This window comes from Gigantopelta aegis, chromosome 7 (assembly GCF_016097555.1).
Source record: "Gigantopelta aegis isolate Gae_Host chromosome 7, Gae_host_genome, whole genome shotgun sequence".
Lineage (NCBI taxonomy): Eukaryota > Metazoa > Mollusca > Gastropoda > Neomphalida > Peltospiridae > Gigantopelta > Gigantopelta aegis.
This window is the reverse complement of record NC_054705.1, coordinates 47,333,547-47,401,763: the sequence shown is the minus strand read 5'-3', so window position 1 is coordinate 47,401,763 and position 68,217 is coordinate 47,333,547. Positions and strand designations below refer to the sequence as shown.

At 37.7% G+C, this 68,217-nt stretch overlaps 1 protein-coding gene across 1 annotated transcript; it reads left to right on the top strand.

The window, feature by feature from the left end:
- Positions 1 to 8,877: 8,877 nt before the first annotated feature.
- On the top strand, positions 8,878 to 26,725 carry LOC121378121 (LON peptidase N-terminal domain and RING finger protein 1-like). The gene is made up of 2 exons (XM_041506221.1): positions 8,878 to 9,163; positions 26,385 to 26,725. The coding sequence occupies exons 1-2, from the start codon at positions 8,878 to 8,880 to the stop codon at positions 26,723 to 26,725; spliced, it is 627 nt and encodes a 208-aa protein (XP_041362155.1).
- The last annotated feature ends 41,492 nt before the right edge of the window (positions 26,726 to 68,217 follow it).

Here is a 68,217-nt window from a genome sequence, read left to right as displayed (position 1 = left end):
ATTGATGTAAAGGTATTTGACGTCAAACATAGGATTGTTGTGGTATTAGAGCGGGATTCGTTGCCTACCGTTTGGTAGTCAGGAATTACCAAAAAAAGACATAGGCTGGTCTCTGACTGTAATGAGAGCGTGTTTATGTCCAAATGTCCGTCTAGCTCTCTTACAGTCAGAGTACTCGGGCTACTTCAGCAGTAGCGCCTGTGTAAGACTCGAAGTGTCATAGAATCGATGGCCATCGAAGTAATCGGGGCTTTTCCCGTTCCAAGCAATGGTCAATGAATCACTGGTATAGCAAAGCATAGAAGTTTTTTTTTGTTTTTTTTTGTTTTTTTGGTTAATGTTGCTAATATATGTTGTTATGTTGTGGAGTTTTTTTTATGCAAATTATTTAGAGTAGGTATGTATTGTATAACCTTTTCTTTAAAAAAGGACTGAAATGTTTTATATTGAGTTATATGTAGCAAGAGAGCAAAGTTTTTCTTAAGTTTAAGTATTAATACAATAAAAAAAATTAAAAATTAATATATGATGTTACATTTGGCCATTAGATGTATATAATTACAAACTTTCCGAATTTATACGTTTTACTGTATTCTGATAGGCTGACGTCACTAAAAAAAACAAGCGTTATCCTTCCATAAACCTCATAAAAATACATCATCACGGAAGACCAAGATCGATTGGAACTATTTTTAGCTGGATGGGCGAGAAGCCCAATGACCCAGTTCGGTGATCGTTTTAAAAATAGAACAAGGAAGTGACCTGTTTTCTCGATTAAAAAAATAAGGGAAACTGGATGAGATATTCATGTTATAAAAAAAAAAAATTACAATATATTTTTTATTTGTTTTTATTTTGTTAACCCCCCCCCCCCCCCCCCCCCCAAACATCAAGTCTGCTGTTGTCGTCTGAAAAACACAAGACAAATCTGCACATGAAATTGTTTCATTTTTTAAAAAGAAGTTATATGTTGTTGCAATATTTCGTTTCCTATTTCCTTTCATGTCCAATTAAATTAAGGACTATATAAGAATTGTTTTCTTAATTATTCATTTACTATTAAAGAAAAGAGCGCCGATTGGTACTGTCGTACAATATAGAGCTAAATTTGTACGTGTTTAAGTGAAAAATAGTTCTAATTAATAACTTATTTATTATTTTCAGTTTTGACTTGATGATAACATTACGGAAGAACAGTTGTATTGTGAATATATATATATATAAGTTAAAATAAAGATATATATACTGTTTTTGTTGATTCAATACTTATTTTTATTTTTAGACGGACAATTTCCAATAGTATGTATACATGTATTCCTACGCTTATTTACAGAACATAGTTGACGGTAAGAACGAAAGAAATTATGTTTGAGTGTTTTAAGGTACACTTCTTGTACTGTTTGTAATTATAAGAATTGTTTCTCATTTTTTAGGAATTTATCGATGTATAAAAGTCACAAATGTAGTATAAAATCGCTCGCTCGCTACGCTACCATTTGTGACTTTTATACATCGATAATGATTCGATAAATTCCTAAAAAAATGAGAAACAATTCTTATATAATCAATGTGATGAAAACCAGAGTATTTAAAATAGAAACTGTTTTATATGTGTATATTAGTACTATTATTTTTGTTATATTAGCCCGAGTACTCTGGACAGTGGCGTAGCGAGGGGGGCCACGGGGGTGATTCCACCCGTCAACCCCCAAACAAACCAATGGAACCTTTTTTTAAATACTTTTTTTAAAATATATAATCATACATACATATTGTGGAATCCCCCCCCCCCCCCCCCCCCCCAATATAAAATCCACGCTATTGCAGTGCACTACGGGGATAGAGAGCGTTGATAACTGTCCAAATGTCTGTCTAGCTCTCTCGCCGTCACAGTACTCTGGCTAATATAAGTTGTAGAAGTATCAAGATTTATTAAACAACACTCAGACACATTACAATGTGTAACAAGAGGACATTTTCAAATACATAATTAACATACATGACAAGAACAGTCGTCAACATAGAAGTATCTATAATTAACAGAACACAAGATATGCAAACAAAATAGCTAAAATATGCGGAGAAACGTCAGTTCACAAGACAAAATAATCTTTTAATAAATATGGCTAGGTTTTTAAATAGTGGTGCATTACATAATGGCAGCATACCTTTCATTTTAAAAACGCTAGGATTAATTCTATAATATTGTTTTATATATTTTCTTCTAATATTTTCAATATTATCATTTTTACAATTAAATAAATAATGGTATTCATCTCCAATATCGGTATTACAAAGTTTGCATATTCTATTTTCTCTAGGAACATTAAACCATCTGCCTGTTTTGATTGGTAATCTTAAATTTGACGTACGCAATTTAGTTATCTAACATCTATTTTGGTATGATAATCTCGACAAATAGGTTTCGAAATAAAATTCTGTTTTAAATAATGTATAAAATTGACCCCTAGAAGAGTTTGTAATTTCCGAGAACCACTGTTGTATAAATTGATCACAGAGGTTTTGTTTTAATTCTTGTTTATACGATTTGAAATCATTATTTTGATTGGTATAGAGCACACAGAGGGTACATAAAATGAATGAATGAATGAATGCATGTTTAACGACACCCCAGCACGAAAAATACATCGGCTATTGGGTGTCAAACTATGGTAATGCAAATAAATAAAGTGATGATCAACATCAATATAAAAATTCAAGACTTAAACAAAAACAGTGTAGAGAACTGTGCAAAAACACAAATATCACAGAATTTTACGGATACTGAATTTTACTCAAAACTTCAATTTTGTGCTGTATTGGCCATTCTCAAAGAGAATGTTACACACCTGCACCACGGTGAGGTTACAGCACACGCAGGGGCGGTACGTAAAAAGCCATATACCCCGAGGGATGCTTCTACAACAAATTTATCTTGCCGACATGTTATACCATATAGCCAAATAATCAAAATAACGCCAGACAATAATTGTTAACAATTTATTAACGGAGCCGTACCACGCGGACGCGAACGAAACCACTTGCCAGTGACGAAAAATAGTTCCATCGATAAACGAGTTTTTAACTTCAAATGTTTGTAATACGAAATTGTCTGAAACAGATATTAATAAAATAAAATATAAAAACCTTTTTTTTTTTTATCGGAAATGTATGTAGTAAAAAAATAAAAATATTAAAAAAAACCCCCAAAACCCTCAACAACTATTGCTAATCGCGCATTAATACAATAACACCACGACCGTAATTAGGTGGCCGAGTTCAACATTGCAGCTTTTAAAAGTATTGAAATAGAGTATTTTATAGTAAAAATAAAAGTAATTATGTATACTTGATTGATTATCAATGTTATTTATAAACTAATTATTGCTTTAGCATTAAGTGGGGTGGCTGGAAACTGTTGGAAATTACAGACGGGGTATAAGAGAATTTGGCTCCGCCCACAGGGGTATACGGGATTTGTCCAACGGCAAACAACCAATGAGATTAAAGAATTTTACATGAAGGCGAGATAATTTTATATGTCTAGTTTGACATCGAACAATAAAATAAAGTTTAAACAAATTAACATTACAATACATCAAAAGAAAACAAATTGTCACATGGATAACAGTAGCGGATCCAGGGCGGTCCAGGGGTCCAGACATCCCCCCAACCCTTTGAAAACTAACGATGACCTATGGATAAACGTGATTATATTAACTGTTCTTTGTAAAAGGAGAGATCAGTCATCACATTTGGACCCCCTCCCCCCTTTCAGAAATCCGCGCCTGAATAAGCATGTTTTCATGCGTGCGCCGACATGCCCCCTCCACACTCTTTTTGGCACCTTCCTACGCCCGTGCATGTTGTTCAATGTTTTCAACTTTAGGTCCTACAGAGTATTCGGCTTTGGTCTGAGACTTTCATGGGTTTATTCTATGATAAAATTGGCAAAGAAACGAATGATACAGAGTATGCTTTCATTTAATGTCCAAATTGTAATATATTTTTTATCTTTCAGAATACGTAACGATACTAGTCTTCGAACATATTCTTCGTAAAAATTTCTACTTTCTGTTTCGGTATTTTTTTGAATTTCAAAACACGGTTGTGATTATTATTATTATTATTTTTTTTTTTTTTATTTATTATTTTAATCCCTCTACCCCCTTTCCTTTCTCTCCTTTGAATTCCGTTTCATTTCTTCCCGAACTGGCAACTCTTCCTATCTTTCAACTTCTATCACTGTCCACCTCCACATCCCAGTAATTTACGTCCTTGTCTCTCCAGCCCCTGCGTGTGCTGTAACCTCATCGTGGTGCAGGGGTGTAACACTCTCTTTGAGAATGGCCAATACAGCACAAAATTGAAATTTTGAGTAAAAGTCAGTATCTATCTGTGATGTTTGTATTTTAGCTTTACACTGTTTTTATTTAAATCTTGAATTCTTATATTGATGTTGATCATCACTTTATTTGTTTGCATTACCATAGTTTGACACCCAATAGCCGATGTATTTTCGTGCTGGGGTGTCGTTAAACATTCATTCATTCATTCATTGTCTCTCCAACCACAACATGTGCTTGTCGGTTGTACCTATCTGTGCCACACACTTGCCATTTCCAATCAACGTTTGGCTGTGGGCTTAGTCTGACCACTTCAGGGAGTGTTCAGTAGTTCCTTCTGGCAAAGTTAAGAGGCACTTGTAACCCACCTACTAAACACCCGTACTACCGGTGGTAATTATTTAGTGCCGTTTGTCATACCAGCTTTATTAGCAGAAGAGGACGATGGTGTCAGATGGGTACAGGGAAGTACACAGAGACTGCACCCGTGGAGGTAGGCGACGGTGTGGACAGCTCAGAAGACGGAGTCGGAGAAAACTGACAGAAAGAGTCAAAACAGATTGAAATCGTGGTAGAAATTAGAAAGGTTTTTTTTATATATATACTACTCAAAAGAATTTAAGGGTCAAAAATTTATAACCAAATAAGTTTCAGAGTGTATTAGATTGATGATGTAAACTACACCAACATTTTTATTTATTGTTCCATATTTACAAAAAACCCACAAATAAACGTCACTGTATACAAGAAAGTCACATGACATGCTGTCAAAGTTGAAGGTTGTCAAACATGGATTTTACACATTAGAACATTCGTTTAATAGTGTGTGAATCCACCCCTGGCGCGAATACACTCGACACATCGTTGCCTCATGCTGTTGATCAGACGTCTGAAGAACTCTTGGGGAATGGCCTGCCACTCTGCCATAAGAAGTTGACCCAGATCATGAAGGTTGGCCGGAGGGGCATGGTTATCCCGAACTCTCCTGCCTAATTCGTCCCAGGCGTGCTCTATTGGGGCCAAGTCAGGCGAATATGCTGGCCAATCCATCCTGGCGATACCTTGTTGTCTGAGAAAGTCCGTTACCACCCTGGCGCGGTGGGGTCTGGCATTGTCATCCTGCAGAACTGCCCCGCCGCCAATCTGCTGAAGGTCTGGGAGAACCAACGGCCGGATAATCTCATTCAGATAGCGGATTCCATTCAGATTGCCATCCACCACATAGAGGGGGGTCCTGTGGTGGATAGAGATGCCGCCCCACACCATGACGCTGCCACCACCGAACCGGTGACGTTGTCTAACGTTAACGTCAGCGAAGCGCTCCCCAGGACGTCTGTAGACACGAACCCGACCGTCGTTGAACTGGAGACTAAACCTGGACTCATCAGTGAACATCACTCGACCCCACTGAACACGTTGCCACCGCAGATGAAGCGTGCACCAGTGACGTCTGGCCGTTCTGTGACGTGGTAGGAGTGGTGGTCGAACAGCCTGGCGACGGCAGCGTAGATTATTGGCTCTCAGACGATTGCGTATGGTTTGATCAGACACTCGAGTTCCAGTCGCAGTCCGCAGGTTGTCACGTAATCGGCGTGCAGTGGTTGTGCGTTGACGTAGAGCCATATTGGTGATGTAGCGGTCCTCTCTATTTGTAGTGCTTCGGGGTCTTACCGAACGTGGACGATTTCGAACAGAATTCGTTGCTTGGTACCGTTGCCACAGTCGGCCAACGACACTCTGACACCAAGTCTCAGAGCAACATTTCTTTGCGTATTGCCATCCTGAAGCCAAGCAATAGCCCTTCCTCGATCTTCGACAGTCAGTTGAAGTCGTACCATTGTCGAATTTGGAGTGTGCACCGTACACGAACGCAAGCTCCAATTATACGGAAATTCAGCATTGGGAACATGGAATACACGTGCAAAGCGTGCAAATGAAGCGCTTTGTGAAAAAGCAAGTTATGGGCACTTAGCAGACCTTTCGCTTTCGCCCTAATTTACATGCAAATGTAAGCATGTTTTCGCTATTAGAACTAGTCGACAGTGTCAGTGACAGTGGATTTTAATTCATTTATGGGTTGCTTAGACCCACTTTCGTCAAAATGGAACAATACCATGCGTGACATTATGGTCTAGCTAATATAATTGACATTCAGAAAATAATGTCGAAAATATCGTCTGACCCTTAAATTCTTTTGAGTAGTATATATTAAGATAATGAGAATGATAGGCAGAGGGTGATAGACGAGAAAGATGAATGAGCCAGCTTTGACGGGATTTGAACCACTGTTGTTAGCTTGATTGTGCAGCAGCTTATCCACTAGACCACGGAGCTCACTTGGATATGATTAATGTCAAACCTGACGCAAATCAATTCTCAAATGAATTTTGTGCAAAAGTTAAAAGTTTGTTTTGTTTAACAATACCACTAGAGCACATTGATTTATTAATCATCGGCTATTGAATGTCAAACATTTAATAATTATGACATGGTGTAAGACGAAACACGCTACAAATTTCCATTAGTAGAAAGGGATCTTTTATATGCGCCATCCCATAGACTGGATAGCACATACCACGATCTTTGATATACTAATCGTGGTGCACTGGCTGGAACGAGATATAACTGAATGGGTCCACAGGCGGGGTTCGATCCCAAACCGACCGTGCATTTAGCGAGCGCTTTATCACTGGGATACGTCCCGCCCTTGTTCAAAAGCTGTTTTGTTTTCTTTAACGACACCACTACTATTGTGTTTGGCCTAGTCTAACGACACCACTACTATTGTGTTTGGCCTTTAGTTTAACGATACCACTACTAGTGTGTTTGGCCTTTAGTTTAACGACACCACTACTGGTGTGTTTGGCCTTTAGTTTAACGACACCACTACTAGTGTGTTTGGCCTTTAGTTTAACGACACCACTACTATTGTGTTTGGCCTAGTCTAACGACACCACTACTATTGTGTTTGGCCTTTAGTTTAACGATACCACTACTAGTGTGTTTGGCCTTTAGTTTAACGACACCACTACTGGTGTGTTTGGCCTTTAGTTTAACGACACCACTACTAGTGTGTTTGGCCTTTAGTTTAACGACACCACTACTATTGTGTTTGGTCTAGTTTAACGACACCACTACTGGTGTGTTTGGCCTTTAGTTTAACGACACCACTACTGGTGTGTTTGGCCTTTAGTTTAACGACACCACTACTGGTGTGTTTGGCCTTTAGTTTAACGACACCACTACTGGTGTGTTTGGCCTTTAGTTTAACGACACCACTACTGGTGTGTTTGGCCTTTAGTTTAACGACACCACTACTGGTGTGTTTGGCCTTTAGTTTAACGACACCACTACTGGTGTGTTTGGCCTAGTCTAACGACACCACTACTATTGTGTTTGGCCTTTAGTTTAACGATACCACTACTGGTGTGTTTGGCCTTTAGTTTAACGACACCACTACTAGTGTGTTTGGCCTTTAGTTTAACGACACCACTACTATTGTGTTTGGTCTAGTTTAACGACACCACTACTATTGTGTTTGGCCTTTAGTTTAACGACACCACTACTGGTGTGTTTGGCCTTTAGTTTAACGACACCACTACTGGTGTGTTTGGCCTTTAGTTTAACGACACCACTACTGGTGTGTTTGGCCTTTAGTTTAACGACACCACTACTAGTGTGTTTGGCCTTTAGTTTAACGACACCACTACTATTGTGTTTGGCCTTTAGTTTAACGACACCACTACTATTGTGTTTGGTTTAGTTTAACGACACCACTACTAGTGTGTTTGGCCTTTAGTTTAACGACACCACTACTATTGTGTTTGGCCTTTAGTTTAACGACACCACTACTGGTGTGTTTGGCCTTTAGTTTAACGACACCACTACTGGTGTGTTTGGCCTTTAGTTTAACGACACCACTACTGGTGTGTTTGGCCTTTAGTTTAACGACACCACTACTGGTGTGTTTGGCCTTTAGTTTAACGATACCACTACTAGTGTGTTTGGCCTAGTCTAACGACACCACTACTAGTGTGTTTGGCCTTTAGTTTAACGACACCACTACTGGTGTGTTTGGCCTTTAGTTTAACGACACCACTACTGGTGTGTTTGGCCTTTAGTTTAACGACACCACTACTGGTGTGTTTGGCCTTTAGTTTAACGACACCACTACTGGTGTGTTTGGCCTTTAGTTTAACGACACCACTACTAGTGTGTTTGGCCTTTAGTTTAACGACACCACTACTATTGTGTTTGGCCTTTAGTTTAACGACACCACTATTGTGTTTGGTCTAGTTTAACGACACCACTACTAGTGTGTTTGGCCTTTAGTTTAACAATACACTAATCAACATGCAAATTTTCCTTTTTCACAACTTTCTAGAAAAAAACACGTGTAAATTCCGTGACTTTCCAGGAATCGCAAGACAGTTATATGAATCCTATATTATTATTATTATTATTATTAAAACACGCACCACACACACACACACACACACACACACACACACATATTTTTCTCTCTCCAGATATGGCCGCCTCATTTTATGCTGACGACGATGAAATCACGTGCATTCTCTGTATAGAAGTTTTCAGCGACCCGAGGACAGTACCGTGTGGGCACACTTTTTGTCGCGCATGCCTACAGGACCTCTTCAACGCCAACAAGAAGGCTCACGGCGTTTGTCCCTGTCCCGTATGCAGAAAGACAGTGCATATCCCAGACAGGACGAAACCCGTATCATCGTGCGCCGACCAGTTCCCACGCAACGTGGCGCTCGTGCAGGCTATAGATACCATCAACAAGTTAAAACAATGTGAGTTAACAGTCTTGTCCATTTGCGTATGTTTTATTGTACTGATTGGTGGGGAAAAGGTTTTTGCAAACTGGTCTTACAATCCGTTAATACAGTAATCACAGTGGGAAGAGCACATTGCTGGTTCTAATAGACCAAATCAATTCCTATTGCCGATAATGTTAACATTTACTAATAAAACTGATGTAAGCAACATATCAACACACCCAGGAAGTACATCAGTAAAAAGTGTGGCACCTCACATTTAGTCTACCAGCAAGAAAATTGGGGCCATATACCATTTAAGATTTTTAATAGCAACCATAATTTTTGCTTAAAATTGCAGTTCCATTTTGGGGTACCTCGCATTAGGTTCAACCTCTGGCATATACTGCATAACAACTGCATAACAAATAAAAGTGTGTTTTTTATTGTCAATAGATAATAGTAAATGCACAAATAATCAATGTCACATATTACTACCAATCACACCCACAGCTGTTTTTACTCCGTAAATATTTGATGGAGCACCTCAAACTTTGACGCGAAACTCTCTTCTTTGGTACCATGCAACCTATACCAAAAAGAAAAACCTATTTTTTAAAAAGTGTCCAATTGGGTGTTTTCATGACTATCAGGATCTTCTGTGAACATTCTGATATGAATTGACAACATAACTGAAAGTGTTGTTCCTACAGTGCAACCTGATTTAATGTACACCTCAGGAAGCATCAATGTTGTGTAAAGTTGCAATGCATCATATTTAAAACAAATAATAAATATAAACACTACTCTTGAAGATACATGCTATGGGTTGGTTGTGTATACTTAGTTGTATATGTAGTGTGTACATGCATAGTCAGTCTCTCATTTCTAATAAATCTTTCCCTTAAAACTCATTTATTGCAGTGACCCTGTGTTTTGAAAGACTTTAATGGGCATATGATAAGAACTTTGCTAGACAAAAAACATACTACGTGGCATCTGAAATGAATACCACTTCATCCACAAACAGTAGTAAATTAATGTGGTACACATCATGATGGCGAAAACACCCATGATATGGAATATGATAATTCCAGATATCACAAATATTAAAACCTCCAACTACAGTAGGCTATAAATAAAATAGTCAGGAATATTGGTGTCTGCCAATGCAGGGGACAATATTTCGAAATCTGAGGTAACCGAAAGTCGGTTCACATGGTTTTTACGTAGGTAACCAACTGTTCGGTTAAGTGAATTATGTTTGGTTAACCTGTGGGTTAACTAAATGGTTAGCACAAAGTTAAGTTGAAATTATATTTTAAATACAATTTTTTAGCTCAAACATAAAGTTAAAACAAAATACAAAAGAAAACATAAAACAGATTCTTTAATGCATGCTAAAGTTAACAATATACTGTAAAAGGACTAAATATCAGCCCTAGAACTGAAACAAAATAGATACAATTCTAAATTCCTTTTCTCGTTTTGCGGTCGCCTAGTTACTTTCACTTTATCGATGGTACTTCTATACTACAGTGACGTTCCAAATGTTTGTTTTTTAAAGCTCATTATGCGATGTTAGTATTTTTAAACATTTGTAACACTTTTGGATTCCTGTTAACATTAAAATCGTTTTCAATATTTGTAAAATATTATGTGTAATATATATTCCTTTAGAGATAAAATAGCAGTAGATAAGTTAGCCGCCCCCAATCGTCCGTGCACATTTCTTTAAAAGGTTTGTCTCGACTCTATACTGAGTATTTAGTCTAGTGGTTTGCTGGGCATCAAGTATCTACAAATCAGTCTAAAACATTTCTCGGAATACTAGTCAAACTTTAGGATCTCGAAATTACAATACTCAACTATATAATAAACTTCCTGTAATCATGAAGTTTGCAAGTTTTAATTTCTGAACGTCTACAGATCACGACATAACCAATTTGCGGTTCGCATAAATTTAATTTTGCGTAACCAACATACGAACAGAACGGCGGTTCGCATGAAATATTGTGCCTTGCAATGGTTTTGATTATTCATATGAAAATCAGCATGTCCCATGGATTTCAAATTCCCACATCTGGCAACTTGAAAACACCCATACCCAGCATACAGGATTTCCTCCCAACACTAATGTTGAGGACATTAAGTCATTACTTCATACAGGTACAGTCATGTTGGTGTTTCCTTCCTCAGACAGTGTATTTTTTAATACTGATATTTCTTAAATGTGCCTGTTAAGGTCTTCATAATCTAGTGGTCAGTCAATTGCATGTGTTTTAATGGAATACCGTCAGTGACACCCCACCCCCACTTGCAAAGTCGTTCCTACGGTCCTGTAGATATCTTCAAGAGTTTTATTTTAAAACAGTTTGTTTAATATGACATATTGCATTTGTACAAAACTGTATGCAATATATATATATATATATATATATATATATATATATATATATATATATATATATATATATATATATATGCCTTATGAAGTGTACATTATATTAGGTTGCATTGTAGAAACAACAGTTCCAGTGACGTTGTCAGTTTATGTCAGAATACACCAGATCCTGGTTGTCATAAAACACATAGCAGGACACGTTTTGAAAAAAGTATGTTATCAGTATAAGTAGTACTAAACCCAATAACTTCTGGCTCGGTCAAAGTTCGAGTTGCACCCAACTTTTGATAGAGAAGTGAACACCACAAGTCCTGTGATTTATGGTAAAGGTGAGTGTGTTGGTTGTAAAAATTAATAGTTTCATCTGCAATTTTATTTCATCTAGTACCACTGTATCAAGTAGCCTTGCGTTTGAAACATGTATTGGGTACCTGTAAAAAAAAGTACAATTTTTTTGTGTGGAACTAGGGTAGTCATAGATGCTACCCATTATCTCAGAAATGAACAGGTTGACCCCCAATTTTTTCTGATTCACTTTAAGGGAGAGGGGTGGTAGTATTTAAATCTGTGGCATTTATGTTGATTGATACCCTGTAGGTAGGAGCTTTAGCCACATATGTTACTATTGTCATCTATGGGATTTGATTTGGTAGTATACACACTATAGGAAGGTGTTTCTGTTAAACAGTCTCATGTAGCTTTGATCAGTCATAAAGGAAGGCGTGTCTGTTAAACAGTCTCATGTAGCTTTGATCAGTCATAAAGGAAGGTGTGTCTGTTAAACAGTCTCATGTAGCTTTGATCAGTCATAAAGGAAGGTGTGCATGTTATACAGTCTCATGTAGCTTTGATCAGTCATAAAGGAAGGTGTGTCTGTTAGACAGTCTCATGTAGCTTTGATCAGTCATAAAGGAAGGAAGGTGTTTCTGTTAAACAGTCTCATGTAGCTTTGATCAGTCACAAAGGAAGGTGTGTCTGTTAAACAGTCTCATGTAGCTTTGATCAGTCATAAAGGAAGGCGTGTCTGTTAAACAGTCTCATGAAGCTTTGATCAGTCATAAAGGAAGGAAGGTGTTTCTGTTAAACAGTCTCATGTAGCTTTGATCAGTCACAAAGGAAGGTGTGTCTGTTAAACAATCTAATGTAGCTTTGATCAGTCACAAAGGAAGGTGTGTCTGTGTGACGGAACATGCTCTTAATTTTGTTTTCGCCTGTGACGATATTAATTGTGTTAGAGGGCCGCGTGCAGTTTCATTGCACTTAGCCCAGGTGGGCAACTTGTTACGTAATACTTCTGCGCGACGGTCCTCGAGCTGTACTTTCTAATACACACCCAGCCAGGTGCGGAGGCCATGTGGCGAGTAGTTACGTAATACCTCCGCGAGTGCGGTTTTTACAACCGTGATTTGGCGACGATGGCGACAGCCAGTCTGACGATCAGAGAAAAATATACCGACTCTGGGAGAGGTGGAATAGCAGATGATAGGTGAGGTACCGCGTTGTACCCCCAGGCCATATTCGCTGTCTCTGAGAGTTTTGAATAAATAGCTAGGGTTTAGAGATATCTAGGAGAACCATAGGAAGGTATCCCGGGGGAACGTTGTCCGTCCGGACTTTGGTAAATATACTACTCAAAAGAATTTAAGGGTCAGATGACATTTTCGACATTATTTTCTGAATGTCAGTTATATTATCAAGACCATAATGTCACGCATGGTATTGTTCCATTTTGACGAAAGTGGGTCTAAGCATCCCATAAATGAATTAAATTCCACGGTCATTGACACTGTCGACTAGTTCTAATGGCGAAAACATGCTTACATTTGCACGTAAATTAGGGCGAAAGCGAAAGGTCTGCTAAGTGCCCATAACTTATTTTTTCACAAAGCGCTTCATTTGCACGCTTTGCATGTGTATTCCATGTTCCCAATGATGAATTTCCGTATAATTGGAGCTTGCGTTCGTGTACGGTGCACACTCCAAATTCGACAATGGTACGACGTCAACTGACTATCGAAGATCGAGGAAGGGCTATTGCTTGGCTTCAGGATGGCAATACACAAAGAAATGTTGCTCTGAGACTTGGTGTCAGTCAGAGTGTCGTTGGCCGACTGTGGCAACGGTGCCAAGCAACGAATTCTGTTCGAAATCGTCCACGTTCGGTAAGACCCCGAAGCACTACAAATAGAGAGGACCGCTACATCACCAATATGGCTCTACGTCAACGCACAACCACTGCACGCCGATTACGTGACAATCTGCGGACTGCGACTGGAACTCGAGTGTCTGATCAAACCATACGCAATCGTCTGAGAGCCAATAATCTACGCTGCCGTCGCCAGGCTGTTCGACCACCACTCCTACCACGTCACAGAACGGCCAGACGTCACTGGTGCACACTTCATCTGCGGTAGCAACGTGTTCAGTGGGGTCGACTGATGTTCACTGATGAGTCCAGGTTTAGTCTCCAGTTCAATGACGGTTGGGTTCGTGTTTACAGACGTCCTGGGGAGCGCTTCGCTGACGTTAACGTTAGACAACGTCACCGGTTCGGTGGTGGCAGCGTCATGGTGTGGGGCGGCATCTCTATCCACCACAGGACCCCCCTCTATGTGGTGGATGGCAATCTGAATGGAATCTGCTATCTGAATGAGATTATCCAGCCGTTGGTTCTCCCAGGCCTTCAGCAGATTAGCGGCGGGGCAGTTCTGTAGGATGACAATGCCAGACCCCATCGCGCCAGGGTGGTAACAGACTTTCTCAGACAACAAGGCATCGCCAGGATGGATTGGCCAGCATATTCGCCTGACTTGGCCCCAATAGAGCACGCCTGGGACGAATTAGGCGGGAGAGTTTGGGATAACCATGCCCCTCCGGCCAACCTTCATGATCTGGGTCAACTTCTTATGGCAGAGTGGCAGGCCATTCCCCAAGAGTTCTTCAGACGTCTGATCAACAGCATGAGGCAACGATGTGTCGAGTGTATTCACGCCAGGGGTGGATTCACACACTATTAAACGAATGTTCTAATGTGTAAAATCCATGTTTAACAACCTTCAACTTTGACAGCATGTCATGTGACTTTCTTGTATAGTGTTTATTTGTTTGTTTTTTGTAAATATGGAACAATAAATTAAATTTTTGGTGTAGTTTACATCATCAATCTAATACACGCTGAAAATTATTTGGTTATAAATTTTTGACCCTTAAATTCTTTTGAGTAGTATATATTATTTCTGCTCTGTTGTATAACCTTGATGTGATTGATGTGACTTTAAATATTTTTAAATACTGTATTATACCAATATTCATTAGACAGTGTCTTCGGTCATCTGACGAAGTAAATCGTAGTCTTACTGTTCTATATTTATACGAGTATTTGGTAATATAAAGCTTAGCTAGTCATCCTAGTGGACCTAGGTAAACTGTAGGTTATTGTCTTTATTGTGATAGGTACCAGTATTAATTCTGTATTACAAGGTTATTGAATGAGTAGTTAGGGTTAATTAAAAATTAACCAGTTAGGAATAGTGTTGTAATTCCTTTATTAAGTTCCCCTGGAAGCGTTTCTCCATTATCGCACGTGTGTGTGTTAGCGTTTCTCAATTATCACACGTGTGGGTGTTGTGTCACGGTGAAGTGATTAGCATATTGTGTAAACTAGACACCTAGAGATTAACTAATTAAGTGATCAGTTCCTGGGTTGTTATTATTGTTGTTATTAATTAACTACTGCGGCAGTAAATTGGTCTGCGTAGGTTAATACAGATTCCAAAGTGTCACGGGGATTCTATAATTCCCGTAACTGAATAAAACACGATTATCAAAATATCTCTCCTAACTGTATATCTATTAGATCTCTCTGTAACAGGCGGTTAAACCCTAGTATGGCTCGTCTCTAGGTATGATCAGAGATACGATCTTATATAAAGTATATATATTTATAGCACGTTTAGCTCACTAGAAACACAACAAAACACAATACACTTTGGAATCTGTATTATCCTACGCTGACAAATGTACAGCCGTAGTAGTTAATTAATAACAGCAATAATAACAACCCAGAACTGATCACTTAATTAGTTAATCTCTAGGTGTCTAGTTACACAATATGCGAATCACTTCACCGTTACACCACACCCACACGTGTGATAATTGAGAAACGCTTCCAGGAGAAGTTAATTAATAAAGGAATTACAACACCATTCCTAACTGGTTAATTTTTAATTAACCCTTACTACTCGTTCAGTAACGTGTAATAATTTAGGAACGCTTCCAGGGGAACTTAATTAATAAAGGAATTACAGCTCTATTCCTAACAGGTTAATTTTTAATTAACCCTAACTACTCATTCAGTAACCTTGTGACACAGAATTAATACTGGTACCTATCACAATAAAGACAATAACCTACAGTTTACCTAGGTCGTCTAGGATGACTGGCTAAGCTTTATATTACCAAATACTTGTATAATGTTAGAACAAAAAGTCTACGATTTACTTCGTCAGATGACCGAAGACACTGTCTAAAGAATATTGGTATAATACAGTATTAAAATATTTAAAGTCACATCAATCACATCAAGGTTATACACAGAGCAGAAATGATATTTACCAAAGTCCAAACGGACTAACGTTCCCGGGATGCTTCCTTTTCCGTTCTCCTTGATATCTCTAAAAACTAGCTATTTATTATAAAATCAGAATTGGCCTGGGGGTACAAGGCGGTACCTCCCCCTATCATCTGATATTTCACCTCTACTAGCGTCGATATATTTCTCTCTGATCGTCAGACTTACTGACGCCATCGTCGCCAAATCACGGTCGTCGAAACCGCACTCGCAGAGGTATTACGTAACTACTCGCCACATGGCCTCCACAGCTGGACTAAGTGCATATTGGAATGTCCGATCGCGCGAAGTATTACGTAACAAGTTGCCCACCTGGGCTACAGGCAATGAAACTGCACACGGCCCTCTAACACAATTAAAATCGCCACAGGCGAAACAAATTTAAGCGCATGTTCCGTCACACAAAGTGTATTGTGTTTTTGTTGTGTTTTCTAGTGAACTAAACGTGCTATAATAATATTACTTTATATAAGATCGTATCTCTGATCATACCTAGAGACGAGCCACAGCGGGTATAACTGCCAGTTACAGAGAGATATAATAGATATACAGTTAGGAGAGAGATTTGGACAATCGTGATTTATTCAGTTACGGGTATTATAGAATCCCCGTGACAGTCTGTTAAACAGTCTCATGTAGCTTTGATCAGTCATAAAGGAAGGTGTGTCTGTTAAAGTCTCATGTAGCTTTAATCAGTCATAAAGGAAGGTGTGCATGTTAAACAGTCTCATGTAGATTTGATCAGTCTCATGTAGCTTTGATCAGTCCTAAAGGAAGGTGTGTCTGTTAAACAGTCTCATGTAGCTTTGATCAGTCATAAAGGAAGGTGTGTCTGTTAAACTGTCTAACGTAGCTTTGATCAGTCATAAAGCAAGGTGTGTCTGTTAAACAGTCTCATGTAGCTTTTATCAGTCATAAAGGAAGGTGTGTCTGTTAAACAGTCTCATGTAGCTTTGATCAGTCATAAAGGAAGGTGTTTCTGTTAAACAGTCTCATGTAGCTTTTATCAGTCATAAAGGAAGGTGTGTCTGTTAAACAGTCTCATGTAGCTTTTATCAGTCATAAAGGAAGGAAGGTGTGTCTGTTAAACAGTCTCATGTAGCTTTGATCAGTCATAAAGGAAGGTGTGTCTGTTAAACAGTCTCATGTAGCTTTTATCAGTCATAAAGGAAGGAAGGTGTGTCTGTTAAACAGTCTCATGTAGCTTTGATCAGTCATAAAGGAAGGTGTGTCTGTTAAACAGTCTCATGTAGCTTTTATCAGTCATAAAGGAAGGAAGGTGTGTCTGTTAAACAGTCTCATGTAGCTTTGATCAGTCATAAAGGAAGGTGTGCATGTTAAACGGTCTCATGTAGCTTTAATCAGTCATAAAGGAAGGTGTGCCTGTTGAACACAGTTACAGTCTCATGTAGATTTGATCAGTCTCATGTAGCTTTCATCAGTCATAAAGGAAGGTGTGTCTGTTAAACAGTCTCATGTAGCTTTAATCAGTCATAAAGGAAGGTGTGCATGTTAAACAGTCATGTAGATTTGATCAGTCTCATGTAGCTTTGGTCAGTCATAAAGGAAGGTGTGCATGTTAAACTGTCTCATGTAATTTTGATCAGTCACAAAGGAAGGTGTGTCTGTTAAACAGTCTCATGTAGCTTTGATCAGTCATAAAGGAAGGCGTGTCTTTTAAACAGTCTCATGTAGCTTTGATCAGTCATAAAGGAAGGTGTGTCTGTTAAACAGTCTAATGTAGCTTTGATCAGTCATAAAGGAAGGAAGGTGTTTGTTAAACAGTTTCATGTAGCTTTGATCAGCCATAAAGCAAGGTGTGTCTGTTAAACAGTCTCATGTAGCTTTCATCAGTTGTAAAGGAAGGTGTGTCTGTTAAAACAGTTTCGTAGAGCTTTGATCAGTCACACAAGTGATCCAGTGGCTGTCACAGTTTTGCTACACTTTTATAACTTGACAATTGTTCTCCAGTCTGAAAACAGAAAGGATATTATTATCCATAGTCAATATCAATGCAGTTTTATTCATGCACAGATCTGTAGGGTTAGATGGCCACTGCAGCTATTGTCTTAGAGGATGAGGAGCGCAGCACATCAATTTTGAGGACACCCCAAGGATATAATGTCAAATTAAGTTCTTTATTAGGCATGCGAATCCTCTAATTATAATCAAAATTCCGACATTTTATTTCCAAATTGATCATTTCGGTGAATCATGTAAATGTGTTAAGAATATACAAGGGGGTTGGAGTGTGGGTAGTTCTCTATAAGCAGATGACGTCAGTTTTTTGACTGGATGCGTTGACATGTCTGTACAAAACGTTCAAATCACGACCTTGTTCTACACTATAATTCATAATTATAGTAATAATAATGAAAAAGTAGTCTGATATGCATTTATCTATATATTAATGAGATCTCGCACTGGGAAACGAGAACCACGTTTCGGCAAGATTCTGACTGATAACGGACATAGTCGAATGATTCCAAAGTTTGAAGTTTTAACCTGAGCTGCTATTGGTAGAAAATAACATCACGGGTAATTAATCCAGTTGGTGCCCCACTTTTTTTTTTTTTTTTTTAAATATTTATTATCCCCAGATCAAGCAGACAATGTCACGGTTGGGGAGTCTCGCATCATTGCTGTACATATTCAGTCATGATTACGGTTGATACAAAAATTTATTTCATTTAAAAGTATATATGTCTGGTGTTCTGCTATAATGAAAGTGAAGTGCATTACATTATTTCTTTTTCTTACTAGATTAATTTGGTAGTAATTAATATACGTATTACCATTATTTAATCAGACAATACTGACTATAATAAAATAAATTATTTATCATTTGTGATTTAACTTATTTTAAAGGCATACTGTCACAGATTTAAGGACCTTATTTCTCTAAATATGGATAATAACTAAAAATTACATTAATTGCTGGAAACCAAATCTAGCTATTGCATTTCCTTAACTGAACCATGATGGAGTGAAATCCATGTTAACCCTCTCGGCAATTTTAGTTTTTGAATTATGGACCATTGCCATAATTCAAAATATCATTAATAAATGGAGTATGGTCATTATGAAGATGGTTGAATAAAGTACATTTAAAGACAAATCAGATTATTTTTGTTCAGGTAATACTTTGTTAGATCATTAAATAGATCAATGGTCTGTGACAATATGCCTTTAAATCAACAAAATAGATGAAGTTTCTATTAAAAATTGTTTTAATTGCGATGCTTTGCATGTTGGTGATTTTATAGTATTTTCTGATAAAAATGCTCTCTATCTACATACAAGAAAAAAAATCCAAAACAAAACAGAACTACAAAAAGAAGAAAAGTATTTATATATATGAATTCCCAGACACTAGTTGGTTTTGGTTATTTCTCCGATTCTTAAAAGAAGAGATTGAGCCATTTTCCGCAATGTATATTAAATTTGTCATTCTCACAATATTTATTATAAATATATTTTTCAATTTGAAATTTGTTTTTCAGGATATGTTCGATAGCATTTATATTTAAATCTTTGTGAAGTATTTTCATATTATAAATATAATATTTTATATCCAATATTAACCAGTTCACTACATAAGTTAGTTCGCCATACACAATCCCAAACATAATAGGTTTTTTATTGAATGAGGTCGTAATTCCTTTTTTTATAAAAAAAAGCCACTTTTCAACAGTTTCCCATAGGTTTCTTACTTTATTGCAGTCATAAACAAGGTGCTGTAAAATCTCTGGTTCATTATTACAAAAAGTGCATTTATTAGAATATACGTAATCAAGAAATGTATTAGTGGCAAGAATTCTATGAAACAGTCTGTACTGGAACCATCTTTCATACATTTAAATGGCAAAACATAATATTCCCCCCAAGTTTAGCCGTTGCAGTTCAAACCCTTATTTGCATATTTTATCTGTGACTTTGGAATTATGCTTTTGTAGTTCAATATGTTGTACATGTCTTTACTTCCAGTATTTTTATTTAACACAATTTTCAGTTTAAAAGGTAAAATTGGGCTTTGAATGAAAACAAATGTGAACATCAATAATGCTTATTGAATACAAAAATGATTTTACAGCATTCACTAATGATCCGTAGTTCAAAAAGTTAGTTTTGACATCATAGTTATTTCTAAAAGCATCAAATGTAAGGATATTTTCTTCAGTGTCAAGTAAGTCGTGTATGAAAACAATTCCATTTTTTATGTCGTTACCATATAAAAACGGTTTATTGTCTTTTAATATCTTAGTATTATACCAAATATTCAGTACTTGAATATCTTCAGTAGTCTGTACACTTTGCTTGTGTTGTATTGTTAACCAACTAAATAAAACATCTTTCCAAAACAAGTTTTTAATACTATCTTTTTTTACGTATAATGAAATAGTCCTTGTGTATAATTAGGTCTTTAGTATTTATACCAGTAGTAGATTGAAATAACTTAACCCATTTGTTGTTATTAAGATAAAGTCGTTGTAGCCATGATGATTTTAGAGATGTCATTATGTTCTGTGTGTCAGCCATTTTTATACCCCCGTGTTTATAATAGTACTTCCCTTTTAATTTTTTCGGGTTTAATTTGACAAATAAACTGGGAAAAAAGCATTTTATTTGAGATTTTATATCTGTTTTTGACGGATTTGGTAATGCAATTAATAAATATATAATTAAAGGTATTATTAATATTTATATACTCTTCAAAAGAAGAAACGCAAAACCACATTGTCGTAACATTTGGAGAATTGATTTAATTATTGAATGGTGAGTCCGATAATTACCAAATGTTGCAGGATTGTTCACAATTCACTCTAGTCCATTGTGAGTAAGTGATAGGACACACCACCAAGGTCAAGGTCATCTGGAGTCAATACCGGGTGTGGCCTCCGCGTGTGTTGACAACTGCCTGGCACCGCCTGCCCATTGAAGCAACCAGAGTACGGATGACGTCCCGGGGGATGGTGGCCCACTCGGCCTGCAAGGCTGCTGCCAGCTCGGGCAGGGTCTGGGGCTGTGGTTGTCGCTGTCGGAGGCGTCGGTCCAACTCGTCCCATAGATGCTCAATTGGGTTCAAATCCGGTGATATCGATGGCCAAGGAAGGACATTAATGTTGTTGTTCTGTAGGAAAGCCGTTGTGAGACGTGCTGTGTGAGGCCTGGCGTTGTCATGTTGGAACACTGCGTTGGCGTTGGCCATAACTGGAACGATGTGTGGCCGGAGGATCTGGTCAATGTAGCCCTGTGCATTCAGGTTGCCCTGCACGTGGACCAGGTCAGCTCTGCCAGTGTGTGAGATGGCTGCCCACACCATGACACTACCCCCGCCGAATCTGTCCACTTCCTGCACGCAGTTTGCCGCATAACGTTCACCACGACGCCTATACACGCGACATCTTCCATCATGACGTCGGAGCAGAAATCGGGACTCGTCACTGAACCACACCTGTCTCCATCGCAGTTGAGGCCATTGTCGATGAATCTGGCACCACTGCAGTCGGAGTCGACGGTGTTGTGGTGTTAAGATGACACCTCGAACTGGACGTCTGTCACGAATTCCTACCTCACGTAGGCGGTTCCGTACGGTCTGGTCGGATATCCTGCGCAAACCTGGTATTGCTGCGGCTGTGGAGGTGGCAGTAGTCAATCGTTCCCGAAGGTGGCGTAACCGGATGTAGCGGTCCTGCCCGGGGGTAGTGACCCGTGGTCGACCGGATCTAGGGAGGTCACGTGTTGATCCATGTTGCTGGTAACGGTCCCACAGTCTGGAGATGGTGCTTGGGGACACATGGAATGCCCTGGCAACGGCCGTTCTGGATTCGCCTGCGTCTAGTCGGCCGATGGCATTGTTTCTCTGCGGTTCACTGAGACGTGGCATGTCCTGGATTGTCAACTGTCGGCCAGATACAGAGGCCAGGCAAGCGAACACCCTGCACTTTTATACTGTCGGTGTTCATGTTGCACGTGCAGACAACGCACGTGCAGTGGTGACATGGTTTGCACGTGGCTGCGTTTTTGCGAATATTCACATTTTGGAACTTTATTGTACAGTAGCTGCGTTTTATCGAATGTAACCGTGGGAATGTGTTTGGGACATGCAATGACCTTATATTCACAAAGCATGAACCGGTAGGAAACATAAAATCGGAGTTATAACCCATTTGTACCCTTTTGCGTTTCTTTTTTTGAAGAGTATATAATTGTAACTCTACCTAAGACAGTCAGCTTTCTTGTTGTCCAAAGTTTCATCAAGTTCTGGATTTGTTTTCACTTAGAGGTAAAATTACATGTTATCATATCTTCTAAATTTATTGTAAAATTAATTCCAAGTAACATAAATTGATTTCCACCCCATTCTAATTTCCAACGTGTATGGTGGTAGACTTCTTTACTATGTTTTTGCTGCCTATCCAGATGGCTTTTGACTTGGTGTAATTTATTTATAGAGCGGAAATTCCATAATAGTAATCAAGTAATGTCATGGTACTGAACAGAGACTCGGGAGATCCGTTAAGAGTAAAAGTAGTATCATCAGCATATTGAGATATTAGATATTCTTCGCCATCAATAGTGATACCTTTGATATTTGCATTATTTGTAACTAAAATTGAGAGGATTTCAGAAGAAATTATAAAGATATACAGTGACAGATGGTCTCCCTGTCTACATCCTCTTTCAAATTAAAAAGTTTCTGATAAATAACCATTTTGCAGAACACTAGAAATGGAATTTTTATAAAATGTTTTAATCCAACATTTTATTGAACTTTTAAAATTAAATATTTCTAACGCTTTTTCAATAAAAGTCCATGATACCGAGTAAAAGGCTTTTTCGAAATCCAATAGTACTAACGGACCAGATATATTGTGCGTTTCATTTTATTGCATTAGGTCATATATCAAACGTATATTCTCTCCAATATACCTTCCTTTTATAAAACCTGTTTGATTTTTATCTATTATTTTATCTAAAACCGTTTTAATTCTGTTTGCAATACAACCAGCAGCCATTTTTGTAAGTGCAGTTCAAAAGAGTTATTGGTTGCCAATTTTTAAGAAATTGTCTAGGTTTATTTTGCGTAGGAATACATGTTATTATGCCCAGTTTTTGCACATGGGATATTTCGTCAATACTATAGCTGTAATTTATTGCTCTGACTATAAAATGTCCCCAATCAGCCCAAAACATTTAGAAAAATTCGGCTGTGAATCCATCTGAGTCTGGACTTTTTTCGTTCTTCATGTGTTTAAGTACATTTAAAACTTCTTCATATGTCATTTTTCCTTCTAGCGCTTGTGCTAATTCATTTGTTAGCTTATTAAAATTGTAACTGGATAGCTCCTCAACTACATGTATGTTAGTATTTGATTTTTTATTTGGTGCAGAATATAAGGTTTGGTAAAAACATTTGGTTTCCGTTAAGATATCTTTTTGGTCTGTTACTACTGTACCGTTAATTAATTCTATCCTTGATATTAATTTGCTGTAGTAATTTCTGGACTCCATGTTATTTAGTTGGCTTTTCGCCCTATTCAATCCATTTTGCCCAGGCTCAGATGCAACGCCCTTTTACTTTTTCTCTTCTCAACTCTATAAGTTCATGTTTTTTAACTTCTAATATGTTCATGTCTGTTTTATCATTTTCTTCCAATAATTTTATTTCTTCACATAGATTCGTTTCTAATTCGTTTTTCTTTTCTTTTTATAGGCCGAATAGAATATTGTTTTCCCCCTTATTGTTTCAAGGGACAATTGCTCATTTATTGTAAACTGTATTTCGTCTTTTGGAAGCAAGTTGATGTATTCTGGATTATAGATTAAAATGGCATATTGAGAAGTTATGTTATTTATAATATCTTTAGTAATTTTTACATACTCTTTGTCTGACAGCAATGAATTATTAAATTTCCATAGACCATTACCCTTTTAAATTGTATTTTACGTTAAGAGCAATATTACACTGGAATGGTCTGATCTTTAGCTATTGTCTATTAAAACTTTTTCAACATGTGGCATCAAATTATTCGAAATAAGGAAAAAGTCTAATCTATCTAGTTTTAGTGGGTTTGGTTTCCTCCAAGTATATCTTCTTAATGATGGATACAACTCCCTAATAGGGTCCTCCAAATCAAATGTTTCTATAAGTTCTAAAAGTTTCTTTCATGCTTTAGGATGGTTATTATGCAGATAGTTTTTCGTATCTAGATCTTGATTAAGTACTAAATTATTATATATTTGTCATTTTCAAACTCTTCTATATCATATAGAATATTTACAATGAAACTCTGATTATCATTGTTTGGTCCATATATATTTATTATTGTTATTTGTTCTTTGTTGATAGTGATATCCAGTATTATAAAGTTTCTTGAATTATCAGTTTTCGTTTTGTGTATTTTATATTCAAATGTATTATTTGACATTATCGCAACTCCTCTAGCATTACTGGCATTACTGGAGAAAGAGTTAAACAAACATTTGTATCCCCACTGTGTTTCTATATATAGTTCAACCAGGCATCGAAATAAGTCGAGAATGGTCGTTCAGGTTACCGGGAGGTTACGACATGTAAGAAAAATCGAGAACGGGGTTTCGTTCTCTGCAAAACTTTCAACAACGGTAGTTTTGTTTCCGAATGTAAACCAGGCAATGCATTCCGGACTTCCGGTAAGGAATTGCATCGATGTGCAATTACAAGCAATAATAATAATTCCACATTTAAGCAGCGTCCACTAGATGAATTTACTTCCGCGTTTTGTTTTCTCGTACGAAATTACACCGATGTTCGTGTGCACTTGTGCAATTGCAAAGCAATTTCGGCAATCTGCGTTTAAGCAGCACCCACTAGATAAATTTACTTTCAGATTTCGTACCGATGATAGGAATTCAATTCTAACTTTCATATACCATAGTTGTGTTAACCAGGCTATATTTTGTGGTTACCTGTAAATGGGTTACCAGACACAATGCTTGTTTCGATGCCTGTGGTTCTAAATCAAGCGTGAAATGGGTATCTTGCAAACAGTAAATATCAAATTGTTTACATTTTAGATAATTTAAAATATCTTTTCGTTTCTGAGAGTGCCCTAGTCCCTGGCAGTTTAGTGTCATAATTTGTAAGCACGCCACGTTACATTTTTGATTATCTAAATATAAAAGTGTTTTTGGTTGTTTTTAAATCTAGCTTGTTTGGAAGTGAAGCATTAAGTCGACAGGAATAAGTGATGCAATGTGTATGTAATCTTACAGTTAAGAAAGGTGAAAGATTGGTAACTAGATCAGTAGAAATAAAAACAGGAGGGAGAAATAAAAATACTATATTGAGAAGTGGGAATAACATAAAATTTACAAGTAGGCCAGATAAGGGGTCTTACAAAACAAGATGGTATGATGCCTACACCCTGGTCATATTTGCTGCATCAGAAAAGAAACCCACAAATGAGGACAGAGACTACTAATCTGTGCACAAATAGACAGAAAAAATGTCAAAACGTCAAAACATAGTACAATGCTACTCAATCCAGCCAATAATAATAGTTTTAGTTATAAAGGTAACAAAAGTCACGTTGCTTCACTAAAACCATCCACATGCTCGACACTGTCCCTATTTACATGCACATACACCAGTGTCTCCACTGAAGACATCTAAAGTAATAGCCTGTGTTTGAAGATACGTTTGTGGATAAATTAATTGTTAAACATTATTATATTATGTGCCCCACTTTCTGTCTAGCTAGAGTGCTGCAAAATAATATTTAAAGGGTTCGAATTTCACGATGGCCATACAGCATTTGCCGTAATTCTCCCTATCTTTACTACAAAGCCCTCTTGATTTGACCCCTACCAACTGCAATGTATTACTGTACCATTCAACCCTTTTGCTGTCGATGCTGCTCAATAAATCAGATCATAGTTTGTTTTAAATGTCCTTGGAAAACTGCATTTACCTATTATGTTATGGAAAAGTACTTGAATTTCACGACAACAAATAATTGAATGCAACAAAAGTTATAGATTTGATAGTGTGAAGTAATAAGTTCAGTAATACCGACATTTTACAAGTTAATCCGATTTAACATGTTACTAAAATACGAGCCTCCGCAAGAAAATGAAGTGTTATTCAAAGTCTTTATTTTGATTTTAAAAATTGGTTGTTTGGGACAGGGGTGTCCTATACCAAAACCTAATAACTAATAAACTTCATTATATTTCAGGTAAAACAACAGAAGCTGCCCAACTAATGCTGAAGAATGGTAAACTGGAAGAGGCTCTAGCAGCTGCAGAGAAAGGACAGAACATGGCTTTGATTGGGGAATGTCATTTTATTATGTCACGGCTTCACTCTGACAAAACTGACAACATGGAGGATGTTGTCCATCATCTAAACAAAGCTGTCGAATCATTCCAGGCAGCTGGTGACAACAATGGACTGGGAAAAGCTCTTATGGTCCTAGCTCGCATTAAGATTGACAAGACTTTGGCCAAACGAGCATTCAAGCTCTTTCAAGACGAAACACCATATTCAAATGATGCTGGAATGCTGGACGCCCTTTAGGTTGTTCAGGAGTTGTCAAGTCTGGATTCAGAATTTGAAGACACTGTTGCTATTATCGGAGGAATTGAGAAGACCTTCGATGTCACTGAAAAGCTTTTCCAGCAAATATCTGCTGAAGACAAGGCTAGAGCTCAACTTTACTACAGATTCTTTGGTTTATACCAAAACAATTCAAAACCATCTCATTTTGAAATCCATCCTAAGGAACAACCAAGATGCATAGAAGTCATTGAAAATTTCTTTGAGGACAGAAAAGAGAGAAAAGAAGCTGTCATTGAAAGGGAAAAGATTCAGATATGTGTCTCTCTGTGCCGCTTTTTGGTTCGTCGAATGAAAGAATGGCTGAAGAAAGTGGAATCTACTTTTTGGCAACTGGTCCCACACAATACGCAGTGCAAAGCTTATCTTGAGGGATCAGAATGTGAAGATGAGGACGTCTGCTCTTACATGCATAAAATGTACACTCAATCTTCAGCTTTTGCAGCCATAAAGGTCTTTGAGTGGGATGTCAATTTGAGTTACATTGTACAAACAGGAGTCAACATGGTCAAAAAGCTAAACATACCTGAACTTTCAGAAGAAGTTGGCTACCTTGTAAAGGAAGATACAAAATATGATCCATGTGAATGTTTGTTGGACTTCCTTATGCCTTTGCATCATCATCCGAGATTTCTTTCAGCATTTGTCAGAGATCTCAACAGACAGTGGTCCAACAGCAATGTGTCTAAACAGATTGAGAAATACTTGGAAAATCTCTGGATTAACCCATCTGCAAAAGAGAAGAAAGATCTTTGTAGGGAGAGATGTCGCAGCACAGATTGGGTCTTGCGCATTGGATTTTTTGCTTCTCTGATGAAACTGACTTTGGATGTGACTCAGTACTGCCATCAACTTGAAGATCAGCTCATGACAGAAGCCCCAAATTGGCTTGCCAAACAGTCTCCCACTGGTAGAATACCATATGCTTTATTTATTGAATACCATAACAAGAAACCGATAGTTTCATGTGTGGCAAATAGATTTATTGAAGCCTTTCAGTGGTTGCAAGGCAAGGAAGCAGATCCTATGGAATCCATCATAAAATTTACAGAATTTGTAAAGGTTCTTTCATTCAGAGATCGACCAGCTCTGCTTCCTGCAAAAGCTATGATGTTGTTCTGGCTTGAAATCTTCGTCTCTCTTTCTTTGTTCCTTCTGGCTAAGTTGTCAACTGCTGGTACTCACTTTGTTCTGCCTGCCACATACCTGGCTACAGTTAGCTTTGTAGATTTGTCATTTGCAAAAGAAAGTCGACCAATTCAAGAACTTGTCCACTTGTACGAGAATCAGAGAAAGATAAAACTTTTGCCGGATTGTCTTCAGACAATAGTTGGGTTAGTATGTGGCTACAGATCTCACATGAGTTTGCTCCGACTGCTATTTACACAAAGCAAAGATGACTACTTGGCTGCTGAACGATGCTTGGTGCTAACACTGGTTTTCCTGGTGAATGTTGGCTTATTGCTTCCAGCCGTCTATGAAGATCACATCATGAGGTCAGTCATGAGGCTACATCTTCACGATTCAGCTCCACAACGTCTGTACATGACGCTGCAGGCAGTGGGTAGAGCAAAAGGACTGGCTGACATTGCTGCTATACTTCGAGACCTGCTGCATGAGCAGGAAGATGAACTGCTGGATTGTTGGTGGAGCTGGAATAGTAGCAGACAACAAGGAGTGCAGCATCGTCAGTTGACTGATTTGTCTAAATTCCCTAAAGGCTTTCTTGCCTTCAGGTCTGCAGGAAACTTTGATACTGAAGGTGAAGAATTCTTTGATGCAAATTCTCGGCTTGAAGCTGAAGTGGAGTTGGCTGTAGACCATGACAGGTTTCAGAGAGAACACCAAGAGCTGGCCAGACAGGAAAAGGAAAACAATGCTTACAGGATTATTCTGCGATTCATCACAAATATAATTATGAAGTATCATATCACAAATCTGGCAAGGAGAGCACTTTATCAGGAGATGCTTGAGACGTTTGCACCATTTGCTATTAAGGAGACATTTTGTGGTGTCTGTGGAGTTAATCTAAGTACTCCAGAAACAGAAGAATCTGTCTCAAGTTCAGAGAATGACCTCACAACCGCAGCAAGGTCACAGGAAACTTTAAGGAAACATAGAATATCACCAGAACACAATGAAAAGAATATTCAGTTTGAAAGCTTCAAGAGATTGTTTTATGTTGATAACATGCGAAAACTTCTTCATGAGCTTAGCTTTTTTATAGGATTCCACAAGCTACGCAACCCGGAGATGAAAGCTACTGCTTATGCTGATGTATCTCTTGATATTGATCGGCTGTTGTCGAAGATGGACAACGTGAAGACTGTTCTTCAAAACATAATGGAGAATCGCAGTTGGGAGAAAATCAAAGAATTGCGTCGTGCTCTGTTTACATTATACCAAGATTATTTGTTTGCACGAGCTGTCATAGTACGCAAGTTCAACAAACATAAGGTAAGATTTGTGTTCCTGAAAACATTTAAGATTTAACAGACTGTGTATGCTTCATGATATGCAGGGTAACCTTTCTTGGCCCTTGGCTCCGGCAAACGTTATGAGCAATTAATCTTTTTAACAAAGTAAAATTTGTAACATTTAATAGTAATATAATGCAGTGCTTTCCTTAAGAACTGGATGGCATGATTATTTTTTTTAATTTTCGATTCGATTTAGACCGAAAATAGACATGAAATGCAAGAACGTCTATAATAATTAAAACAAATTATATAAAAATTATATATAATAACCAGATTATTAAAATATTTTTTTAATAGTCACAATGCATAGTACATGCATCAGGAGTTAATTGAATATGAACATTTTATGTTAGTGTGAAAACGTATGTATTACATTTTTTATAAGATTACTTAAAATTTAAAAGTATACGAGAACAAACTGTTTTTACTGAGATATGAAGTAATTTAAAACCAAGTCAATACACAAAGTCATCAAATATTACACAAATCAGCAGAGCTAGCTGAATCGGCAATTGACCTCCTTTTGGCCATATTTCCGAGAACAAAGAAACAATATGTGCAATCTCCATTATTAGTTTGTTTTAGGCAAATACATAGCAAATTACCGATGCATGTTTATAAATGTCTGAGATAGACTGGGACCCATTGTACGACAAGTGGCTTATAAAACAATGTGTCTTGTGTGGAAAGCACAGGTCTGTAAAATATGCCTGCCCCCAGATCCTTTAGATATCTCACTTCCAGTTCGTTTCCGGATTTGTGTGTCTGGACTATAGCATCATGGAATTTTAAAACAGCTTAATGACGTATTAGCAGTACTCTTTGTTTCCGAAATCGAAGTACTGTGGAACCTCGTTAGTCCGGACAGTATGGTTATTAAAAAAACCCGTCCGGATTAACGAATTTCCAGATTACTGAAATGTATGTGATGAGTAACTTCCCTTGATTCACAAACAAAATAAAAACGACACATTAGAGAAACAGCCTCACTAAATACCGTCGGTAGTGTGCCTTGAATACTCGAATAATTCCCCCATCCATTGGCTGTATGTGTGCTGTGGTATTCGGTGGTAGAAAATGGACTTTAACATTCCCCATTGCCACATTCCCACAAGCGTGGCTGGCCACGTTGTCAACGAGAAGAATAACTTTGCGACCACGCGATTTCATGGGCAGTAATTTCATGACGTTTTCTTTTTTGCGGGGTTGACACAAAAAAATTGCTAAAGAACTTTCGGTTTGGCGAACAAATTTGTGAAAGATTTTATTCAACACGATTTTTAGAACCAAACATTTCTCCAACCAATTTTGTTTTCTTGATCCGCCTCGTGGTGTGAATAAGCGCTATTTGCATGTCCGTGAGGCCAGTCTACTATTCAGTAGTATACTGCCAGGTGCTTGTCTTAAAGTTAGAAAATGAGATTAAATAAAATGAGATACTGTTTAAGACATGTTGCATTGTTGATACTAAATGTTTGGTTACTAGCGACAAGTTTTAAATTTTATTAGTTGTGTTTTGTCGTACCGGTTAATGTTGTAAATCTAGGCCAGTTGAGTTCATTTCCACGAAGTGGGTACGTTGTTGAGGAATGCATATTATTTCTCACTTATATGCAATCATTATTAGTTTAAACTTTATACGTTTACAGATTATATTTTAAACATATTAAATGGCGAAATTATAATTCATTTCTGCTATATCTACTGATATAATATAAACGCCAACATGATACATCCCTCTGGCCCTAGCACAGAAATACAACTCTCTCAAAACCGGCGTGAAAATTAATGAGCATTGTTCCACTTGTGAAAGAGTTGCACGCCAGTGTTTTGATAGCAATAACATATAAAGACGTTTCCTTTGTCTTTATTTTGGGTGACTGGCAATACTCTTGAGTTGGACACCAAAACAATTATGACCAGTATTCAGTAATAAATCATACAGGTAAGTTAGGATGGTAGTTACAAAACGAGGTCATGGGGTACCGTAGGGTATGATCAAGAGTTACCCACTTTTAAAAATAAAATACTTTTTTTTTCCTTCATAAAATAAAACAGCCAGTCTGGTCAAAGATCAAAGAAATATTAAAAAACCCAACAAACACTTGTGAACACTTGTGCTCTATCCGACTAAATACAGGTGAATGGTTAAATAAACTGCAGTGTGAAACCCCGTGCAGCCATTTTATCTCTGTCGATTCCTTGAGCGTTAATTGGCGGATTACTTTTATGTTCAATTAGCGGCGACTGGTCAAACGAAGCAATTTGCTTAGCTTAGTAACTTGTTTAACGTGTCCATATACCACTAGGGTTTCGAACACGCCTATCCCGAGTCCGGCCTCCGATAGGATCGGGGGTCTGACTTGGGACAGGAATAACCTAACAAATAGGGGAAATTTTGAAAATTAACGCCAAAAGTACAAAAAGGGGAAAATAGGGGTTAAAAAGATTTGGCTGCGCCCTTAAAAAAAATATCAACATTCCTATCCTATATAAATTATTAATATAATATATTTTCGGCGCAAATTTAGATGGGCTGGTCTAATATTAATAATAATTCTTAAACAATATTCATTAAGCCCATGGGAGGTTAAGAGGAAAGGGGCTGCCAGTCATATTTTAAACTTTGGTGTGACCAGGTGAGGGTCGGGAGGGAGGGGAGGCCGAAGCAATTTGCCTTTACTTTTTACATTTGGTTTAGAATTATGACCGTCCGGTTCCGGAAGCTGAATATCTGGATTAATGAATAACTTTACTGAGTGGTCGTTTCGTTTTGCAAAAAAACACGTCCGTAAGGTGAGGATTCCGGAAATCTGGAGTCCGGACTAACGAGGTTCCACTGTACTCCATATTATAAATACTATTTACATGCATGTGTGGAGAGGAATCCAGCTCAGTCGGTAGATTGCTTGCCTCAGGTGCTTAGCAGGCCTCTGAAAATTGAAAATCTGCTTGACCCATTTATCGGTTACGCAGAAATAAATCCATGTAACCCATTTCCTTTTTGCGTAACCCGTTATATTCATGTAAATGGTGCTGAAAATTTTGCACGAAACAAAAAAAAGGTTATGCAAAATTAGATTTGCGTGAGCAACGCGTGAATGAAACTACCGTTCTCGCAAGTTTCAGAGCCTGCTTAGCATAGGATCCAACAAACTCGGTAGACACATTTTCTGATTGGGTTTTTTCCTGTCCCAACCAGTGCAATATGACTACTGTATCAACAGCCATGGTATGTGCTGTCCTCTGTGGGAAAGTGCGTATAAAAGATCCATTGCTTCTAATGGAAAAATGTAGCAGGTATCCTCTAAGACTACGAGTCAAAACTTACAATTAAATGTTATGTGAAACATTTCGTTGAGAATGGCTAATACAATACAACTCCCCTTTTGGACACCTTGTTTGCCATGAGGTGCAACCCGGGAAGATGGATAATGCGATCCTGGTGACTGAGTTGGGGCATACCTGCAGGTATGACTTCTGACAATACATCACTTTGGTCCGGAGTTCAAATAGACGGGTGGTCAGGTAAATAGATGTGCACACAGAGTGTTACTGCCGTGAGGAGGATAAAGGTTCATCGCAACAATGTCACTGACGAATACTTGCATCCTCACATTTAACATCCCTACCCTTCCCCAATATGCCGAAGCTGGTTACCTGAATATGCCTGTTGAACCTTTCATTCCAAATCCCTTTCATTGTTTAAAATGCCAGAGGTTTGGTCGTGGTAAACTTACATGTAAAAACGATACCATTTGTCTCAACTGCAAGGAAAACAACTGTGCACATGTCAACAGGTAAAAGTACAAAAGAAAACTATCCTTCATTGATGCCGAAAGGTTAGTGGAGATAGCAACACCGATTGTGGCTGACGAGTCCAATGCAGCTGCTGCCAAAGTCGCCACTAAGTGTTGCAGTCAACACAGACCTAACCTTGGGGGCGAGATGTAGCCCAGTGGTAAAGCGCTGGCTTGATGCGCGGTCGGTTTGGGATCGATCCCCGTCGGTGGGCCCATTGGACTATTTCTTGCTCCAGCCAGTGCACCATGACTGGTACATCAAAGGCCGTGGTATGTGTTATCCTGTCTATGGGATGGTGCATATAAAAGATCCCTTCTAATCGAAAAGAGTGGCCCATGAAGTGGCGACAGCGGGTTTCCTCTCTCAGTATGTGTGGTCATTAACCATATGTCCGACACCATATAACTGTAAATAAAATGTGTTGAGTGCGTCATTAAATATAACATTTCCTTCCTTTCCTCCTTCCACAGACCTAACCTAGCATTGTGATGAAGCCAAATACAAAAAAAACCTCTCTCTGTGTGTGTGTGTGTGTGTGTGTGTGTGTGTGTCAATTATTGTAAATGAAAACATTCCCCAGAGTAAAGTCATATTAAAGTCAAATTTACAAGCTGTGGCTGTTAAGGAGATGGTTCATAAAACTATTACTCTATGTTCAATTTATTTACCCACTCGAAACAATTACAATTTTATCCCTAGTGACTTCCTACTCCCTTTATTATCATGGGGGATTTTAATGCTCACCACACTTTGTGGGGATGCGATGACATAAATAATAGAAGTAAACAATTCGAAGACTTAATTCTCAAAAATGACTTAATATTATTTAATGATAAAAGTCATACATACTTTCATCCTGCAAGTGGTTCTTTCACATCCATTGATTTAACCCTTGTGGTAGTGACCACTTTACAAATTGGTTGGCATAGACAATGAGAGGCCACACAATAGGAATGTGAATTAGCTCTATTATTAAATATTCTATCAATAGGAACCCAAAACTTCTGTAAACATCCAACAAATACTAATTGGAGACATTTGTGTCTTATTGCTTATCACAAAACAAAAAAAATACTTTGTTGTTAACGCCCGAGAAACCATCGATTTGAATTCGTACACAATACATATCGGATATGGGCTGAAATAATAATGTGTGTGTGTGCACGCGCGTGTATGTATACATTGTATGCAGATATTTATTGTATTTAACGTGATTTAAATATTTATAAAGCATCATACGGATAACTACATTCTTGATTTTTGTCAGGATTCATTTTAGCCAATTATTTAAACTTTTGTTCAGTATTTGGAAGAAAAATGAAATGATATGTATGGCATTTGAGCTACTATAAAACATTAGAATCAGGAACGATATTGGAGGCGGCACAATCTGTAGTGTTGGAACACCGGATTTATATAAAGTAGTTAAAAGTTGGGGCACAGTCTCCTGCCCCTGCCTCTCGGTTGCTACCGACCCGAGAATGGCCAGAAATGTAACTGTATTGCATATACAGATATTTATATTTGAAGCAAGAATATGTAGCCCAAGAAACGTGTAAGGTTTATTTATAAGAGATTAATCTAGCCGACACCTTGATAATATGGCTACAAACTCAGGATGGTCCTTTTATTATAAACTCAAGAGGGTTTATTATGCAGTCAAAAGGTACTTCGTTTGAATGTTGGAAGCAAACATATGAAGTATTATGCCTGAATTTAAGCCGAAATAATTAAAACGGTGAAATTAAAAGAAGAGTTAGGCCAATAAAATAAATAAATAAATAAATATTTTTCACATCACTACTTTCACAATTTGATAAATGTAAATTTATCAAGGTATCGGCGCTACGTTTATTGACATTTAAGCAAACGTACTACGGTGACATTCCAGAATTGACATATGCATCAACAGTCGTCAAACAAAAACACGCCAATAGCAACTTTACTTTGAAAGTTGTCCAGCGTTCATAAAACAAAAAAACATCATTCGCTACTTTATTCTGATATAAGAATATCCGACGTCTTTCCCATTCAAAACGACATCGCATCACATATCCATGCGTCATTTGAATATATCGATCGATGGTTAACTGGTGTATACCGTTTACAAAAATACGTTGTATTAAGTTTGAGATTATATGATAAAGAGATTATTACCCTCGTGTGATTCGGTATCGTTAATATCATAGATTAGGAATGAATGAATGAATGAATGAATGTTTAAAGGGACATTCCTGAGTTTGCTGCAATTTTTAACATGTTATCGACTAACAGAAACTTTTTAACGATTGTAATTACATATCAAATATATTTTTCTGCTTAAAATATTAGTGGCTGCATATTAAACGTGTTTCTGATCGTTCTAATATTTGTTCTAGGTTAGATTTTATTTTATTTCCAAAAATATTATTTTTTCGTACGTACGAAATTATTTGAAGACAAAATCCAGTTTGGGCTTCTTACAAATATTAAGACGACCAGAAACACATTGAATATACAGACAATGATATTCTAAACAAGAAAATATATTTAATATGCAAGTTTAATCGTAGAAATATTTTATTAGTCGGAAACATCTTACAATGCAGCAAATTCAGGAATGTCCCTTTAACGACACCCCAGCGCGAAAAATACATCGGCTATTGGGTGTCAAACTATGGTAATGGAAAAACATAGTGATGATCAACATAAATAGAAAAATTCATCATATATTAGGAATAAACATAATGTGTTATGTTCAGCAGACTTTAAGTTGTATGTGTCTCATATAAATTATAGTGAAAAGTAAATACAAGAAAAACATAAAAAGTTAAAATAAAATAAAATAAATAAATAAATATATTTAAAACTTCGTCAGTACCAGATATTTCAAATGAAGGTGTATGTGTCTGATATAAATGATAGTGAAAAGTAAATACAATAAATAAATAAATAAAATAAAATAAATTAATAAATAAATAAATAATTTGTAGATAAGACACGTAGAATTGATCAATCCTTTACTGCTGAAACGTGGTCAATCATTAAAGCCCTGGAACAGATTAAGGATTCATGTTCATCCAAATATATTATGTTTACAGATTCACTTTCTCGTGTCCATGCTTTACAGCACATGAAAGTGGAGCATCCCTTAGTGGGGATGGTGATACGAAAGTGTGTCTTTTTATCCATTGCCAATAAAGATGTTATATTTTGTTGGGTACCCAGCCACGTTGGCACCAAGGGCAATGACGTATTTGATGCATTCATTTATTTTAAAGAAGGACTCCTCCCCCCCCCTCTCCTCCCGACCCCATCTCAGTGTGAACATTGTCAGTGTACACTGACTGTGTGCCACATTTTGGTGGAGTGTAATCATCTAAATCTTTTAAATTCTACCCTGAATTAATTTTAAAGTTTTTAATACACATTTTATACCAAATTTTAAAAATATACTTACCTTGCTATTTGTATTGTATTGTACTTTTACACACAGCTCTACACTGTGTTTTACATAATTGTATAAATAATATTTTCATATACTTACCATTTTATGACACCCAATAGCCGATGTGTATTTTTGTGCTGGGTTGTCGTTAAACATTCATTCATTCATTCCAATAGCCAATGATTAATAGTAGTGTCATTAAACAATTAAACAACAACAATTTTTTTTAAATTTCACCTCCTTTATTGAGTGTATTTTTTCTTTAGTTTATATTTGAAATTTTTAGGTCATGAGAGTTGAAGGCTGACCAATTGTGATCTCTTTTTGTCCACCGTCGTGTGTAATTAGTCATGAGTAAACTTTTCAACAAATTTTGTCCCCAGGGTCGGGGTGAAGTTTACTACATGACATTGTGTAGTTGTGTAGAGAAATGCATTTAATCTGTAATTTCTTAACTACTTCTCCAAAACTAATAACCAATTGTGCACAAATTTTGTTTGAAGCTTCCTTGGCACATGGAGAAACAAATATGTGAATTTGGTCATTCTGACCTGCCACCTCCATGGTCACAGGTGTGCCCCCCCCCCCCCCCAAAAAAAAAAAACCCAAACAAAAACAAAACAAAACAACAACAACAAAAACAACAAAAAACTCTACTTCCAGAAATACTATTCAGCGTACGAAATAAGCACTTGTCCGTTTGTCCTGACAAGTGAAAATTTACTCGGACAACCATAATTTACCTTAGTGGTTATCCAGCAGACAAGTTAAATATTTATTTTTTTACAAAACAGTGTCATAATTGTTAGCAATTTGTTGTACTTTAAAAAAAAACAAAAACAAAAAACAAACAACGAAATCAGCAGTGTCTCATCGCAAAATGTTGTACAAATATCGTGGTTTGAGAGTTAAACAAACATGGTCTTGATTTATTATTTTATTATTTAGGTGTAAGTTATAGTTACATATATATATATGCAGTAACAATTTTTTAAATAAGTTGCATAAAAATTATTTTGTATGACAAAACAAAATTACGATCCATGAAAAGGCGGGATAAGCCTGATCATGTAGTTTCTTGTTGATTTGTTATAAGAACAAGTCTGAAAATAAAGATCCGTTCTATACAAATAAAAGTAATAATATGGCTTTTCACCCCACCATAGAGGTTGTGTCCATCCCCCACTCCAGATATCGTTCCTACGGGCCTAAATAAGCCATGGACATTGCCCGGTACAAATATGTCATTTGCCTAGCTTTGGTAATCACAAACTTAATTATTATTAAGAATAAATATTTTTGTGTTGAATGCATATTTAAAGGTTTGGGGGTTTGGTTTTTTTTTTTTTTTTTTTTTTTTTTTTTTTTTTTTTTGGGGGGGGGGGGGGTATTACCATATCATGCATGTTCTTCTACTTGAACTGTTACTAGAACACCTTCGCGTTTTCCGGGGAAAAGAGTTTCCCCATGTGTATTAATAGACCCGAGGACGCCCTATGCGTTGCGAATGGCTCTATGGCCAACACATCCTTTAAATTAATGTTTTGTCCTACCCTTCAAAACTGAACAGTGGACGAATCATCTAGTTCCATGGTGTTTATTTAGTGTAAAATGTACCTCTGACATCACACGGTCCCGTAGGTAGCAGTCATCATTTATGTCAGAATATTACCTTGGACGAGACTCCGGGTTAGCTGTCACTACGGTACCTTTACTTCAGGTTGTGTTACGTTTTTGACAAATGTCAAGTAAGCAACCAAAGTTAAATGGAAACGTATATTTTGAAGTAAGTAAAGTACACCTTATTCATTATGTTTATCACTAGCTTTGTTATTGTAAAGTTATTTGAGTTGCTAACGTGACTGAAATTCGTTTACATTTCGTAGGCCTTTCTGCAGTGACTGGACTTTCATGAATTTTATTTTTTAGTTAAGTTTTTAACGTGTATTTAACAAAATATATTTTTCGGCTTTGATTCATGGAAATATATCGACTGTATTTCATTTTCAAATGAAATTGCAACATGTCAAAAGTCTGACAAAACGTCAACTTGTTTGATGATGAAAACGCACGCCCACCTCCCAAGCTAAGTGCTTATAAACTGCATCATTTTATCCACATTGGAGTGTAGTTGTTATTTAACTGTTTTATCACTTTTTCCATATTTAATAGTGAACATAATACAACAAAAACGTTTACGTCGATCCCCCTGTAAACTGGATACCTATGGATCGAACTTACTTGGGCCCAATTTGGCCCATGGGTTTAGGGTACAGGTTAAAGGAGATTCACTGCATCATGTAAACTGGATACCTATGGATCGAACTTACTTGGGCCCAATTTGGCCCATGGGTTTAGGGTACAGGTTAAAGGAGATTCACTGCATCATGTAAACTTGTACATACTAGTATATGCAACAGTACATGATTAATAAAGGACAACAGTAACATTACTTTAACATTTGGTGACCGGCACATTTTTATTTATGACAGGTCATTTCAACAAACACTGCCAAACAATTATTTCAAACCTTCAACTGAAAGTGTAAGTTGACAACCAGTGACATGTTCTGAAGGGAATGTCCTCGAGAACAATTTAACTGGTTTTTGTTGAATCGTAAACAAAAACACTAATTTATTATGACTTTTTTTAACGCTGAAACTATCTCGACTGTAAAAAATTCTACAATTTGTTGTAGTCACCCAAGTCACAAAATTACATGCAATCTGAAGTGAAGAGTAATAAGCGAATTGGTTTAAAAAGAATAGCCCAGGACTTACGTTTCCTTCTACATCCACTTCCTGTCCTTCATAGATGGACAAGTGGAAATGTTGGCGGACAAGTAGATTTTTGTGGTATACGTCTCCGGTGGACAAGTTAAAAACAATTTTCTATCACTGCTATTAACTGGATAGTCTTCATAATAAAGGTTTAGTATGTTATGCTATCCTACAATGAAGTATTGTGGCCCAACACATCAGTATTTTATTTTATGTTGGTGTATATATGGGTAACACCTAACTGTGTAGAGTATTTCAGGTCTCTCATTTCATAAAAAAATTGCACACTGAGTCAATTAGTGAGTCAAATCAGGGTACTTTCTGTCATTATAGATTTCCATTTTAATTTTTTATTGAAATCATTCCTTAGAATAGTTGTAAAAATGTATTGAACATGTTTTACGTTAAAATAACTCGTCTGCAGATAATTCAATTCTCTTTAAAATGGGTTATTTTATTATTAAAAAATTGGTCATTTGGTTCACATGTATACTGAATGTGTATTTGTAGTGTCCGTAACCTTTCAAAAAACATCATTGTAAATAATTTAGATACCTTTAAAAAAAGAAATCCAGAATATATACTTAAATTTTCTTGTATTTTATTTTGTAATACTGGTGTCTGTAACCACTCTTTGTTGGCCACGCGCAAATTCCACAGTCCTTCAAAAACATAAAACAGCAACTACTAATAAACAAAAGGCCGACCTTTTTAGTAAAACCTTTAGTGAAAACAGTAGCAACAAAAACTTTCCTAAACAATTTTTGAGAAACTTAAGAAAGGTAACTCTCTACCAACTAATAATAATAAAACGGCAAATCACCCAAATACTGATAACTTAAAATTTAACAAACCGATAACATTGACAGAATTAAAAACAACTCTTAAAACTAAAATAAGTACTGCCACCGGGCCTGATCAAATAAGTTACACATTACTCAAGCACATGCAGGACGTAGCCCTAGTCTCCCTAAAGCGGGAAAAGACCATTCCGTCTCAGGGAGTTACAGACCGATAACACTCATGTCCCACATGTGCAAAACCGTAGAAACTATTATCAATAAACGACTTAATAATTATTTACTTGAAAATAATTTAATAACTAATGTACAGAGCGGATTTAGAACTAAACATTCAACAGTAGATCAAATAGTTAGACTGCAAAATAGTATTAATGATGCATTTCGTAAATCTCATAAAGTTCTAGCAATATTCATAGACATTGAAAAAGCTTTCGATATGGTATGGTGCCAAGGTCTAAATAACTAAATAAACTACAGAGTAACAGTATTAAAGGCAATATGTTTAACTTTATCAACAATTTCATCCATAACAGATCAATCTCAGTTAGAGTGAACGGTCACTATTCAGATAGAACCGAAATAATTAATGGCATACCACAAGGTTCGGTCCTCTCAGAAATCGTATTTAACATTTTTATTAATGACATAACTAAAGCACTTAATGCTAAAAGTAAAACTAAAACAACCACTCCTTTAAATACAAGACTGTTTGCCAATGACTGCGCCATATAGTGCACAGGCAATACACCAACTCAGTTATTTCACCTAATGCAAGCCGATATGAACAGACTTGACAAATGGGCCCTGGACTGGGGCATTAAGCTTTCAGATACTAAAACTGTCTACATGCTTTTTAATAAAGTCAATAAACTAAATCAGATGATAAAATAATTCCAAGGGTCAAACATTTTTAATTTCTAGGTGTAACTTTTGACTCAAAACTAACTTTTAATGACCATATCAGTGTGTGACGGAACATGCTCTTAAATTGTTTTTGGCTGTGGCGATATTAATTGTTTTAGAGGGCCGTGTGCAGTTCCCAATATGCACTTAAGCCCAGGTGGGCACTTTGTTACGTAATACCTCTGCGCGACGGTGGTCGAGCTGTTCACAATACACACCCAGATCAGTAGTTACGTAATAACTCCGGTAGAACAGTTTATGACCGGGGGATTTCTGGCGAACTGGCGACAGTATGTCTGACCATCTAAGAAAAATATGTAGTCTGGGTCGCTATGGAAAACTCACATGATAGGGAGGTTACCGCGATGTGCCCCCAGGCGATATTCGGTTTTTATAATAAATAGCTAGGGTTTTAGAGATAACAGGGAGAAACATAGGAAGGCTCCCAGGGAACGTTGTCCGTTTGGACTGGTAAATATTATTTCTGCTCTGTTGTATAACCTTGATGTGATTGATGTGACTTTAAATATTTTAATAGTGTATTATACACATATTATTTAGACAGTGTTTCCGGTAATCTGACGAAGTAAACTGTAGGATTCATTGTTCTAAAAATTATTAAAGCTTAGCCAGTCATCCTAGAGGACCTAGGTAAACTGTATGTTATTGTTTTTATTGTGATAGGTACCAGTATTAATTCTGTATTACAAGGTTACTGAATGAGTAGTTAAGGGTTAATTAAAAATTAACCAGTTAGGAATAGAGTTGTAATTCCTTTATTAATTAAGTTCCCCTGGAAGCGTTTCTCAATTATCACACGTGTGAGTGTTGTGTCACGGTGAAGTGATTAGAATATTGTGTAAACTAGACACCTAGAGATTAACCAATTAAGTGATTAGTTCTGGGTTGTTATTATGTTTTTTACTGCGGCAGTACATTTGTCAGTGTAGTATTAATACAGATTCCAAGTGTATTGTGTTTTTGTTGTGTTTTCTAGTGAACTAAACGTGCTATATTACATATACTTTATATAAGATCTTATCTCTGATCATACCTAGACGAGCCACTCGGGTTTTCGAACTGCCCGATACAGAGAGATCTAATAGATATACAGTTAGGAGAGATATTTGGATAATCGTGTTTTATTCAGTTACGGGTATTATAGGATCCCCGTGACACAATGACATAGTTAAAAGCTCAAAAAGAACTCTAAACTTATTAAGAGCCATCTCAGGTACCAGTTGGGGAGCGCAAACAGAGACAATGCTTATGGTTTACAAAGCATGCATACTCTCCAGAATAGACTATGGAGCCCAAGCCTACAGTTGCACCGCCCCTAAACGTTACATAAATTAGATGTTATTCAAAACCAAGCTCTTAGAATCATAGCCAAAGTTCCATCAAATACCAGCGGACAAAGTTTAGAAGTTGAGTTTAACATTATGCCACTGAAATATCTTCAACATCTTAACTATCATCTAAAAATCCACTCTCTTAAACTAGATCACCCAGTTCAGGAACTCACTCCTATCATAGCTAAACCAGGACTAGTATTCAAAACCAATCAACATCTTAATGATTCCTTTGCCACTAAAGCTAGTAAAATAGAAATAGAAGTAGGAATAGATAACATGCCAGTGGCACTATACCATATCAATCAGCTAGTCGAGTGCCACACACTATATCTAATTAAAAAAGCTATGGATTTAACTCCATTTCCACCATTTAAGAAAGTCCTGTTCGAAACCGCAGCTAATAAAAATTACCCTGAGCACATCCATATCTACACGGATGCCTCTAAAAATCCAGATAATGATAGGGTTGGCTTTGCAGTAGTCGAAGAAAAAATATCTAAACATTCTAAACTAGTTATATACTCCAGACTGTCACATAATTTATCAGTATATACAGCAGAACAGACAGCCATACATGAAGCTCTCATTTAGATTAAAACTAAAAAATACTCAAAAAGCTTTATTTTCTCAGGCAGTCTCAGCTCTATTCAATCACTTGAAACAAATAAATCCACTAGACCTGATATTATTGCAGCTATACTCCACGAACTAAACCAACTCAACCTAACAGTAGTCTTTGAATAGGTCCCAGCTCACGTAGGGTTAATTGGCAATGAAGTAGCTGACTACGAAACCAAAACTGCACTATCAATCACTAGTAAAATTACAACACTACCATTAGGAATCACAGAACTCATGTCAAAAGCAAGAAAACATTACATTGATCAATGGCAGGAAAGCTGGGACAAATCACCAACCACATGGCACTACAATATCAAACCAATAGTTAACTCAGTAAGGCCTAAACACTCAAACACTCGTGTGGATAAAATCATCACAAAACTTCGTATAAGGAAATCAATGCAACTAAACAAATGTTCATCCGTAATTACCAATAAAAGTACCGACTGTGTGTGTGGCACTCCAGAAGATATGAAACATTATCTCCTGGACTGCACGCTACACCACAGTCATAGAAAACTAATGATAGAATCACTAACCGGAGCCAACCATAAATCAATAATCACCCCTAATTCACTACTCAACCCAAGTAAACACCATAAGCAAAAAATCTTTAAAGCAGTATACCACTTCGTCCAGTCCACCAAACCCGAACTCTAAATGTCATGTGCAACTCGCCTCGTCAGTGTTTAACCAACGCGGATCCTCCAACCCGGTTGATTGCAGGCGGGATGAAGAACCGTAACAAATTAATGGGCTCCTGACACCCGTAGATTATTTAGGAAAGTCTTCACAAAACAAGGCTTAAAACAGACACTAGATAGTGCTCTATACCGCCCGCCAGTACGTCGTTTGGATGGAGAAGCGACCATAAGCACTTGAACTCGACTATGCATTCCAAACCGAAGGACCAACGGCGGGATGGTGGCAAGCACCATTATAAACATTAGATTCCAACTAAATTAAAGTACTGTTAAACTCGTTTCACCTGTAACTCTCTGGATGGAGGAGCAACCCTAAGCACGCGACCTCGACCATGCACTCCAAACCCGGGGAGAGAACGGTGTAATGATCAACAGAACACATACCTAGCCAAAACAATTGGCACATAACACCCCTCCCCTGTACGTCCCCTGGATGGAGGAGCTACCCTAAGCACTCGACCTCGACTATGCAATCCACCCTGGGGGCCAACGACGAGGAGTAACACCGCTAGGCAACGCCATTGAAATAGCATTACGTTAAAGTCTGGACTTGATTAAAGTCAAGACTTTAAGTTATATAAGCACGGGCCCAAGAACTCAGACCTTGCTTTTTAAGGTGCGTGGGTGCGATGGTGCTCGTACAGCTCATGTAATTTCAATCTTTCGAGTGTGAAAAATAATGCATGTTACACTTAACAAACAACGCACCTTAACAAACAACGCACGTAAAATAATTTTGTATAATGATTGTCACTATTTACCTTGTGTAGCTGATAGAAAGATCTGTTTAATAATACCAGAAAAAAAATGTTACAAGAACGGTATCGTCCATGCAATATTTTAATACATGACTGCTACCTATTTTTGCTATACAAATCAGAAAACATAGGTTCTTCGAAGACGTAACAATCCGATCAAAACTTCTTTGCCTATTTAATTTATTATTAATTAGAAACAGTCCACTTTTGTAAGGTAATAGATCACAACATCTGATAAGGATATCTCCTCGGAACCAGTAGTTTTTCCCATCCCAAATATCCTAATCATGTTCGTTTAATAATAAAATTCAAGACAAGTTGATTCCTATATATGTTTAGCTGCACGTTCATCAAACCATCTAACACTGAAAATAGTTAGGTCCAGTATAGCACTTCCGTGACCATTCTCTGGCTAACATGTTTTGACGATTGATTTACCTTCTATGGACCTTTCATAAAGAAATTAGCCCCCAGGTCACGGAATTGAGGTTAATGAATTGTTCTCTTTTTTGGTATAATTTCTTATCACTGTGAAAGGCACCGCTGCCATTACGCAAATTGTGCAATTGCCTAAAAAAATTCAGAAGGGACAATTTAAAAAAAAAGAGTTACTCTTAATATCTACAGTATACAAAATGGTCGTGTTCCAGTAATGCACCTTTCAATGTCTTCCCCGCCCGTAAGGTAGGCCTAACTAGGAAAAAACGAGCGCCTGGATGTCATCAGCAGAGTACATACAACACGTCAAAAGGGAGTTGATATCACTCGCAACATTTGACGTCATTCAGTACCAATATTCCATTAGTTGTCTAACCTCAACAGCGCTAGCATTTTTGTTTACATACCCTCGCTACACTCGGTTGACGAGGTTTGCGTAACTGTTTTAAGGGCCTGGCGGCACCCTTCTAACATGTACTACAGTGCATCAACATACAACGTGTTCAGTGTGCCTGTCTATAATACTATATACATCTGGGTGTAAGATAGCTTGTGACAATGTCCACCATTCCCTGTGTCCTCCAGTGTGGCGGGCTTTCCGATAAAGCCACTGATGCCATTGCCTCAGTTGAGAGGTGAGAAAATCTCAAGAAAAAGGCCCTGTTATGGAGCGGTCTTGACAAATTCGGAGACGTCCATGCAACTGTCGATTGGGATAAGGGTCATGGTGGACAATGTGTCCATGGCACATGTTGGCTGACCTTATATAATGGCAAGAAACTGGAACAGGCCATCAAAAGACAGAAAAAACGAGATGTTGATGAATGCCAATCTCAGTCTTCGTCTATGACGGATGTTTGTCCCCCAGATGCGGTTCCCCCTGCAAAGCGGCTGCGATCAAGTCTAGTAGGGCTGATACATGATAAAACAAAATGTGTCTGGTGCTGCAAGACAGAGTCGGACAAGCATCCAGAATCGAAGCTGTTCCTCATTTCTTACAATCACGCATGGGCAGCTTTCAAGAGCCACACAGTGGTCCTGAAAGATCAGAGCATGCGAGACAGAATCAACTGTCTGATCGATTCTGCAGCTGATGATCCATATGCGCTTGAGATCAGGTATCACCTCAAATGCTGGTTGAAATATGTGCGTAGTTACCAGAAAATGAGTGAAGATGACAAACTCCCTCGCATGCACAATGTTGCTCTCCATGAGGCTCAAACTATCTTCTTCGACCGCATCAGAACAGTAATCTTTGAGGAACATGAGCTAAGGTCACTGCAGAGCCTCCTCCGAGACTACAGCTCTATCCTTTCTCAGTATGGCTTCCTAACATCCGGGGTCAAGACATCCTATATCAAAGACATCCTGACCTGGGAGTTTGAGAGCATGATCGGTTTCCACTACCGCCCTCAGAGTAATCAGAGCGACCTAGTCTATGATACGTCTGGGGGTGGTTCATATGTCGAATCAGCGCTCTGCTCCATTGGTGTCAGCAGTGAGCAACTGGTGCGCAATGTGGCTGAGCAGCTCAGGGATGACATCAAGTCAAACAAACCCATCCCGTGGCCTCCGAGGGTCGAGGAGTTAGAGGGGGAGGAAGAGCTCTCACCTCTCATGGTGCATCTTCTATCTGCTTTGCGAGGGAAGAAGGGGGCTGCTCTGTCTCCAAACACACTCTCTCTCGCCTCTCTCATCACGCAGTATGTCATAAAGGGACCCACCACTACCGCCATCAGTGCCACCATCACCCTTCATGGAATGACTCGCAGCAAGGAGCTTGCTGACTCTTACTACAAGCTGGGCATGGGGATCAGCTAACTGCTTCTCCTGTGCGACATCTGGACCTCGAGCGGTGCAGGGTGTGTCCTGACGAGATCGATGTGGGAGAACCAAGCATCAGTATCATTGACAATGATGACTTTCTCAATGACTCCTTGACAGGAGGTGGTACCACACACCGCTGTAACTGAATGTTTGTGCAGCGTCAAGAACGTCTTGTACTCAAGTACGAGGCAAACATCCAGGATGAGCTTGCGCACATCAAACACGCCAAGACTGTGTCACAGGCACTGACTGAGAAGGCATCTGAGATGCAGGCAGTTACGCCATATAAGACCATTCAGCGTAGTGAGCCTCCCATCCGCACTATACTCACTACGTTCTCGTCAAGTACAGAGCCTCAGCACAAGCGGAGCATTATTCATGGACATGAATGGCGACCGCCCTGATACAGCCAAGCAGACTATCCCTTCCTATAACGGGTTTCACACTGACTTGAATATGGAGCTGGGGAAGAGCAAGGCTTATTTTCATATGTCTTACAATGAACCGCCAAACAAGTCAGTTTTGAATGACATTATAGACAAGCTATCTACCATCATCACCACTAAGCGCATGCCCTTCGTCTACTTAGTGGGAGATCACCCTGCTCAAGGCAGAGAACCCAAACAAGTATCATGACATTGTGCCATTTCTTGGTCCCTTCCATACACAGTGTGTGATGATAAGCACTATATACAAGCGTTACAAGGGGAGTGAGCTCGGAGATGTACTCGTGGCGGGAGGAGTTATTGCTGAGGGCTCCATTGATCGTGCACTGAAAGGCAAGCATTACAAGAGAGGGCTTCATTGCTTGAGGCTCATGTATGAGGCGCTCATGAGTTGGCTGGTGCAGGGAATGCCCGACCTGGCTGATGAGACTAGGGAAAACCTTGAGATTCTGAGAGATACGAGCTCCCAAGAATTCCGCACAGCTGCTCATGCGGCATTGGAGGATGATGCTGACCTCGAGAGCTTCATCACCAACTTCTTTACCCAGGTGGAAGCCAGTGACATGGTGGACTATTGCAGGGACTTCCTGTCCATGACAGACACACTCATGCAAAAACGTGCACGCAGTGCATAGCTGCAACTGGGACGAGTATGTCAATTCTCTGTGTGCCATGCTGCCATGGATGGTAGCGTACGACAACAATAGGTACGGGAGGTGGCTGTCTGACTTCTGGGCGATGCTGACAGCTCTCCCTGCTGATCAGGTCGCCTTCCTTCGCACTGACTTCGCTCAGTCCATCACAGGGAACTCCTACTCCAACATGGCCTGGGACATGTGGATCGAGTACCATGAACAAGGGCAGCAAAATGAAGTCTGGTTGGCTTTCCATCCTCCAGAATGAGAAGCAGTTACTGGTGCACTCAAGAAATGTGAACAATGTGGCCCCGATCCGGGCGGCTCACAATGCCCTGGCCAACCGAAAAAAAGCCAAGTGGAAGCACATGGAATGTGGCCCCAAAAGGATGCGAGACGATGAGCAATGCGTGCAGGACCTGGTCGCATGCATGCACAAGTTTGACTCCTTCCTGTTCGACCCGGCCTCACCCACCATCTGCACACTACAATCAGCCATGCCTGCCTCTGATGAGCTCATTGCGGACTTCAACTCAGCCCATGCTGTGGGAGAGGAAAAGTTGACCACCTTCTTGCGAGACTGGCTGTTCAGTAAGAATATCTCCCTCCATGCACCCGTCCCTCTGAGCAAACATTTTACGTTTTACAAAAGGCCAGTCATGGAGACACCCGGGTTGGAACTAAAGGCGAGAGCTTCTGAGATGGAGCAGAGCGCTTTCAAGGCAGTGATCGACCTGGTTGAGGTCTGTCAACTTGTGGACCTCCCGGAGTTGCTGGAACATTGTGTTGTCGAGGAGTGTGTGGCCTTCAACGGCACATACAGGAAGACACAGAAAAGCAAGCTCATCGAGAAGCTTCCTCTGCAATCTGTGGATCTGCAGGAACCCTACACCACTCTCATTGACATGGGCATGATCTGGAGGATGGCAACTCCATCAGCAGAATATCGGCAGACACTACGTCCACAAAGTGTCATCAATCATCCTTGCCTGCCATGGTAATGCTGACCGTATCATCTGTGTGAACGACCCGTACGACGCAGCATACTTGACTAAAAATGACAAGAGAGACCTGCGGGTACAGGGCAAGGCACATGTCCCCAACACCTACATGAAATTGGGCGATCCCTTCCCGACTGCCCAAGCCTTCGAAACTCTTGTGTAGCATCAGCATCAAGGGCGGCTGCAAAAAGTGATATGCAACTACCTAACCGACCTTGCACAGACTTTTGCTGCAGAAATTGTCTACTCTGTTGGCTCACACTGCACCAACTTGTCAACCCAGTAACCGATGCAGAGCTACAGCTTTGATCAATCTGAGGCTGACACTATCCTCTTCTCCACTTACGCAATTCTGTGCGAGTCAGGCTATAATGGTCCTGTTGTCATTGGTGCCGCTGATACCGATGCCTATGTTGTGGCAGCGTGAATCTCGCATCAGCTACCCAGTATGCTCTGTATCAAGAGAAAGCATGAGACATACTTCTGCCGTGGCCTGGTGACTGACGAGATGTCAGACTGTATTGTGCAGCTGCACTGTATGACAGGCTGTGATGCCAGATGCTGTGTCACAGTCCAGATATGTTAAAATTCCAACAAAAACTGTAAATGAACTCCACGAGCTGTATGCAATAATCCAGTCAGGATGGCCAGACACTAAACAACAGGTACCATATGCTGTTCTGGGATGCACGAGATGAATTAGCAGTGCGTGACAGTGTGATATACAGAGGGATGAGAATAGTAGTGCCACCAACAATGCGGACAGCTTTGTTAAACCTGATTCATGAAACACATATGGGGATTGTGAAAACAAAACAAAGAGCAAGATACATTTTGTACTGTCCAAACATGACTCCTCAGATAGAGGAAAAAGTGTCAGATTGTGCAATTTGTCATGACTATGCTGCAGCACAACAGAAAGAACCATTCATTGCGAGTCAAGCGCCAGACTTACCTTGGGTTGAAGTTGCATCGGACATCTTTACGTTCATTGGAGACAATTACATTCTTTCCATTGACTATTACTCCAAGTACATTAAAGTATCACAACTCAAAGACATGTCCACACATCAAACTATTGAATGCTTTGAAGCTGATCACAGATTGTGGTTCACAGTATACCAGTGCCGAATTCCAAACATTTACCAAAACCTATGACTTTAAACATGTTTTGGTTAGTCCAAAACACCCTTGTGCAAATGGAGAAGCTGAAGCAGCAGTGAAAATTGTTAAGTCACTGTGGAGAAAGAATGAAGACAGGCATAAAGCTGTGCTTCCAACAATGAACGTATCACTATCACAGATGTGTATGGCCCGAAGGCTAAGATCAAACTTGCCAATGACTTGTAACCTGTTACAACCAGAAGTAAACAATTCAAACGAAGTGAAAAGAAGATTACAGTGTAACAAAAAACAAGCAGAAGTGTAATTATGACAGGAAAGGTGTCAAAAAGTTACTTTCCCTAAAAGCAGGTGATCCTGTGAGAGAGAGACCGGAACCTGAGATCTCGTGAGTGGAAGCCAGCCGTTGTAGTTCGACATCTCTCCGCGATCATATGTTGTGGACACAGGGACACAAAAATTCAGACGTAACAGAGTTGCATTGCGTTTAGATTCAGAGGATCCAACAAAATAAGTGTGTTACGCAAACAATCCTATAGACCAGAGATCACATGCAAACCTATGTCTCCAGAACTCAACAGTAAACAACATGTTGATGGTAATATGTCACCTGAAAGAACTTCGTCTATCCATCGACAAGTAGTGTCTGCAAAACCCTCCACTGCAGATTGCGAACAGCCCTATATCACCTTAAGCAGCAGAACTGTTAAGATATCCCAGAAACTAAGTCTTTAGTGATTCTTCGTATGGAATACAGTTGTGAAAAAGGAGCAGATACAGACATTTCATATTAAGTTATTTTAGATTTCATATTTAGTTATTTTAGTTTTGTCTAGTTAAACCATTATCAGGAAGATACCTGGACTTTAGATGTTAAAGGAAGAGACAATTAAGGCCATTGGCCTGGCATGCATATTCAACAATATATAATGCACAATATTGCTTAATATCAACAAGTATAGTCGTATAGTTAATTAATAAAACGCTTAAATGTGACGGCTGTTATATATAACGGGCACAGCCATTTTGTACCATCCCAGTGAATACGCCCTCTGGCGAGCTGGTGGTTACGTAATACCTAACTTGTTACGTCAGGAATTAGTCTTCGAACTGAAAAAACAAAACATACCTGATTTTTGCAGATGCATCGCAATGTTCTGTAATAATATCCATCCCAGTAAGCCGGCAACAAGTATATATTATTTTTCAATACAAAATAAGCCACCATTGTCAAAGTGTTGAAATAACTGTATTATGTTTTGTACATAAATTAACCCACATACTGAAATAATAATCGGAGTGTTTTCTTGGTTAATTGGTTTTTTCTTTCCGTGGCCTGTACCTGTGGTTCCTGATTAGCAGGTGTATATTTAGACTGTCCCCAGACATACTAAAAAGACATGCCTCTTTTATTAAGATCACAGGGTATTGTGTGATACCGCGCGGACACCCCTCCAATCGTAATGGACATTATCAGCCTTCCTGCTTTATTACTGTAAGTAATTCTGTAAAACGCTTGATTAAGTAGACTTTCCCATCTAAAATCACAAACCTGACCAATTACATAGTCCCAAAGAAAAGAAAATTATCACTTGGGTATCGTGAGTGGTCGTTTTTGCTCGAACGTTCTCTACCAATATGCCTAATAATATGCATTTTTTCTTTGGATTTTAAAAAAAAGAAAATACTATAACTCCATTTCGTTCTTTTGATACAAATTGAAATATATTTAGTAAAATACTTTATTATACTATCAAGTCATTTATGTTGTTTTACAAGTCAGGCTGATGAAAGCGAAGTGCCTTGTCGTAAATTAGAGCGTTTGTTTACACTGCATAGAGGAGGTGGACGGAGCTGACGTCAATTCGCCCCAATCTATACCACCGGACGTCACAAAAACGAAACAAAATGGCTGCCCCCAGTTAGCAGGAATAATCATGTTTTTTTATTAACTCTAAAATTGCGCGTTTTTCATTTGTTAAAGTGTCAGTATGTGTTGGTGGTCCGGGTATGCATCTTTCCAACACACAAGGCTCTTGTTTGAGTTGACCCTCCCTTTAAGATCACAAGGTATTGTTTGATAGCCGCACGGACACCCCTCAAATCGTAATGGACATTATCAGCCGTCCTGCTTTATTACTGTAAGTAATTCTGTATAACCCTTTATTAAGTAGACTTTCCCATCTAAAATCACAAACTGATCAATTACGTAGTCCCAAAGACCTTTCCTGTCCTGAACGGATGAGGCCGACACCTGCGCCCAGGACAGCCGTGCACTACAACAGCTTGCTCTGAATGTGCACGTTAAACTCTCTGACCTGTGAGTCCCAAAGAAAAGAAAATTATCACTAGGGTATCGTGAGTGGTCGTTTTTGCTCGAACGTACCCTACCAATAGGCCTAATAATAAGCATTTTTTCTTTAGATTTTTTTAAAGAGAAAAATACTTCATTTCGTTCTATTGATGCAAATTGAAATATATTTAGTTAAATAGTTTATTATACTATCAAGTCATTTATGTTGTTTTACAAGTCAGGTTGATGAAAACGTAGCGCCTTGTCGTAAATTAGAGCGTTTGTTTACACTATGCTTAGAGGAGTTGGACGGAGCTGACGTCACTTCGCCCCAAGCTATACCACTGGACGTCACAAAAACGAAACAAAATGGCTGTCCCCAGTGAGTAGGAATAATCATGGGTTTTTTTATTAACTCTAAAATTACGAGTTTTTCATTTGTTAAAGTGTCAGTATGTGTTGGTGGTCCGGATATGCATCTTTCCAACACATAAGGCTCTTATTTGAGTTTACCCTCCCTTTAAATTTAAAAGTTGATTTTGGGAAATATGTTTTTAAGGGTAAAAAAAGGGGATGTTATATATTGAACTATATGTTAAATAGATAATGGACCTTTAAGAGTGTTAATGACGTCACAACTACGCATTAAAACCTGGGCAGTCATTGTGACTGACAACTTCGTTTTATCGTCTGTATTGAGATATCAAACACCTGGCACAGAAACAAGCTATGGTGCATTGCTAATACATGGGGAGTTCAAACTAATAATACACACAAATTCTAATGTGCATGAGACTATCATTACACAATTGCGTTTTTGGTCTAATTTCAATATATAATAGTTTTAATAAAAAAGTCTTTGAGGTAATTACAAAAACAGCATTTTAATACTGTTATTTACAAACATTCTGTACCGATACATCTGACCTGAGCAGCCAGTATGTGTAAACAGGTTCTCAGCGTACAAGGGTATAGTTCCCAAAAGCACTAATATTATAGTAATCAGTTTTACAGTTATTATCTCAATTAATTAAGAAAATGATTTGTCATAATGTACAAACAATATTAGGATACGTTTAACTAAGAAAATAGCTAATCGATCGTACACGTTTTGGAGGAAAATAAACTTTACTGAAGGGAAAGGTCAATCCCGGCAGACATGTTAAAACAGAACAACGAAAAAAATAAAAATAAAAATAGGTGGTCAAGTTTTTTATTTAAAAAAAATATATGAACTTAATTAATGAAAACCGGACGGAAAAATATTTAGTGGTTAGAAAGTTATAGCCCTTTGAATTTTGGCGTGCTGTGAAATATGTCTGCCCAATTTTGACTCGCTTTTTTAAACTTGCCCGTTCAACTCAACTACTGATCGCCATGTGTATATTTCACTTTAAAATGGAACTGAAACACGCCAAATATTATTATGGAATATGTAATAGTGTTTTTGAAGCCACTGGAAAATGGTAACATATAGGGGCCTACCATTATAATGTTAAAATGTTATCATGAACCCTAACGTCGTTATAAACGTAAAATCGGAAAATAAGCAATACAAAGCGACGTTGTTGTTTTCACAACTTAATATATTTATTTAGCCTATCAGGACAATGCAACGATACTCCATTAATTTCCAACTTCTATTATGCATAAATAGTGAAACAATGTTACATGAAAAATAAAGGCAGTGCACATGGGTGTTTGAATGAGCACGTGATGAAAGCTAGTGACAGGGACTAGTCCATTGTAATACAATAGGGTAAAATAGTCTATTTAATGATAGTGAAAATATTTTGAAGAAAAATAAAGTTGTTGGGGGGGGGGGGGGGTGAGGGGGTGACGGGTCTTTTGGGGGTGGTGGTGGTGGGGTTGGGGTTCTTTGGTGGGGGAGTTCTTGATTTAAGCTGAGTAACAAAAAATACATTTGGAAAAATAAAAATAAAAGGTTCAAAAAATATATATTTTTAAATGATAATAATACAAATGTGATTAATGATAGTGAAAATATTCGAAGTAAAATAAATGTTGGAGGGGTGGGGGGGGGGGTGACGTGTCTTCTTTCTTGGGGGTGGTGGTTTGGTGTGGGAGGTCTTGATGATAATAATAATAATGCAAATGTGATTATTGCATGCCACTAAATATAGATAGAAAATGTGCGTGTTCGTCTGGGTTATATATATTATTTTTTTTTTTTTTTTTTTTTTTTTGGGGGGGGGGGAATGTGTGTGTTTACCGATGGGGGAGGGGTATTTTGTATTTTATTTTGGGGCGGTGGGGGGGGGGGGGGGGGGGTGGGGTGGATTGGGCTATTTGTTTGTTTTTGTTTTATTTATGTTTATTTTGATTTGCCTGCCAGTTATGCTTACAATCATGTGTACAGCAATGTCTTCATTCTAACATGTTGGACATCAAGGCCAACATAAACATGTTTATACAAATACTAATGTTACAGTTACTAGGTCGATGTTTTTAGGATAAATTATGTTGCTGTTATTACGGCAAAATTTGCAATTTAGCATGTTTATAATACAATTTAATGTACATATAAAATTAATTTGAAGCATTGAAACGAAATATTTTGTTAAAAGGCGCCTGTGCAGGAAATTGTGTAGAGGTCTAGACTGTGGCTGGCAAAGGTTTTTGTGTGTGTGTTGGGGTGGGGGGTGGGGCCATGTTTCCCTGGAAAATACATTAAAAAAGAACAATATAGCATTGTGGGGGTACTGTATGCTGATCGGAATATTGCCTAAAATATCTATAATTTTTTTTATTTAATTATTAAAATTGTGTTACTGTCACACACAATTCTTTATAAAAACTGTAGGTGTGTTTCTATGAAGTTATGCTAATTAATGTGAGGCGAGATTGCAGCTTTAAAAAACAGGAAGACAATTTCCATGCAAGAAACAACCAAAACAATGTAATTGTTGGTGAGAGCTTGCTAGCCATAATGTATTTGGACTAGATTCACCTCCGATATTTGACACATGGTCAGTTATAACAAAACGCAATTTCAGCAACATAGGCCCTAATATTTATTTTTAAAAACTAAAACACATGTAACACACTAGGCAGTGCCACCTTGAAGCGATGCATTATGGGATTGATAAAATGGCTGCCGCCATGACTGCTGAGACAACCCCAGTTAGGACGCCTTGCGCTCAAATGCGCTAGGGCGAAATGACTTGAAACTTCAAAGAAAACATAGAAATAGGTTCAATTTAACAAATGAATATGTGAACTCGATGTGCCGAAGTATAGAAATATATTCAAAATCCATTTGAAGTTCAGTGTTTTTCAAAGTACATTTAAAGTTACATTATCTGGTTACCATATTATAACATCATGTCCAAATGTGAAATACAAGCTCAAATGCACTTTAAAAAAAGTTGTGTCTGTTCGCTATGAACGGATATCGTCAAACGAATACGCTTGATTCGTCGCCTGTTCCGCCATAGCTCGGCAAAGCACAAACGACAGACTTATCAGTTTCAGTTAACACGTGCGTTTGCCGATTTCAAATTGTAGGGTTCGTCTCAAAAAATTAAAAGAGAAACCTTGCGCTGTAGTTAAAACCGGTTTGATCTTGACAAAGTATTATCGACAGTCGTACCTTCCTATTTCAGAATTGATATTTTATAAAGTGTTAGTAGAACTTTCAAAGTTTAGTTTGTATACTAGTAACACATTAATCATGTATATATTTTTTAAATAAAATATACTAAAGTAGACAATGAACGTTTTCACTTCTTAATTTTACGTGTTAAAATCGACAAATTCAAATAAATAGTATTTCGTTTGGAAAGGGTAAAGTTGGGGGGGGGGGGGGGTTAACGACATCAAAGATAAAGCATATTGATTTAATAATCATCCGACCCCCATACAACCGTAAATAAAATGTGTTGAGTGCGTCGTTAAATAAAACATATCCTATCCTTCCTTCCATCTGCTGTTGGATGTCTAACATTTGGTAATTTTGACATATAATCTTAGAGAGGAATTGGGTGCATGTGCAGGGGGAGGGTATTGGAGATCGAAACCCTTACTTGCCCAAGCTTAAAAACAATTGAAATGTATATTTTGGGGGAGCGTGGCTCCATATAAACTTCGCTTAACACAGTCTATAACCCCAACCCCACTGAAATCCCTGCACACGCGCCTTGGAAACCCACTACATTTTTTTTTTAGCAAGTGATTGTTTATATGTACCATCCCACAGACAGGATATCACATACCATGGTCTTTTTGTATACCCGCCGATGGGGATCGATCCTAGACTGACCGCGCATTTCCAAAAAACACCTTTTTAGGTCTAAGTAATGAATAAAAATAACATATAGTCTTGAAAAATGTTACGTAAATCGAACACAGTACCCTCTTCCTCTACCCCTAGAGCGTTACGTAATTAGTAACACCCCCTTACATGTAACGCGTATGCAAACAGCTGGCCACTGTCAAAATTCCAAGGCAAATCCCCTACTCACCGACCCCTGGAAAGGCGTTGTACTATACCTCTATGGATATAAATATGTTTTGGAGATATGAGACGACCCCTCAATCAAGACAGTTAAATTTGTTCAAAAATTGCGAAATCTCACGTGATCTCTTGTTGGGGAATTCTATACTTGTGATAAGCCAATGAAAACCGAGATCGGTACGAGCCCGTCAAAAGTGTTCCACTTTCAAAATCATGGCTTTGTTTTTGACCTGGATACGCCAGCGTAGTGAAACCAATGCGGAGTGCGGCGTCATATATGCACCAAACGTGATAATTGGATTTTCTGTTCTATATGCTTAAATAATAAAAATATTCCGGGGAATGTAGTTTTAAAATATCACATTTCGTTATCAGTGACAAAATCGACCTTTCTCTATAATGAGCCATGTCTTAAATCCCTCAAAACACTTCTAACTGAAGTCAGACGCCGCGTTAAGACAACATTATCATGTGACCCTATCAGCTGTAAAAATTGCGGCGACGTCATACTTGTTACGCGACGTCATTGACAGAGCTCTCTTGAAAATCGTTATTGCTGTAGTTTTAACCAATTACAAATTAAATAATTATATCTGTTGGAAAGACGATAAAACACTGTATGTACATGTATTTAATATCACTGTATTTCATTGGGAAGCTGTAATATGTGTTGAGAAGTGAGTCATTTAAGCTGGTGGCAGATATGCAGCGCAAAGTGACGTCAAACTTTGTCATACCTAAAAACAGTCGATCAAACAGGAATTTATCCCAGGTTTATTTATGAGCCCATGGGATGTTTTCAGTGTATAAGTACACACACTTTGCAATTAAGGAAATATTTACATAAATACTATTAATGTCAACGTTGTGTCATAGCTTTTATATGCACAGGAATTTGGGAACTAAATAAAGTCGAAGACCGCAATGCCAAAACATGGACTTAATTAATACATTTAGCGATCATAATATACTAATATCCTATAGATAAATTATGGCAACTATATATTTACAAACATAGTTTCATACACTATAAACATATTGTTATGAAATACAACTAAATGTAGCTCGCATTGTGCATCCAAACGATCACTAATAACAATAGTTACGCAATTTCGTTTTTGTCTATAGTGCGCGTCACGACAAACGGTACTACTAAGAATTTCATGAAACAATTACTGTTATATATGACATAGTTCCATCTGTGTGTATGTGTGTGAGACACACACACACACACACACACACACACACACACACACACACTTTTTGGCACCTTTCTACGCCCGTGCACCTACATGTATTACTACTGACAAGAAACCCAAACTACTGACAGGACTAAGTGAAACTACTGGTACAAAGCATCTGATGTAAACAGGTCTGCACTTGTCAGTTTTTACAAGGTTTTAATTGTCTGATAGAAGTGGATGTAAGCAAACCACTGTGACCCTTGTAGTGGAGTTGAGCCACTACAAGTTAACCCAGGTAAAAGTGGAGTCTGACTCTGGTATGATTGTGGAGTTTAAATAATCCTGGTTCGATTTTAGCTATGCCTTTTTCACTGTACAAACGCTTAACCCGTCTATAAAATCATTGTGTAGACAGGCCTTGTGTGTTCTGTTTACAAGACAAATTCTTATCTTTTATGTAGTTTATTACAGAGTATTTAAAACAAGGAAAACAAGATTTGGAAAGGTTAAAGTAGTTGATAAATATAATTTATAGGAAGTAGCATATTAATTTTGGATGGCGTGGTAATTTTAAATGAACTGCATGTACGTGCTGTGAAGTGAATTTTCAGTTTTTACTTCAGTTATAGCTATTTTTTTATATTTATAAACATTTTCAGTGTAGGTTGAAATTATTTGAAATGCTGAAAAATTACCTCTATGGTATTGAGTGTTAACCTTTTTAGTTTTAAATGGTTATCTCACTCTCATACCCCTACAATGTGTTGTTTAAATAAATATTTCATTGGTGTTTTAGGAGTCCAGACCCGAGAGGGACAATGAATCCCCTGTTACAGAGCAGCCACATGAACCATCACCTGAAGTGGAAGACCCAGAGGAATATGTGATGCCACCTCTTGTAGACGCCCCAAGTCCACGAAGTGAAAGAGGACGTACTGGATTTCGGAACAGACGAGGCGAGCGCCGGGGCTTTGGCTGGGGCAGGGGCTTTGGCCGGGGTCATCAAGAACATCACTATCAAGGCTCAGCAAATCTTCCTACCCGCCTTCGACGACAGTTGAATATGAATTAACTTTTATGTTTGTTATATTTAGAGCATTGTATTAGCCTGGGAGCTAACAGAGATTTGTATTACATCTCGAGTACAAAAGCTTTGAGAGCTAAAATATTTAAATAGTGCGATGGGGACCTCCAAATGACCATTCCTAACTTTTCCAATTGGTGCATTAAGTAAGGGGCGCTGCTTAAAGTACCCCCAAAATCAGTTTAAATTACATTTGTGAGTACATCGATCAAACTGGTGCCAAAAGTTTAATTTTGGCAAGGTGATTACAGATGTGCCATTCTTAAGTGACGAATTTGGTACAAAACCCATTTCAGAACAGCCTAAAGGCGGCGCTACTTTCACATTTAAATCACATTTTGCGTACATCAATGAAACTTTGTGGAAATATTCTTTAGACCATCCTGTTGAAGGATCACTAGTTCTTAAGTGACCCTTTTGGTGCAAAACCCATTTAAGAAGGGGTCAAAGATCAAATGTGTCCAAATTTCTGTTAAGGAGGAAACTAACATAATTAGACAGCAGGTCATGCTGAAACAAAGATAATTTCAAATCGAATAGTATTGTTCTTGTAATTAAACCAGTCAAGTGTGTAAGATTCTCTCAGATATCAAATTTTGCATTACATTCTGAATTTGTGGTAAAAATTGCAAAGGTCACAGAGTTCAATTTGTAAACACTTACGGCTAAAGAGCTATGCTACTTGTTGATGTCAGTTTATTTTAAAACAAATAATAACTTAATTTTTTATACTTGGTCAAACCTTAAACCTTCATTATCTCAAAACTATGAAAACGACACTTAGCATCTTTGTGCATTAAGTTCTCGTTATGTTCTCTGCCAACATACTAAGCACTGGTACATGTATACATTTAAGACATGAATGATTTAAAACATATAGAATGCCTTACAAGTTGAGCTCTGATAGAATAGAAGAACGATTAAAGAAACGTATCAATTTAACTTTTCTATCAATTACGTATATTTCTATGATAAAATCAAATGTGACATATAGATCTGGCAAAGAGCATCATGGATGAGAAGCTATAAAACAATGAAAGCCAGATTTGAATTACACGCAGACTTGGCATCAAAAATAGATACTTCCAGGTGATTCATACTTACAGATTTATGTAATCATTATTCTATATATTCGTAATCGAAAACGTAAGAGGACCTGGCATTTTTTCAAACACATTCAGTGCATTTGGAACAAGCACCATGAAGTATGAAATTTAAACAGTTTTCCTAGTCTAATGTTTCACACTTTCGGCAAGAGGGCATCCACTAAGTACAGCTATTGTGGTTATTACTGCGGATAATCATCAACGACTGTGTATGTGTTTGGCTGGCGATGTTAAACTCTGGTTAAGAATACTTCTGGCTAACCCTTCGTATGTAGTGGGCAAATTTGACGTCAAGCTATGCAAACAAAACTGTCCATCTATTATGTAAGCACTGACTTTCGCTGGCTTTTGTTCAATATCTTTCACTTTATTTTCCAAGATGTCACTCCTATTGGTATTTTCCATTACTTCGTCAGGGCTGTCCATGGACAGAGGTATGGTATCAATGGGTACGGGAGAATATGTTGCATGTTAAGTCTTTTTTTGGTGGCCAGCACAAGGAGACAGCCCATCAAATCACGTGTTGCTTTCAGAGCAGTAATTTTTGTGTTCTTGGTCCAATGATTGGTTGCACATTCATCTCCGAAGGTTTTCAGCTTTTCCTTCTTTATTGTGCTTTCAAATTGGAGGCGAGCAGAGTAGTCATTGGTGGAGGGTGTAATTCCTGTCAGTTGAGATGCCACGTCAGCATTGAGGGTTTGCTCCAATGTCAAATTGACAGGAATGCTGCTGAAATCATGTTCCTTCCTTCGCACTGTGAATGCACCCTAGTTAAGAATCTCCCTCTAAATCCTGGATGTGTGTCATCAATATTCAACAAGTCCAGTTGCTATTTTGTTAACCAGCGAGAGTAGTTGATGTGGTCTGTGGTAAAAAACAGGTCAATGATTGGTGTCAGAATGAAGATGAAGAGTTCAAGGTTATTTGTACCGTTTGCTCTTTAAAGTTGGTGAAATAAGTTTATGTACTCCACATACATCATCCAGAACCGGGAAGTGTATCCGTAAACTCCTGATAGTGTTAAATTGGTGTAGTCAGAATACTGTGTTGCACAATTCTCGAAAGGATCTGTAATGATCACCAGCTTAAGCCGAGGTTGTCCTGTATTGGTATTGGTTTGCACCATAGATATCAGGGTGTGAAGCTCTTCCTTGAAATCACATGTCTGCAGAAATGCCTTGAAATGCACTTTCAAAGTCAAGGGCAAGAAGAGGATGAAATGTTTTCTCGTGAGGAACCCATTCAAGGAACCTGGAGCAAGGACTCCAGTCTCTGTTAGCATGTCTGATCCTCCTGATTCTGCCACAAGCTTTCCAAGTGCCTTGAAAAATGACATTTCTATATGGAAAGCACACAACATGATGAATACGTTGTCAAATGTTGAAGATTCTCTGGCCTGGATCAGCATAGCTGGTTTAGCTGCATTAAGGTCATAGGTAACCAATGCATAATCCTGATTGCATTCTTCAGAACACTTCTGGGTTGTCTGCAGAGTTTGTCATACTACCGACAAGCTGGTGGTTGGCTCCTTAAGGTTTGGCATGTACCGTATCTCACTTCTTGTTTTGGCAACTCATCCTTGTAGAAGCTGGCATTGAAGCCAACCCACATGGGAAGAACATCAGTTTCAAAAGCGTGGCTCATCATTCATATGAGGTCAAGATGTCTTGCCCTAATTGCAACATCGGGTAGGCTAAATATGGATATGTTCTTGCAGTTTAAGACTTGTCATTTTGGTGACACCAAAATAGGGCGCAAGAGGAGTTTCAGCGACTAGTATCACATACAAAAGTGGGAAATAACGCCTTAACTGGAAAATATATAAAATATTCATAATTGTTTATTCTGACAATCAATTTGTTGCTGCAACATTAAAAGGAGTATATTAACTTATTATTATTATTATTATTATTAGCAGCAGCAGCAGCAGCAGCAGCAGCAGCAGCAGCAGTAGTAGTAGTAGTAGTAGAAGAAAACAAATGTAAATACTGCATACCCATTGAAATGTCTTTTCCCATATATCGAGGGGTTAGTGCCAGAACCACTTAACTCCTTTCCACTTCAATCTGAGAAAACTGCACTGAAAACTTTGGAATACACTTAAAAATCGGAAACTTAACTTTTGCTAAATATTTTGCTTTTAGATACTAGCAGTTATTTGTTTTAGTATAAACCTTAAAAGTTTTGTTTGCTAATAATAATAAATCATGATGTAATTAGATGAAGAACTATTTAATTTATTCTGGCCCCTGGAACTTGAACACAAACAGCTCCAACCAGCATGCCAGAGCAAGCTATTTTATAAACAGTTTTTCTTACAATCCAGCATATGTGACAACTTGTGTGAAATCTCAAGTCAAGAATAATGTTATCTTGCAGTGAGTCCACGTGGCATACAGTAAACGTTTAATTTCGCAGCAGCTCTGAGACATCTAATTGGGTCTGTGTTGTTAATACTTTGAAAATGTACTGGAGGCAGGAAGTAATTGTAAACAATAACAAATTATCTTTGGATGGCAGACACTGGGAAGGGTCATGGGTGTTTTCAGCTGTGTGCACAGTAACGTTATCCTACACTGAGATGGTGAATTGGGCTCCCTGGTATTGTAGAAGGTTGCTAGAATCTCTTAACAACTTTAAAAAAACAATTTGTCAAACAAAGCAAAGCCTTAAAACCAGTTATAACAGATATATTTGTTATACTAATTATTACATGAAATGTAAGCTATCATACCAGTTATAACAGATATATTTATTACACTAATTAAACACGAAATGAATACAGGGCCAGTAACTATATTCAGCATTTTTCCTTAAAAGTTTTCACTCGTTCTAAAGTGTCTACGTTTTGACATGTTCTAAAACAAATGTTCTTCAACTTAATGATGTAAACAGCAATTTAGAGAGAATAAAATGACAAATATATTTACAATCAACGTGTAATGATTCCTAGCAGAATGCGCATTTTCGTAGGTTTTATAAAAATGCACAAAAATCTCATCGTGTGTAAGATGTTTGCATGTAACATAGGTCAGATGTTAAAGAAATATTTAATGGCACGCGAGCACATGATATTTTAATGCCTTCTAGCCTATACTTGAACAGACAAAAATGATTCCTAATAAAACTCACCATTTTATTGACAATGGTACTCAAACATGTGTTATTCTTAGTAATACACTGTAGGCGAAACGAAAATGGTCAACAGTCAAATTCACAAAATTAGATTTCATTGTTGATAATGTAAACATTTTGTAATAAAACATTTATCTGATAACAACAATGTATCGATTTACTCAGGCAACACATATAACGTATGGTACCTTGCATTTTATTTTACAAGCAAAACGTAGGGTGTCTCGTGGCATTTGACATAAAATAAATGTGTTAATTAGAAATCCCCAATTTTATAGAAAGTAAAGTTTGTATTTTTAAATTTTGTCTTAAACAAATTTCAACCTCAGGTGAACTGTAGATAGATTGCAATTGTACATTAAATGGAATTAATTTACTGGGATAGTTTTAACATGGTATGTGCACAAATATTTCACAAATTGCGTGCTAATTATTAGAGTGATTATAAAAGTGTTTTGGTCATGTTAGATTCTGGTTTATGTTCTACTTGTAATATTATTAGCACCAGTGTACAGTACACACAAGAGAAGGGCTGGTAGGTGTTTTACTATGGCTAGTGAATTGTTAAAATAACCTATTCTATTTTTTTGTGCATTGTTTTTTTTTAAATCCTCAAAGTCTAGGCGTTTGGTGCTTGTGGATAGTTGTGTATCAAGTCTTAACTGTTATTTTTTTCCCCCTAAGAATTCAGTATGGCGGAGGTGGGAAGGTGTGTGTGTCTCGTGATCGTGACTATGTGGATCTACAAAACAAAGCTGGCTATGACACAGCACAACTCGAAATGAATCAGGCAAGTGACGTCTTGAAATCTGAGCTGGATTATTATCACATCTTAAGCCAGTGTCTTTCCGCAATGTTAAGTTTCAATCCAGACCCCGGCAACCTGATCTGGAATTTGTCTAAACCATAGTTATCATATGTCCTCTCTGTAAGGTGTTTCAACATTTGGTCTGTAAAATGCAAAAGGAAAATTGTTACCGGCATAGTGGCTGCTCCAACAAAACAGCGACAATATATCATTTATGTGCACTTCCCCATTGACAGGAAAGTACATACCACAGTCTTTAATGTACCAGTCCTGGGCACTGATTAAGTAAGATAAAAGGCGATGGGTCCACTAAGGGAAATCAGTCATATATCCCATCGCATCTACCTGTACCACTGAACTATGCTGACATGAGTGATATACTGCATGCGTGTATAGGAATGAACTACTCTACTAGTCTCATCATATATAAATTGCAAATACATTGCGGTAACTGTAGATTAAAAATAAGACATTTTCAGGTATAGTTTCATGTTTTGATTGTCAATGATTTGAAAACATTTTAATTTGTTAATTGAATAAATATTGTTGATTAAAATATTTAATAAATTGATGTTATAATAATGATAACAATGAATGCCATTAAGTACAATAAGACCAGGTTTTAAAAATATCTAAATACAGTTTAATGCATTCGTCATCTGCATTGATCTGGTGCGTGATTAAGTATAATGTTTGTTTAATGCGCTCGTAGAATGATATACATGTACACACACACATTTTATTTAAACACACTATAGCAGTAACCACTTTGTTATAATGACCAGAGATCCCTCATCATTGGAACATCTGAAATGTTACAATTATTCCAGTTAATGTAGTAATATTTAGATATTTTAGCCCAGAAAATATGAATGTGCATACATTTCAACTACTACAATGAACAAGATTTATTAGTAGTATGCATATTTATTTTATGCCATTTATATTAAGGGGTCACTTCTTCTAACCAATTAGTTATAATATGAACTACCATGAACGGACTCCGATTTAAAGAAAAATACTTGACCTGTAGCTACTAATTCATGTTCAACTATATGTCAAATATTATATAATGTCTATAAAATATACAATGACTAGGAAAATTACAATCATGTGATGATGCCTTTGAAATAATATAAACTAATTTTCCTCTATGCTAAGTAAATTAAAATATTTTATTGCGTATGGTCATAAAACATTTATCATCTTTGGGCCAGCATCCTTTTTACAATAAACAATTCCCAGGCATTTTCATTTTAAATTGCAACTTAAATTTATTTTTTTATATAATATTCAAATCGTCTACAAAATACAGACATAGCTAGATCATAATTTTTAAATAAGGGTTTTGCATATGTGAGCCATGTTTAAAAAAACAGAAGGAAAGAAAGAAAGGAATTTTCATGGCTGTTAACAAAAGTAAAATGTTGTGACTGAAATTTTAAGGTACAGGGCATTGCCCTGGTTGGGGGTTTAGATGGCGGATGTCAGTGCCATGATTATATCACCATTCAAAATGGTTGTGTTTTATATGACAATTGTAGTCCACTTTAAACATGTATTTCTCCCAACCCAAACCCTGTTATTTTTTTTATATTGGACAAAAACATTAATTTGATGGGTCCTGCAGTGAACCTATATTAATAAAAATAGTCCTATTAGGCTGACATTTGCTGGGGTGTTCTTTCACAAGCTACGGACATTTTTTTTAAAGTTTGCATTATTACTTGATATTATTTATTTAGGCTTGACCGCCAGCTAATGGACGGCAAATCAAATATTCAAATACATTTACATCGGTCGCCGTAGTCTTATTGCAAATTGATTATGGTCGTTAAAAATTGGGGTAAAAGCCAATGTCTGATACTGCATTACGCTAACGTTGAATAGTCCTCTGTTGATCTTTGTGTCCATTTAACAATACGTAACGCAAAATCTTGCAGTTTTAATACCCCTCTCGCTCGTGTAACGTTTTGTGACCATGTCATATTTTACTTTGGGGTCTTTAGTAATACATATATGTTAAAATAAAACGGCAATGACTGGTTGCATACTTTATTAATTAACATTACGTTGCACAATAATCCCCCCCCCCCCCCCCCCCCCCCCAAATTACGTTTTGTCACACATCCCATAATTCCTACACTCCTTAGTGCACGTTGAGTAGTTCTCGAATGACCCCATTATTCAATCGTAAATAATAAAGAAGTAACATACCGCTGGTTGGTAAATGTAAATTTTTCACCGGATCAATTTTATTAAGTCTAAATATCTATAATACGCAATAATCTCCCAGCAAAACTATTACATTGTAACAGTGTTCAAATTTGCACATGCTGTTCGTCACATGGTGTGACATCGGGTACAGCCATTACTTCAAAGGGAGTGAGTAGCACATTTAAATTAGGGCTTTTTTTCACTTAATTTACAACTACTGTAGTAACGGGTTTTTTTTTTTGGGGGGGGGGGTTAATTACAAAAACCGTACCAAACATGATTTTAAATTTTTTAAAAATAATAATAATAAAATATCTGAGAAAGTACGAAACATATATACACACCTTTTTACAAAATAAGATCGTCTGCTTAAAATAGCACAGCAAATGGTAGTGCAGGATGCACATTAAGTCAATACTTTTACTTTCTACATCCATAAATAGCGGATTGGATGTGTTGTGATAGATCCCAAATATGTGTTAACGCAAATGGATGGATTAAAACAAGAAGTTATATTCTTCTACCAAAAATATATTATATCAGACAATGTAGGCATTATTACTAAAAACTACGATACAACAGACTGTATCAAAACAGGATACACCTAATTTGCATATCCAGGTCAGAGTTGTTCGTCACGTGTTCATAATCGATCGGAAAACCAAAACGAAACTTTTTTGATGTCATTTAAAAAAAAAAAAATACAATTAGCTAAATTTGTAAACATTTTTATGAGTTCAAGTGTCCACGATAAGAGCAACTTTGGGAATCTTTATTGGGAAACTGTTGGGTTGAAGGGTCTAATTGGGGAAAAGTTTGATATTGGATTGGGAATTTACGTTAGGGGAATGGGGCCGTTCACCGGCCCCAAAATGTATAGTAGTTTATACCCTGGGATGGGTCCCTAAAGGGGGTCAGTGGGTCAAAGAAAACGTCAGAAGTGATCGGGTTGACATTACGGAAACCGAAAACGGCCGAAGTGATTCTCATTTAAAAAAAAAAAAAACTTGACTGAAAAAAATAATTTCCACAATTTCTCTGACGACGGAAATCCGTCTCACGACGGACAGTTAACAGCCATGAATTTTATATTTAATGACACACTCAACACAACTACAGGTATGTGGTGTCAGACCACAAATATATTTTAGAGAGGAAACTATTTTGTTTATTAGCACCAAGGGATCTTTAATATATGCATCATCCCACAGACAGGATAGTACATATCATGGTCTGTAACACCAGTTGTGAATCACTCGCTGGAACGAGAACTAGTCCAATGATTCCATTTACAGGCATCGATCCTAGACTGACTGTACACCAGGCCAGCACTTTACTACTGGGCTACGTCCTGCCCCCGGCAAATTAATTTAATTATATTATTTTTTCTCTAATACACATAGTAACTATTCAGACTAAAATAAGGGAAAACAACTTTCCTGTTTAACTAGTTTCTCTGTGTCTCTGTTCAGTTAATATTTTCTCAACTGCGTGTTTCTTCTGTGGAACTAAATGAACTCTGCAATCACTTCTGATTAAACTATTTACATAACCGGCATTTATTCAGCAACTAGTTAACAACACACACATTTTACCACATTCCAGATGTCTAAGCACTACACACTTCCACCTTTTAATGCATATGATCACTAGGCTCACCAGTGATTTAGCATCTTCTTTTATCATTATTTACATCATGTAGCTGATGTTAATGCCTTAGTAGGTCAATCCTATTTCGTCATTAACAGGAATTTGGCCATAGTTGATCTTTGACCCCTTCTAAAGGGTCACTTAAGAACTAGTGATCCTTCATCAGGATGGTCTAAAGAATATTTCTACAATGAATGAATGAATGAATGTTTAACGACACCCCAGCATGAAAAATACATCGGCTATTGGGTGTCAAACTATAGTAATGCAAACAAATGATGAGCAACATCAATATGAAAAGATTTAAATAAAAACACAGTGTAAAGAACTCTGCAAAAATACAAATATCACAGATAGATACTGACTTTTAATAAAAATTTCCATTTGTGCTGTAT

Excerpts from the sequence above, each read along its gene's own strand:
- LOC121378121 (XM_041506221.1), top strand. The coding sequence starts at position 8,878 with ATGGCCGCCTCATTTTATGCTGACGACGATGAAATCACGTGCATTCTC. Across the intron at positions 9,164-26,384 it reads CATCAACAAGTTAAAACAAT|GTAAAACAACAGAAGCTGCC; the intron begins GTGAGTTAACAG and ends ATTATATTTCAG.